The sequence below is a fragment of the Sprattus sprattus genome (genome assembly GCF_963457725.1).
Source record: "Sprattus sprattus genome assembly, chromosome: 14".
Classification (NCBI taxonomy): domain Eukaryota; kingdom Metazoa; phylum Chordata; class Actinopteri; order Clupeiformes; family Clupeidae; genus Sprattus; species Sprattus sprattus.
Window position 1 is genome coordinate 3,247,404 of NC_137912.1, and position 72,089 is coordinate 3,319,492.

The 72,089-nt window shown below is 41.4% G+C and overlaps 2 protein-coding genes and 1 gene segment (V, D, J or C); 1 reads left to right on the plus strand and 2 right to left on the minus strand.

Annotated features, from left to right (window-relative positions):
- Nucleotides 1-32,958: 32,958 nt before the first annotated feature.
- LOC308375270 (Ig lambda chain C region-like) lies at nt 32,959-35,516 on the minus strand. The segment is given in 2 exons: nt 35,486-35,516; nt 32,959-33,260 (listed from the first exon to the last, which is right to left on the minus strand).
- Nucleotides 35,517-40,291: 4,775 nt separating this feature from the next.
- On the plus strand, nt 40,292-43,652 carry LOC308375069 (angiopoietin-4-like). 2 transcript variants are annotated; one of them, XM_080851110.1, is made up of 7 exons: nt 40,292-40,400; nt 41,029-41,103; nt 41,248-41,275; nt 41,401-41,492; nt 41,848-41,965; nt 42,729-42,914; nt 43,162-43,652. In XM_080851110.1, exons 1-7 carry the CDS (start codon nt 40,398-40,400, stop codon nt 43,458-43,460), a joined length of 801 nt encoding a protein of 266 aa, XP_080707236.1. In that variant the 5' UTR covers nt 40,292-40,397; the 3' UTR covers nt 43,461-43,652. The 2 variants fall into 2 exon arrangements, with proteins under 2 accessions (XP_080707236.1, XP_080707237.1); XM_080851111.1 differs by having other exon boundaries at nt 40,333-40,508.
- A 10,707-nt stretch (nt 43,653-54,359) lies between these two features.
- Nucleotides 54,360-68,969, minus strand: pwp2h (PWP2 small subunit processome component). Its single transcript, XM_080851465.1, has 21 exons — nt 68,854-68,969; nt 68,382-68,494; nt 67,490-67,584; nt 67,262-67,361; nt 66,845-66,988; nt 66,288-66,423; nt 64,791-65,059; nt 64,126-64,269; nt 63,847-63,917; nt 63,541-63,677; nt 63,007-63,155; nt 62,482-62,629; nt 61,969-62,119; nt 60,915-61,095; nt 60,085-60,232; nt 58,272-58,380; nt 57,953-58,018; nt 56,586-56,804; nt 55,699-55,849; nt 55,124-55,198; nt 54,360-54,809 (listed from the first exon to the last, which is right to left on the minus strand). Exons 1-21 carry the CDS (start codon nt 68,869-68,871, stop codon nt 54,641-54,643), a joined length of 2,793 nt encoding a protein of 930 aa, XP_080707591.1. The 5' UTR covers nt 68,872-68,969; the 3' UTR covers nt 54,360-54,640.
- Nucleotides 68,970-72,089: the final 3,120 nt, after the last annotated feature.

The following is a 72,089-nucleotide window of genomic DNA, read 5'->3' on the forward strand; positions in this document are numbered from 1 at the left end:
TCAGGTCCCTGGTCTGAGAAACAGTTCTGAGATCTGTAAGGAGAAGATCATTCTTTATAAAACTGATCATAGATTGTGATAATTAGTGAAAAGACAAAACTGATCATAGATGATGATACTAAGTGTAATGATAAAACTGATCATAGAGGATGATAATTAGTGAAAAGACAAAACTGATCATAGATTTTGATAATTAGTGAAAAGACAAATGTGTCCAGACACTTCAAGCAGTCAGTGTTCTGACTCTCTCTTGCATACATCAGGTGGATGTCTCTCTTTCATTAAAAACACATGGAGTTAAAACAGTGGAGGATTTAGAAAGGCATAACCTTGACATTCTACAATATGGCAATTCTCCCTTCAGTGGTAGAGGGCTTCGTCCAGGTTTAGATCACAGGTCTAGTCCAGGGGTGCTTATTGTATGACTACAGCAGTGCAATACGGGAAGAGTATAGATCACCTCTACAGGGGGAAAAAAATGTGTTGATTCCATATGATAATGATTTTAGCAGATCAATAAAGCCATTTGTATTACTTCTGTCATACTCAAACTGCTCCATTTCATTGATCCTGGAGGTTGCTCTCGGTTCAGTTGTGGATCTGAGGATTGTTTAGTCTTTCTGTCAGTAAGTAGGACCACACTGGCCTATCAGTTATTGCTGTTAGCCCAGATAAATCTAACAAAACATAATTTAGGTTAGACTGTTGGCCTACTGAAGAGTCTTCTTTATTTATTTTCATGAGCAGAGAGAATGGGGATCAGAAGGTGCCAGTTAGAAACTGGGGAGGTTGGACATATTTGCATAACCAAAGTGTGAACCTTTTGATCTTGAGAGCTTTATATCTCAGAAAGAGGAGAACTGGAACACTGAACACCAGCCTGTTTTAGAAGAACAATCTGACAAGAATGACTTTTCTCATTAAATTCCTTTGGGCACTCCTGTTCTGTATTCCAGGTAAATTATTTTACAAACTGAAATTGATTTTTTTAAAGAATTATACAATTTGTTTCACAAACCGATATGCTATGAAATGTTTGCAATGTTTCAGAATGCAGGGGCCAGTACAGTGTGACTCAGACTCCTGCAGTGAAAGCTGTTCTTGTGGGACAAACCATCAAACTGGACTGTAGAAGCAGTAGCCCCATCCACAACGACTACCTCCACTGGTATCTTCAGAAAACTGGAGAAGCTACCAAACTTCTAATATATACCATTAGCACACGTTTTGGTTCAACTCCAAGTCGATTTGTTGGTGAAGGATCCAATGGGGGGAGTGACTTTAGTCTGACCATCAGTAATGTCCAGGCTGAGGATGCAGGAGTTTACTACTGTCAGACTGGACACTATCCCAACAGTAAATATGTGTTCACACAGTGATAAAGCACCGTACAAAAACCTCCCTCAGTCAGGCTCCACATGACTGCACTGCTGTTGCTGCAGGAGGTGCTGAAGTATCACAGGAGCAGAAGGTTACACGGCACAACTCTACATGTTTGAAGCAAACATGTTTCTGCACATTTATATTGGAAGCAAACAGTATGACATATCCACTGCTAAATACTGGTGTTAGATTTGAATTAGCCTTACAAAAAACAAATATTATTGTGAAGTTAAAGCTGGAAAAGCGAATACAACAGAAAGGAGGTTATGCCAGGGTCATGTCCAATCCAGTTTTGCTCGTCATCTGAGGTCCCTTGTTCTCATCAATCTCCCCTGGTGCACTCATCCTACTACACACTGTTCAGTCCTCTACCTGACTGTTACACAATCCACTTTACCAGAGGACACTGGGCCTGTCTCCTTCTCCATCTTCCTGCTATGGTCATTATGGAGATTCTGTCTCCTTATCTGGAAGACAGGTTTGGGATATTCCCCGGGATAGGTGTATTGGTATATCTCTAGTATTTCTCTCAGTGTGGAGAACAAGTGTAATGTTGTACCCAGATTAAAAACAGTTAAAGAGTAACTGGAGCTTTAGTGTATATTCAGTGTTAATGCTTGCACAGTGAAATGCTCAGGTTGGTTGTCCCTGTGTGATGGCTGTCTCTTTGACCTCCTGGCCAAACACCAGAGATCTATGTCCACCTTCTGGATTTAATCATCGTCAGAGTGAATGTTGCCTTGCAGCTGCACATGACTGCATTGCTGCAGCTGGGAAGAACTCCAGAGTCCTGTAACAGTTTAACCGTGGCATGGCTTCAATGAACTGATCCAATACGTTTTCTCAGGTAATCGGTCATCTCAAACTCAGTGCCAGACCAGTAGGGTAACTGTTGGCCTCTTTCGGGCCAGCCCAAGGCTTTCCCTCTGGCATAAACTCCAGTGATTAGCCCCGGTATTCTGCTTCTGTTACTCCAGGACCGAACTGAGGCCTTCTGGGCCATGACCCCAGTCCAGCGTCAGAGATGAAAACACAGAAAGTCTGAAGGTTTTCCACAAACAAGCGTGCGATGGTGCGATGGGCAGGGGCTCTCATGTGAATGACCTTACTTCCCCCACATTACCTATGCTGCTCATAGTTCTGTTGTTAAATGGTTCTGTTAATCTCCTCTTACGACTCTGAATAGACTGCACTGCATTACATAGATTCCCTTCAAGTGGACCTCAGTAGGACCAGATAGTGAGTGCATGTGATGGACAGGGGTTCTCATGTGAATGACCGAGGTGTATCAACAGGCAGGATGTTATCATTCAGTTAGTACTTCTCATGTAATTTTCTCATGTCATAACTACAAACAGCTATAAGCAGGGATGTGAATAATGACTTCCAGACCACTTGTGTAGTAACTGTGTATCACACCCTTCAGCACCTGCAGTGAGCTCCAGCAGCAGAGTGCAATCATGTGGAGCCTGACTGAGGGAGGTTTTTGTACGGCACTTTATCACTGTGTGAACACCCAGTTACTGCTGATAAGGTGTGCACTCAGACAGTAGTAAACTCCTGCATCCTCAGTCTGGACATTACTGATGGTCAGAGTGAAGTCACGGTGAGTTCCACTGCCACTAAATCTGGATGGAGTCCCAGACTGAAGGCGGTTGGTATAATAGATCAGGAGTTTAGGAGCTGCTCCAGGTTTCTGTTGGTACCAGGACAAGTAAGCTGATGTCCCTGCATTGTACACATCACTGCTGGTTTTACAGTTGAGAGTGACTGATCCTCCCTGTGGAACAGCTTTCACTGCAGGAGTCTGAGTCACAGTGACCTGTCCATATGACTCTGTTCAGAGGACAGAAATAATTCATAGAAATATTTAACATCACATACGTATTTTTGATTTTTTTTTTCATATAGTATGTTTTATAAAAAAGAAGCTTACTCTGAAAGCAGAGGACAAGTGTCCAGAGGAACATGAAGATGAAAGTCATTGTTGAGTTCTCCACTATGATAATCAGCTCTTACCCATGAAGTGGTGGACTCACAGGGCTATAAATAATCCCCCCAAGACTAGAACTGTGACCACTCATGCAAACTGACACATGTAGCCTATGTAAATGATCTTCCTGAGTGAAACAAACTGCTGTGTTAACACTCAGATATGATATATGTCCTTTCATCCTTTCATCATCATCTTAGCAGTTAGAAATGAAGCAGCATTATTTCATACAAAGCTACTAGTTTCATTGAAAGCAGGGGTGTCAAAAACAGTGTCCATGTTATGTCTGACAATAAATTAACTATTGTTTGGTCAGTTTAATTTTAATTTCAAAATGTTCCTCTGTAATTTCAATCATGATTATTATATTAGTAAACTCCTGCATCCATTACTGATGGTCAGAGTGAAGTCACTGTAAATCCCACTGCCTCTTAATCTGGATGGAGTCCCAGACTGAAGTGATATGGCATCATAGATCAGGAGTTTAGGAGCTGCTCCAATCCCCCCAGACTCCCCCAAGACTAGAACTGTGACCGCTCATGCCAATGACACATCTACTGTATGGAAATCATTTTCCTGAGTAAAACAGACTGCTGTGTCTGCATTCACATCTAATATTTATCCTTTGATTGGTCTCTTGGTGGTTAGAAATGATGAAACAGCCTTATTTATTCAACATACTGTCATGTACAGCAGGGGTGTCAAACATACTGGTTCAACATTACACTTGATAATAAATTAATTATTGTTGAATTATTGTTTAGTCAGTTTAATGTTGGAATTTAGGAGATTCACATCTGACAAAAGTGTTTCTGTGTTCTTCAGTCATGATTATTACAGTAGTGTCATCATCATATTACACACCACTGCTCTGTCACCATGGACAGCTCTTACGTGGATTATGCTTTGGGTTCTGTGACGGACATCAGAAATAAATAAATACAGTTTAAATAGAAATGACATCAGGTACAAGCCAACACAGTTATCTTCCCAAAAACTTTTCAGACCATCAGATCAAGATAGAAAGATTGATAGATTCTCTCTCCTCTGTTATACTGGCCCACAGCTTATGGTAACTCAGATCCCTGGTCTAAGAAACAGTTCTGAGATCTGTAAGGAGAAGACCATTCTTTATAAAACTGATCGTAGATTATGATCATTAGTGAAAAGGCAAATGTGTGTCCAGACACTTCAAGCAGGCAGTGTTCTGACCATCTCTTATATACATCAGGTGGATATCTCTCTTTCATTAAACACAGGTCATCTAGGGTTGGTGCTTTTGGGGAGAAGAGATGTGAACTGGAAGTGTGCTGTTTGCTCTGCTGCGTTCGCCTCAGCATCTCCAGAGGACCAATCAGAGGACTGTTTGGGAGAGAATGTTCTTAGGCTTTGGGGCAGAATGTGACCTTAAGGTATCGACTTGTGGCAAATGCATAGCTCCCTTCAACTCACGCAATCATGTTTATTGGTCGTTCAAGTATGTTTGATCTAATTGGCATCTAATAAGTTTAAGTATACCGTTTATTGTACTGATAAACTGTTCTGGCATGTTCCATTCATATAGTTCCTTGTGTATCATGCCATTACATAAACTAACACGATTGGGCATTTAGTGTTTGGTGATACTGTGATACACACATTATTATTATATTATTATTACAAACTGATCTAAGCAAGGATGTGAATAATGACTTCCAGACCACTTGTGAAGTAACTGTGTATCACACCCTTCAGCACCTGCAGTGAGCTCCAGCAGCAGTGCAGTCATGTGGAGCCTGACTGAGGGAGGTTTTTGTACGGCGCTTTATCACTGTGTGAACACATAGCCACTCGGAATGTGTAAACTCTGACAGTAGTAAACTCCTGCATCCTCAGCCTGGACATTACTGATGGTCAGAGTGAAGTCACTGCCTGTTCCACTGCCACTGAATCTGGATGGAGTCCCAGACTGAAGGGTTTTGGCATAATAGATCAGGAGTTTAGGAGCTGTTCCAGGTTTCTGTTGGTACCAGGCTAAACAATTTGTATTATATACATCACTGCTGGTTTCACAGTTGAGAGTGACGGATCCTCCCTGTTGAACAGCTTTCACTGCAGGAGTCTGAGTCACAGTGAACTGTCCATATGACTCTGTTCAGAAAGCAGAAAGAATTCAGATAAATATTTAACCTCACATACGTATTTCTATTATTTTTTTGAAAGAGGATGAATTAAAAAATAGTCTTACTCTGAAAGCAGAGGACAAGTGTCCAGAGGAACATGAAGATGAAAGTCATTGTTGAGTTCTCCACTATGAGAATCAGCTCTTACCCATGAAGTGGTGAACTCACAGGGCTATAAATAATCCCCCCAAGACTAGAACTGAGACCACTCATGCAAACTGTCACATGTAGCCTATGTAAATGATCTTCCTGAGTGAAACAGACCGTTAGAGTAACAGTAATGATTATTATGTACACACACATAGATGTAGATGTGATTAGACGGGAAATATCTTTCTATGAAATTGGTAGATTGATTGATAGATTATTGAACAGGTTTTGGGCTCTGTAAAGTGCTTTGAGACATCATGTGTTGTTAATGGTGTTATATATACATTAAATAAATAAAAGTCAATTGAAGTCTCTTGATATTTTGGCAAGGTCGTGTTCTAATTATGTCATGTACAAATCAGATGAACCAGAGACCATAACTACTGTTCCAGATTCTCACCGGATTGTTACACAGATTACTTAGACTAATGCCAAGACCTCAGTATGGCAGACTAACTGGTGACATCAGACACAGCAGTCTGTCCGTGTCCAGTGCTCAAGCGTGTCTCTTTCCAAGATCACCAGGATGGCGATCAGCAACACCGCAAAACATATGTGAATCAGGATGTTTATCGGCAGGGAAACTACAGATAGCTGATGCTATCCGTCAGCTTGTCTCCAGATATCCCCAGATGGCAAGTTACAGAATTTGTCTCTCTCTCCTAGTCCAACAGTGTACTCTAGTGGTGGGAAAAACACACTGCACAAAAGTTCTGATGTTGCATATAATGTCACCTGCAACAAAGGCACATTCACAGCCTACATGGGCATAGATGTGATTGGTAGGGAAATATTTTTCTATGAAATGGATAGATTGATTGATAGATTATTGATCAGGTCTTGGGCTCTGAACAGTACAGTGTCTCTGAACAGCGCCACGAGACAGCGTCTGTTGTTCATGGTGTTATTTATACATTATATAATTAAAAGGGAATGAAGTCTCTTGATATTTTGGCAAGGTGATGTATAAGGTCTCATGTATAAACCTGGTGAATGTATCACCCTCAGTGAACAGAGTACACTTATTTAGCTCTATAAGAAATATGAAATAGAGATTGAACTGATTCCACTAAGTGTAAAAATGAACTGTAAATACGTAATCACAATTACGTTTTTATTACGACAATTACTTTATTATTATCCAAAACACTGTTGGAACAAGTTGCTGTTAATATTGTTGTTAATGCATCTTCCTTTACAGATGACGATACAGTACCTGTTCTTCTGGATGAGAGCAGCTCCTTACTGGCTTTCTGCTGAGAGACTCTGATGGACTCAGGTTCAGGTTCAGATGACCCACAGGCTTCTAATATGGCCTGGCCTTCATCTGGCCCTGATCAGTGTTGATCTTCCCAGGATCTCACACTACAGCAGTAAGACACGAGTGAGTGGGGGTGATAAAGGATATCCTCACGGTAACTATGGTAACTACAGCAGTAGGACACGAGTGAGTGGGGGTGATAAAGGATATCCTCACGGTAACTATGGTAACTACAGCAGTATGACACAAGTGAGTGGGGCTGATGAAGGATATCCTCACGGTAACTATGGTAACTACAGCAGTATGACACAAGTGAGTGGGGGGGTGATAAAGGATATCCTCACGGTAACTATGGTAACTACAGCAGTAAGACACGAGTGAGTGGGGGTGATAAAGGATATCCTCACGGTAACTATGGTAACTACAGCAGTATGACACGAGTGAGTGGAGGTGATAAAGGATATCCTCACGGTAACTATGGGGTTGGTGATGGTCTGGTGGTACCTTCATGTGTGAATGAATCTAAATATAGTTAAGAGCCTCGTCATGCAATGCCATGTCTCAGAATACCTGAGTTGTCCTGAGTGAAAGTAAAACAGTGTAACTGAGCACAGCTGTCTCAGTGCAGTTTCTGGCTGTAGGTGTTAACCCAGGAAACAGAGCTCTATGTGGGGGAAACTTCTATTTGCATTGCCAGGCCTGAGTGAGTCTGCTAGTCCCAGAATAGAGCAGCGCTATCGCCAGATGTTTCCAGAAGTCTTCTCAAGGGATTTACATGACATTACATCCAGTGTCTTTGAGCACAATAGTGACTAAAGAGTTAGAAAGCTTGGGAGGATTTTTAAAAATTCCTTTTAAATGCTCTTTCTATGGTACAGAATACAGGTTATTGGGTACATTCTTTAATCATTATTTAAATATGTAAAAGTCTCATAACTCAACTGAACTCAACTGCCTCTTATCTCTGACACTCATTTTTGCTGCATGATCTTATCAAGGCATCATGATGGACCTATTATTGTGTTTACTGGCTACATTATGAGCCGTCAATGGTTGTAATGACAAAGGGAAGTCAAATTACATCTATCATTATTTAATTTGATAATGTTTATTTAGATAAAAATAAGAACCTTGTTGGAGGTGGAGTATTTTCCCATGTAAATTATACAGTTGTGATATTACAAACATATAATTTTAGGAGTTATTTGACAGAAGGGTTGTCAGCGAGTAAAAGAACTTTGTTAGCGACATTTTCTTTACTTTAAGGATATATATTTCAACATTATTATTGCAGTGGCTTTAACTGTCTTCATTGGGTGCAACAATCATAAACCTGGAAATAAATATTGAACTTAAAACACAGAAAAAATAAAATCAAGTCTCAAATGAATTTCATCAAACTCCTTTATTATTAAATGGTCAAAATACATGGAAGGGTCAAAGGGTCAAGCACTTCAGATTCCCAAATGCTGTAAAAGAGGTGGAAAGGGAGGGAAAGACAGTGACTCAGTGCTGCACACTAACAGAAATAAGAGAGAGTCCCTATCAGAGATGAAGAGTCTTTATCAAATACACTTTCAATCAGGCTAATGACAGACATTTGAAAGGGGACCCTAGGAGCAGTCTGATTTCTTCAGAATCTCAGTGACAGTCTGGGAGCCCTGCTTTGCCTCACAGGTCACTGAGACCCCCTGGGTCCACTCCTGGAGAGGGAGGGTCAGGGTGTTGCTCCAGCTGTACAGGCCGTCCTTCTGTGGGCCCGAGCGACTGGTCTCCCCGCTCCTGCTGCTCCCCGCTACCTTCCAGCTCAGCGTCCAGTCGGACGGGAAGCCTCCGTTAGCCAGGCACATCAATGTGGCTGAACTCCCGCTGATGTCCAGGGGGGGCAAGACTGTGAGTTTGGGAGTGGTGTCACCTGAGAAATAAAGCGAAGAGGTACAAGAAGGAATTAACAAGGTCGTCTTTTGTACATCGTATACAGATGCAATATGATGGTACGATAGGCTACATTTAATGTTAACAACAATTCGTTTGCTACTGTCTCCAGCGAAATAACGCGAAGAAGTATAGAAAGCAATAAACGAGGTCATCTAATGAAAAATGTCACCTCCACGTTTAATGTGATATTACATATGCAATATAAGGGTACATTAAAGATACAATGTACCTAGGGATTACGTTTTTAAACAATCTGGAAGAAGCTACTGTCAAGCTAATTGATTAGAAAGATTATCCTAAAAATACTTCGCATAGACAGACATATATCTACGCAAATGCCATTACTATTACCCTAAAAACACGTCGCAAAGACAGACATACAGTATATCTACGCAAATGCCATTACTATTACCCTAAAAACACGTCGCAAAGACAGACATACAGTATATCTACGCAAATGCCATTACTATTACCCTAAAACACGTCGCAAAGACAGACATACAGTATATTTACGCAAATGCCATTACTTTTACCCTAAAGACACGTCGCAAAGACAGAAATCTGCGCAAATGCTATAGCTATGGTGTGAATATTGTGGAGAAATGTGTCAGTGCAACATCTTGACACATTTCAGAGTTTTAGGTCGTGTCGGTCTACCTGACTCGCAGCACCTATAGGCTACCACCAGAGTACCACGGATTTATTAACCCAATAGGGCAGTAAATATCTTCCCACCACCAGTTTTCCAAATACACACGCACAGGTGTATTCTGAGTCAGACACAGTTCCAAGTAAAATTTACGGTCAAAAGACAGAGGCTACATTCAGTAGGAAATTACAGACTTCAACACTACTTCCACTAACACGAAGTTAGAAGCATGAAATATCTTCCTACCCATTTTCTGAAAACACACATGCAAGGGATGTCTAATATGTAAAGGGGTTGTAAGGGTGAAAAATCTAAGTCAATAGGCTAGACAAAATTTACAAAAAAAAAGTGATATGACTACACAAAACAAAGTACACTTTTTACACCGTCATAAACTGCTCTGCTCATAGCGCAGCATATTAAGACTTACTGAGAGAATAATCCAAATGTTTGCAGAATAAAACACATACTGACAGAATAATCCAAATGTATGTCCGTGTACTTACTTCCAACGTCAAGTCTACTGCCGCCTCCAAACGTGTACCACAGTGATACAAACGCTATCTGTGGCAGTACAAAAACCCCTCCTCTGATACGCACTAGTAAGATGCCTTTCATTCTTGATATCCCAGGCAAAATTGGCTCAGCAAAGCTATGCTACCAATTATATAAGTCATAACGAATGGAACATGCACACAATTACATCAGTAGCCTATTTTGTTGCATTACCAAATCAGTCTAGCAAGTGTATGATATCTCTGCCTAATAAAGGACACCATTGAAACATATATTAATTTCAAAACCAAATGATTAAATGAAGGCAAATTAACCAAAGCGTTACGATGTAGACCACTATATTATAAAGGATCAAAGATGATATTACTTACTTCCAATATCGAGTCTTGATCCACCACCAAAAGTCCACCACAGTGATACAGACTCATAGAGACCCTGTACAAAAACCTCTTCAAGGTTCAGCAACTCTAACTGACAACAATACAGTTACTGTTACATTTAGGGGAACAGTTTACAAGATCCCGAATTCTGTCATGGTTAATTTCAGGTTTAAAATTTTACATTTTCTTCCATCAGTACAAGAATGGATGTCATTTTTTGTTTTTCCATTTCATAAATGCAAACCAACATTCAATATCATAAATTGTTATCATTAAAAAGAAGACATTCTACAGTATGGCAATTCTCCCTTCAGTGGTAGAATGCGTTAGTCCCAACAGTGGAATCAGGTGTAGATTGAAAAGTAAACTGGCTCCAGGTCTAGTCCAGATGTTCTTATTGTATGACTACTCTAGTGCACTAATAGAGTATGGTTCATCTCTAGAGGAAGTAATGTATTGATACCAGATGATAATTAATTTAGCAGAACAATAAAGCCATTTGTATTATATCTGTCTACTCAAACAGACAAATCTGTCTACTCATTTCATTGATCCTGGAGGTTGCTCTTAGTTCAGTTGTGGATATGAGGATTGTTTAGTCTTTCTGTCAGTAAGTAGGACCACACTGGCCTATCAGTTATTGCTGTTAGCCAAGATAAATCTAATAAAGCATCATTTAGGTTTAGACTGTTGGCCTACTGAAGAGTCTTCTTTATTTCTTTTCATGAGCAGAGGGAATGGGGATCAGAAGGTGCCAGTTAGAAACTGGGGAGGTTGGACATATTTGCATAACCAAAGTGTGAACCTTTTGCTCTTGAAAGCTTTATATCTCAGAAAGAGGAGAACTGGAACACTGAACACCAGCCTGTTTGAGAAGAACAATCTGACAAGAATGACATTTCTCATTAAATTCCTCTGGGCACTCCTGTTCTGTATTCCAGGTAAATTATGTTGTGAACTGAAATTGATTATTTGAAATACTTGTACAATTTGTTTTAAAACTAGATATGCTATTAAATGTTTGCAAATTTTCAGAATGTTGGGGCCAGTACAGTGTGACTCAGACTCCAGCAGTGAAAGCTGTTCTTGTGGGACAAACTATCAAACTGGACTGCAGAAGCAGCAGCCCCATCTACAGCGACTGGCTCTCCTGGTATCTTCAGAAAACTGGAGAAGCTCCCAAACTTCTAATATATTACATTAGCTCACGTTTTGGTTCAACTCCAAGTCGATTTGTTGGTGGAGGATCCAATTCGGGCAGTGACTTTAGTCTGACCATCAGTAATGTCCAGGCTGAGGATGCAGGAGTTTACTACTGTCTGAGTGTACACTATCCCAACAGTAGCTGGGTGTTCACACAGTGATAAAGCGCCGTACAAAAACCTCCCTCAGTCAGGCTCCACATGACTGCACTGCTGCTGCTGCAGGAGGTGCTGAAGCATCACAGGAGCAGAAGGTTACACGGCACAACTCTACATGTTCGAAGGAAATATGTTTCTGCACATTTATAATGTAAACAAATAGTATGACAAATCCACTGTTAAATACTGGTGTAAGATTTTAATTAGCTTATAAATAAAATAGAATATTGTGAAGTTAAAGGTGGAAAAGCAAATACAGCAGAAAGGAGATTATGCCATGGTCATGTCCAATCCAGTTCTGCTCATCATCTGAGGTCCCCTTGTTCTCATCCATCTCCCCTGGTGCACTCATCCTACTACACACTGTTCAGTCCTCTACCTGACTGTTACACAATCCACTTTACCAGAGGACACTGGGCCTGTCTCCTTCTCCATCTTCCTGCTATGGTCATTATGGAGATTCTGTCTCCTTATCTGGAAGACAGGATTGGGATATTCCCAGGATAGATGTACTGGTATAACTCTAGAATTTATCTCAGTTTGGAGGACAAGTGTAATGTTGTACCCAGATCAAAAACAGTTAAAGTGTAAGTGCTCTAGTGTATATTCAGTGTTAATGCTTGCACTGTGAAATGCTCAGTCGGGTGTCCCTGTGTGATAGATGTCTCTTTGACCTCCTTGCTAAACACCAGAGATATATGTCCACCTTTTGGATTTAATAATCGTCAGAGTGAATTTTGCCTTGCAGCTGCACAAGACTGCATTGCTGCAGCTGGGAAGAACTCCAGAGTCCTGTAACAGTGTAACCGTGGCATGGCAGTCATGGCTTAAATTAACTGATCCAATACGTTTTCTCAGGTAATCAGTCATCTCAAACTCAAACACCTCAACACTCAGTGCCAGACAAGTAGGGTAACTGTTGACCTCTTTCGTGCCTAAGGCTTTTCCTCTGGCATAAACTCCAGTGATTACCTCCCTGGTATTCTGCTTCTGTTACTCCAGGGCCGAACTCAGGCCTTCTGGGCCATGACCCCAGTCCAGCGTAGAAAGTCTGAAGGTTTTCCACAAACAAGGAGGTTTTACACCATGCAATGGGCAGGGGCTCTCATGTGAATGACCATACCTCCCCCACATGACCTATGCTGCTCATAGTTCTGTTGTTAGATGGTTCTGTTAGTCTACTCTTACGACTCTTAATAGACTGCACTGCATAGATTCCCTTCGAGTGGACCTCAGTGGGACCAGATAGTGAGTGCATGTGATGGGCAGGGGTTCTCATGTGAATGACAGTGGTGTATCCACAGGCAGGATGCTATCATTCAGTTAGTACTTCTCATGTCATTTTCTCATGGCATAACTACAAACAGCTATAAGCAGGGAGGTGAATAATGACTTCCAGACCACGTGTGTAGTTACTGTGTATCACACCCTTCAGCACCTGCAGTGAGCTCCAGCAGCAGAGTGCAGTCATGTGGAGCCTGACTGAGGGAGGTTTTTGTACGGCGCTTTATCACTGTGTGAACACCCATTTACTGTTGGGATAGTGTACACTCAGACAGTAGTAAACTCCTGCATCCTCAGCCTGGACATTACTGATGGTCAGAGTGAAGTCACGGTGAGTTCCACTGCCACTGAATCTGGATGGAGTCCCAGACTGAAGGCGGTTGGTATAATAGATCAGGAGTTTAGGAGCTGCTCCAGGTTTCTGTTGGTACCAGGACAAGTAAGCTGATGTCCCTGCATTGTACACATCACTGCTGGTTTTACAGTTGAGAGTGACGGATCCTCCCTGGTGAACAGCTTTCACTGCAGGAGTCTGAGTCACAGTGACCTGACCATATGACTCTGTTCAGAGGACAGAAATAATTCATAGAAATATTTAACATCACATACGTATTTTTGATTTTTTTTCATATAGTATGTTTTATAAAAAAGAAGCTTACTCTGAAAGCAGAGGACAAGTGCCCAGAGGAACATGAAGATGAAAGTCATTGTTGAGTTCTCCACTATGAGAATCAGCTCTTACCCATGAAGTGGTGAACTCACAGGGCTATAAATAATCCCCCCAAGACTAGAACTGTGACCACTCATGCAAACTGACACATGTAGCCTATGCAAATGATCTTCCTGAGTGAAACAGACTGCTATGTTAACACTCAGATATGATATGTGTCCTTTGAACTCTTAGCGGATAGAAATGACGAAGCAGCATTATTTCATACAAAGCTACTAGTGCATGTAAAACAGTATCCACGTTATGCCTTTAAATTATTTATTGTTTTCTTAATTTTAAATTCAAAACTGTTCCTCTGTTATTACAATTATGATTATTATATTAGTAAACTCCTGCATCCATTACTGATGGTCAGAGTGAAGTCACTGTGAGTTCCAATGCCTCTTAATCTGGATGGAGTCCCAGACTGAAGTGATTTGGGATCATAGATCAGGAGTTTAGGAGCTGCTCCAATCCCCCCCAAATCCCGCCAAGACTAGAACTGTGACCGCTCACGTCAATGACACATCTACTGTATGGAAATGACTTTCCTGAGTGAAACAGACTGCTGTGTCTGCACTCAAATCTAATATTTATCCTTTGATTGCTCTCTTGATGGTTAGAAATGATGAAGCAGCATTTTTTGCTACAAAGCAACATACTGTCATGTAAAGCAGGGCTGTCAAACACACTGTGTCCACATTACACTTGATAATAAATGAATCATTGTTGATTCTTTGAATTGCTGTTTAGTCAGCTTACTGTTATAATTCAAGAGATTCACATCTGACCAAAGTGTTTCTGTGTTCTTCCAGTCATGATTATTACAGTAGTGTCATCATTATATTACACACCACTGCTCTGTCACCATGGACAGCTCTCACTTGGATTATGCATTGGCTTCTGTGATGGACATCAGCAATAAATACAGTTCAAATAGAAACGACATCAGGTACAAGCAAACACAATTATCTTCCCATAACCTTTTCAACCATAATATCAAGATAGAAAGAGTGATAGATTATCTCTTTTCTCTTATAGTGGCCCATAGCTTATGGAATTATGATTATGATAATTATTACACAATCTCTCTCTCTCCTAGTCCAACAGTGCTCTCTAGTGGTTAGGAAAACACACTGCACAAAAATCCTGATGTTGCATATAATGTGACCTGCAAAAAAGGCACTTTCATCGGCTCTATACAAAATATGAAATAGCATGCACTGATTGCAAAAAGTGTAAACATGAATTGTTAATACGGAATCACAATATCATTTTCATTATGACAATTACTTTATTATTATTATCCAAAACACTGTTGCAACAAGTTGCTGTTAATATTGTTGTTAATGCATTTTCCTTGATTGTTTTTACAGACGACGATACAGTACCTGTGCTACTGGATGAGAGCAGCTCCTTACTGGCTTTCTGCTGAGAGACTCTGATGGACTCAGGTTCAGGTTCAGATGACCGACAGGCTTCTAATATGGCCTGGCCTTCATCTGGCCCTGATCAGTGTTGATCTTCCAGGATCTCACACTACAGCAGTATGACACGAGTGAGTGGGGGTGATAAAGGATATCCTCACGGTAACTATGGTAACTACAGCAGTAAGACACGAGTGAGCGGGGGTGATGAAGGATATCCTCACGGTAACTATGGTAACTACAGCAGTATGACACGAGTGAGTGGGGGTGATAAAGGATATCCTCACGGTAACTATGGTAACTACAGCAGTAAGACACGAGTGAGTGGGGGTGATGAAGGATATCCTCACGGTAACTATGGTAACTACAGCAGTATGACACGAGTGAGTGGGGGTGATGAAGGATATCCTCACGGTAACCATGGTAACTACAGCAGTAAGACACGAGTGAGTGGGGGTGATGGAGGATATCCTCACGGCTGTGGGCCACAGGTCTCACTCATCCACAGAAGAGAAGGTGCAGATTTGTTCCAGAGTCATTTTCAATATGGGTGTGAATATTTATGTCTTCAGGAAAACAGCCAGAAAGTTCAAACAGACTCTAGGAAATTCAATTTATTTGCAATATTTTTAACAATTTAAAAGTAGTTGTTGAGTTCTTTACAGTGAGAATCAGCTCTTACTGATTATGTGCTGAATCCATATGATGACAAATAATCCCTCAAAGCTAGAACTGTGACTCAAACACATGTTAGTGATCCAGCTGTGTGAAACAGACATGAATTTAACTGGACCTATTCATTTAAGCTTCATGGCTGTCAGCCATATGTGAATTTGAGTACTATGTTTGTATGTTTAATTATGTGTGTGCTGTAAATGTATAAATATAGCTTCAATTATGATTATATTAGTATTATATTATTTTACTAAAATGCCCTTTACCTGATCCTTAATTAAACGAGCTACCATTTCTTAATCTCCATGATGTCTAAAATATGTTTGTATCTCTATGAGAGTAGTAGTGTGTCATGTTCAGCAAATCTCCCTAACGTTCTCCGCCAGTAGGAGGTGCTACTAGCTTGAAGAGGGTATGGTGCTGTGTATTTGTGTGTCTGTCTGTGTGTTTTTTGTGATGGTCATGTGTGAATGAAGCCAAATATAGTTTAGAACCACGTCATGCAATGCTATGCCTCAGAATATCTGAGTTGTCCTGAGTGAAAATAAAGCAGTGTAACTGAGCACAGCTGTGAGTATCATAATAGTCTGCAACTATGGCCATGGCATTGATCCCACGTGAGGAGTTCTGACCAGTCGTACTCTCCAGATCACAGCAAGGAATATGCAGTGTTGGGAAAGTTCACTTTCTACATGAACTAGTTCAGTTCATAGTTCACACATTTTAAAATGAACTTATTCAGTTCATAGTTCATAATTCAAAATTTTGAACTAAGTTCACAGCTCCAAAAAATGAACTTGTTCAGTTCTTTTTTTCAATATGTTGCAAGCTAAAAAAAAATCTAAATCTCTATATGTCTGCAATACCGCTTTCGGCCAGTTAAAGAAAGCAAACGCAGCGATTGGAAACAGGACTGTTAAATGTGTGTTTTTCGCCTGGAAGTCTCTAAAAATGAACGCGTTCAGGTACAACACTGGGAATCTGTCCCTGAGAGGAAGGGCCTCGCTGGAGGTGACAGCCTTGGGCCTTAAGACATGTTCTGGAGGTGACAGCCTTGGACCATAAGTCATGTTCTGGAGGTGACAGCCTTGGGCCTTAAGTCATGTTCTGGAGGTGACAGCCTTGGGCCATAAGTCATGTTCTGGAGGTGACAGCCTTGGGCCATAAGTCATGTTCTGGAGGTGACAGCCTTGGGCCATAAGTCATGTTCTGGAGGTGACAGCCTTGGGCCTTAAGTCATGTTCTGGAGGTGACAGCCTTGGCCCATAAGTCATGTTCTGGAGGTGACAGCCTTGGGCCTTAAGTCATGTCCTGGAGGTGACAGCCTTGGGCCTTAAGTCATGTCCTGGAGGTGACAGCCTTGGGCCATAAGGCATGTTCTAGAGGTGACAGCCTTGGGCCTTAAGTCATGTTCTGGAGGTGACAGCCTTGGGCCTTAAGTCATGTTCTGGTCCCTATGTGTTCACATGGAGTAATACACAGAGCTGTGCAGGAGGCTGGATCAAACTCTGTTGCCCATCACCCACTTAATCAACATCTGCACTTCTATAAGATATTATGAGCATAATGGGCTTATACAGTATTAATTAATATTAATATTAATTTGTATTTATTACATTGAGGAACACACCCTTGTTTTCAAGTCATTGTTGGTTGCCGTTTTGAGACTTTGGGTCACCCTGACGTCTGACTGAACTGCCTGAGTTGGAACTGCCTGAGTTGGAACCAGTCGTCACGGCCGGTGAGACCAGAGGGGTGAATTCAGGACCCAAAAGCAGACACAATGAAACTGAAGTTGTGAAAAGAGATGTTTAATGAATCTGACTCTAGAACTGAATGCCAGGCAAAAGGATCATCAGTCAAAGACAGTTCAGAGTCACAGTTCTAACCGTAACCAAACACACAACCCAAAGATACTAAGGGAGCATGCAGAGCTCAGAATACACAGTGGTCATAGACAAAAGCAGAGATAAAAAAAACAGACAGTCGTCATATATAGAATTAAAAAAAAAAAACAAGGCAAAACTCTCAGACCAGGCAGGTACGGATCAAGATTTTCAACAAAAGGTACAAAATATCAAAACAAGGTTCAGTTCATTTACACATTCAAACTGATGTAAAATGAATAATCTAAAGTTACAAATACCTCAGAGAAGACCTATGAAACACTCCAACACTCAGAGGGTATTAACATTCCTGGGTGCTCAGAGAATGATGAATACAAACATAGAGTGTGGGAGTCATGGCTACAGAATACTCCAGATGCTTTTAGCCACCTTCCCCATAAATTCACAGTTTTGTTAATGATATCAGACATAAAGGATCACATGGACTATTGTGTTTGCACTGATAGGGCTCACTCAATAAGGATTCATACATGGAGGACTGAAGGATACAAATGGATGTTGGCTCCAGAGGGGAATTACCTGCAGCCTGCAGGGATCAGAATTCCCCTGTTTCTGAGACCTTTATTAAACCAATCTATTCAGCTGCAGGACTGATACCACTGCACCACTCACACTGAGACCATTCAAATCAAACCAAACCAGATGCAAGAAGGTAGCTGTTTGTAGGGTGAATAGTCTCATGATAGTATACATACACAAACATAATTAGTACAGGAATTAGTACTGAAAGCTGATGTTTTCTCTAAAAAAAGGTAGTTTAAAATGCAGCGTGCACATGTATAGAAATCTGGCTGAATGACTCCAGTCTCATTCAAGGTCTTTTGACACTGTTATGATTAAAAACCTGCTGCATGGTTCATTTTGTGAATGCGTCCTAAAGCCTAAAACATTTAAGACAGAACACACTTCTCCTTGTATTTTTGGTCCTATTATTTCGTCTATGAATATGAATTCCTCTTCATAACATCATCTACCCACTGTCTGTCCAGTTCCTCTTCCTTCTTCCTCTCTCTCTCTGCTGCTTGTTTTCTCTCAAATTCAGATCTCTCTTTTCTTTGCATACAAAGCCATTCCTCGTGTTCTTTTGCTGCTCTCTCTTTCTCTTCTCTCAGTTGTTTTTTGTACTCCAACTCCAATGCTTCTTTCTGTTCCTTATGCTTTCGCTCAACTTCCTCTAAGGTTCTAGTCCATGACTGTCTCAGGGTCTCCTCTTTCTCTCTCCTCTTTTTATCTTCTGCTTCTCTCTCTTCCCTTTCCCTCCTCTCTCTCTCATCTCTTCTTTGAAGTTTATTGAACAGCCTATCTTTCTCTTCTCTTTCCCTCTGTATTTTCGTTCTCTTTTCGGCCATAATTGCTTTAATTTCCACATGAAGCTGTTCCTTCTCCCTCTCAATTTCCAATTCCCTCTCTTCCATCATCTTCTCAAACTTCTCTCTAATTGTAGCTTCGTTGTTGTAACAACCCCCACCGTTCTTCGCCACCATCCTGTCAATTTTTTCCATAAGATCAGTCACCTGTTTGTGATTCCATTTATCTTTGTTATTGAACACATGATACCGTCCTTTACAGTGAGAGATAAGATGTTTAATTGGATGACTTTCTTTGATGTACTGTTCAATTGAATTAGTTAGATCATCCCCTTTTGTGAAAAGGGTAATGGTAAACTTTTCAGCCCCGGTCACAAAGTTATCCTTGATGATATTCAATGTGCTCTCTTCCTCTGTTGTCATCCTGGTACCAATTGGAAGAACCAGCAAAAACACATGGGGTCCAGGGGCAAGCAAGCTAAAACACCTCAGAATTTCTTTCATGACATCTTCTTTTGAGGCACCTGTATCAAACAGCCCTGGTGTGTCTACAACAGCAACAGATCGGCCGTTTACTTGTCCTGTGTCTTTCTGACAACAGGTCGTCACTGATTCACCCGAAGATACAGATTTAAAAGCTTCTTTCCCCAGGATGGTGTTTCCTGTTGCACTCTTCCCAACTCCTGTCTTCCCAATCAGCACGATCCTGACACATTCTGGGGTGCTGCCTGGATTCTGAATGACTACAAAATGAAATGAATGAGAGATTATAACACCATTTCCATTTTCCATAAATAATATTCATGAAAATGTATGGTAAGTAATCAATGAGAAAGCTGTTATTAACAGACTGGCTTTGAGCTAGCTCTATGACAGCTATGACAGATTACTATGCAACACCAGCATGTTGTCTATGGGTAGAAAGCTCTACCTTAACCTTTAATACCCCTAGAAACTGTGCTGTTGGGCAACATCCTGAATATCTGTGTTTTTAAAACGTCATTACACTACGCATGTGGTGTACATAAAAACATTTTGGATAATCAATGAATGTAAATGGACTTCAGTAGGTTGTAGTATTTAAATTACCATTGTGAACCATACTTCAGTAAGATTTAAATATACAAATGTGGAAATTACATCTCATAGATCAACACATCCAAGTGCTTTCAAGGATTAAGGGGAAAATGAACATGCTTATGCTATGCAACATAGAGTATATGCTGCTTGATACACTTTTTTTAAATAATAACCTTGAGTTTTTTTCACACTTCCAATTCCACAAAACAGTGGGAGTAAATTATTACAGAAATTATCTTCAGAAACGATTTATTATCAGAAAAGTTGAAGTAAATATTTATTAATGCAATATTATGAGTGTGGCGATGTCTCTGGATGTACAGTTACAGTAGATATGTCTCGTGATGTAGCTATGTTTCTGGATGTAGCAGGGTCTCTGGATGTAGCAGGGTCTCTGGATGTAGATATGTTTCTGTATATATGGACTACTGCAATTCCCTTCTCTTTGGTCTCCCACACAAACTCCTCCATAAACTTCAACTGGTACAAAATGCTGCTGCCCGTATCGTCACTAGGACGCCATCCATCAATCACATCACCCCCGTTCTGTATCATCTCCACTGGCTTCCCATTAAACACCGCATAAATTACAAAATCCTCCTCCACACATTTAAGGCAATCCATAACCTCGCCCCTCCATACCTCTCTGACCTCCTCCACATCAATGTCCCTACCCGGTCTCTCAGGTCTGCCTCCTCCATCACCCTGACCGTCCCCCAAGCCCATCTGTCCACCATGGGATCCAGAGCCTTCAGCCGCTCTGCCCCTCACCTCTTGAACTCCCTCCACCCTGACATCAGGAACATTGACCCTAACTCAATCGCTATTTTTCAAACACAAATCAAAACACACCTGTTCAAGCAAGCCTATAACCTGTAATGTATTGTAACCTATTGTAACCTGTATTATGTGTAATTCAATGTTTTATTCAATGTTGTAAGGCGACCTTGGGTGTCTTGAAAGGCGCCCTATAAAATAAATGTATTATTATTATTATTATTATTATTATATAGTGATGTCTGGATGTAACCATGTGTCTGGATGTAGGTACAGCTATTGACCACTACATGACAAAGCAAAATAGGAAAGCAAAATATGTCTTACCTGTTAAGCTGTTGAGCTGCTTCTTCATCTCCTCATTTTCCTTTTTTTCCTTTTCCAACTCTGTCTGGAGCCTGCCTCTCTCCTCTATTTGAGCTTCCACAAACATATCAGTGGTGAAATATTTGTCTGATGTGCCCTTAATCTTCTTGAACATTTCTGATGTCTGCTCATGGCCTCCATCCTGGCTAAGCACAAAGCAACCTTTAGGAAACTGCTGCTCTAGATTTGTGTTCTCCGGCAGACTATCCTGTACTGGTTTGTCTTTGGGACATGACACATTTGTGTAGAGTATCATAATGTAGTCATTCACACGAGGACCAAAAATAGTTTGAATCATCTGTAACTCCTCTTTGTCTTGATCAGTCAATAGACCCTCAGATAGAGCGAGTAGGAAAGCATTGATCCCAGGTTCACACTGAGACATGAAATGGTGGCACTCCTTTAGTACCTCGTCTTTTGAGAGAGGCGTTGTGGCAAGACTTGGCACTTCGACCAGAGTGACTGCGTATCCACATACAACTTCAGAAAGCTTCTTCAAAAAGTTCCCCCTGAAATCCAGCTTTGAGTGAGACTGTGATAGTATGATGTTGCTGATGGATGTCCTTTGGATTCCTTCCCCCCCAAACAGCATCAAATTCATCGGTGACAAAGATGCTGAGATGGGTATTGGTGAGATGGGTATTGGTGAGATGGGCATTGGTGAGATGGGCATTGGTGACATGGGCATCGGTGAGATAGGCATGGGTGAGATAGGCATCGGTGAAATGGGTATCGGTGGTGTTGAGATAGACATCGGTGGTATTGAGATGGGCATCTTTGAGATGGGCATCTTTGAGATGGGCATCGGTGATGCTGAGATGGCACGGAAAGAAAAGTAGAAGAAGGAGTAAACACAATTATTAATTTTAATCTGGATTTCCCATTTAGCTATTGTATAACATAACATTTTTCATCATGTAATCTGTACTCTGATGAAGTCAACTGCAGAATGTAAACTGTGTTAAAAATGTGGTACTCATTCTATTCACCATATCCGCATCACCATTTTAATACATAATAATAGAAATAGTAATACCCTGCTGTTAAAATTGGTACTACAATATACATATATACATTTCTAGTATCTGTATTTAGTGCAGTACTAGACACGTCAATCTCAGAGTGAAATTTGTGACACTAAGGCCACGTTTACACGGAGCCTGGATTTTCGGAATCCGGATTCATTTTTGGATCTGATCCTTTTTTTCTCGCGTATCGCAAGATCCAACTAGCAACGTATAGCTTAGCTGCATAGCCTACATTTAATCTCCATAACAACACATTATGGTGGTTAATACAATCAGTGGTCAGAGCAGTCTTTCGGTAAAGCGAAAAAAAATGTATTGATAATAACGAGTTTGAAACAGTGCAATAAAGTGCAACATGATACGTCTGTGAGTTGTTTAAATGCCTGTCACAAAAGACCACAATGCAAGTGGTGTGGACCCTGGATGGTTTACAATTGCTTCCAATTTCATAGTTTTATTACATACAACAAATGTAGGCTAAGGGTTTTGTCCTTCACGTACTGTACCGCTGAAGTAACGTTAACGCTAGCTAGTAGGCTAAGCAAGCAGCTATGGTTGTCTGACAGGACTAGAGCTAACGTAACATTCATCTTACTGGCGCTTAGCTATCACTGTGATATATAAATGCAAAAGGCGTCCGAAACTTAAACATCAAAAGCAAAATATACACGCATTTGGTGCTTGGTGGATGATAATGTCTGACCTTGAGGGTAGCCTTCCTATATAATTTGTCTTAGTAGCCTATTGGGAAATTAGTGCATAAGTAGCATACTGATATAGTAAATACAAAAATAATTAATAACTATTGAATAGTTGTATATTGTAATAATAATGGACTCCAAAGGCAATTAAGAAGAAATTTCCACTCACGAAGTAGACGGGACATTCTGGCATTAATGAAAGTTTTCTGGTCTAGGAATCGTATTTTGAAACTTCCGTCTATGATAAAAAATCTTATCATGTCAGATTTGGTTGTATAGGCTATTGCTGACACTTTAAAAAACCGGGTTTGAACAATGGTCTGATGCCAATAGATTAAACACTGATAGATTAAAGTCTGACTTGTTAATGTCACCCATTTCGTAACAACATCGATTTAGATAGATAAACTTGTATGAATCCCGTTAGTGCAACCAATTCAGTTATTAAATAATGCCTGTCGTGTCGGTTGTTTTGGCTGTTCTCCAAAATGACGTCCAACTGGCTAAGTAAGACCACTTGAGAACAGTAGAAAAATGTAAATCACTAAAATGTCGCAAAAAGAGGGGGTACAAAAGTAGAAAAACAGAGAGCTGCTAAAACAGGCTGCCACTCTGGCCACTCTTATTAAGTGGGGTTAATAAGGGTTCAGGCTGAGGTTGCGAGGCAATGACGTGGGGCAATTACATCATCAGATTATTTTTATCTGATGCATTTTCCAGTAAAACCCATCGAAAGACATAGGATTCAATTCAATTAGACAAAAATTCTATTTAATTAAGTTTCTTTTTCTCTGTTCCTTGTGGGAGCAGTAAATGGGCTTCCCATTCTTGCTTTTGTAATAAACCAAGAACACAAAATCCAAGAAAGTCTTTGCACTGGTCCGAAACAGGATTAGTAGTTGTGGACTTATTCAAATAAATAAAAAATATGCAGAGCACCCCTCAGGACCATGTTCCAAGCCCATAACATGGGATTCAGCACATTCCAAACCTGAATAAAACAGACAACTAACGACAAATACTATTATTTGCTTCCATTAATCTCTATGTTCTTAGTCTGAGTGCTGTTTAAAAAACTACTGTTTCATAATCAATGGTGCATATGGGCAGACAGATATTAAGCTAGGAAAAACAGGAACACTTCAGAGACAGGGTCGGCCTTAGCACATTTGGCACACTAGGCAAGCTTCATTCCTGGCGCCCCCCAATCTTTGATTGATCTTCCCAATCGCCTGCAAATAATGTTTTTTTTTAGTTTTCTGTTCTTGGATTAAATTGAATCCATTTGCTAAAGTTGACAATAAAACACCAGTACCAGCCACCATTCCTCACTTGTTGACAAGTTGCCGTATTTGTCTCTCTGAATGGGTGTGCTATGCAATGAGTAAGATATTTGTAGTGTTGTAGCACTAGCTATTGGCTTTATCTGTGCGCCCCTGGTGTAATTTATGACTGGCTGGCCCTTCAATATTCTAATCATGTCTGTTTTGTTTAATGTATAATAAATGGAGACATTATTTTTTATACACCTGCCTCTCTAAAATCCTGGGCCCAGGGCATTTCTGGCGTTCATGAAAGTTTTCTTATCTGGGATTCATTCTTGGCTAAGAGCAGGATTTAAGGATTCATTTTCCTCCTTGGCATGTTTCTCTACTTCTTCCTTTCTATTCTTCTTAAATTAGAAATATATTGTGCAAATGGATGACTATTGCCAATTCATTATTTCTTTCATGGGAGTTGCTTAGACACACACACTAACCATCATCTCAATGTGCTAGCATGTTCTGACATAGCCTTCCCCTTCCTCCTTCAATTTTTGACTCATTTTACCCTTATGTTAAATTAATTTATTTAATGTAAAAATATTAGTTGGAGATATAGAAGGTGGCGCAAAAAAACTCTGCCCAGCAAAAATGTAATTATTTATAATAATAAAATAAAAACGCCTATGTCGCTTGTAGGAAAGACCGGCCCTGTTCAGAGCGATACTGGCCTTGCTCGTGTGTCGAACAGACTGTTGTGCTCCACATGATGATGAAGTGAAGGAAGTTGTTAGCAACCAGCATTTTGATAACAGTTGTAAGATACATTTAAGGTGTTACATACCTGCAGGTATTGAGAGATGGTGGATGTGAGTGTGGGCCAATGGTGGATGGACTTAAAGAGAAAACAAAAACATGGTTTGGATTTCAGTTAGAATCACACCACACCTGTTTAAACAGTACAACACATACATGCCATCATTTGCAACATCACTACTTACGCATGATAGAGTTCTTCTCTTTTTCTTTGAGTTCAGCTGCTTGGGTGAACTTGCTGCTGGATTGTGGAAGACAGAAAAATTGAATTTTAAGTAATTCAAGTCTGTGGAATAATATTATATCCTGGTTGCAAACATAAGTATTATAAGCAGGATAACAATGAGTTAAGCAATAACAAAGAGTGTGACTACTTCTAATTGGACTATTACGTAATGGCTTCAGAACTGATGGAAGCAATGGGCCCATGGGATTACTTACAAACTGTTTCAGGATTTGATTTCTTGCTTTGTTGCTGAATTTGTAAGAAAGTGTGACTTTATAACAGATACATAGCTATTCGAGCATTTTGTGAAATTAACATGAATACATTAGCATCAATATAAGCTTCATTGTATAACTGTACCTTGCATTTAGTTACAAAGACTTGCCATGTATGCGAATCAGAGGAAAGACTACAACATGTTATCATCTAATGGCTGATTTGATTGAAACTGGGAAAATATGCCATTATGAACAAGCCCACAAAATGTCATTCAGATTGGCATGCATGATCTCGCTGCTTAAAATTTGATTGGCAGTTGGAGGCCAGTTGAGCGAGCTAATGTAGCCAAGCATATGACATTTAAAAAATTCAGCTGAAGCAGAAATTGTGTTCAAATAACTTTCATGAAGGTCAAAGAGGCCAACTTGACATAAAAATTACATAATTTTTGGTACAAATTAAAGAGCTATTAAGCAAAAAGTTCCCTGAGCCTACCCATCTTCAAGGGGGACTAGCATCAAGGGCAACACACACATAGGAACACACCTTATTTTCCATATCAGACAGGTGGAGCTACAACCAGAATTAAGTTTCATGTGGATTGGGGAAGTGTATATGTATATGATATCATCGATAAAGTGCCAAACGTATTTTTGTGATCGATGATATCATAGAGCCTATGATGTAGACTCTATGAGTAATCAAATATCAATTTGCAATCAAATATCTTTTTCATGTTGCATACAAAAAGCTACAGAAAAGCAAGCCTCAAAATCCTGATAGCCATTTGACAAATGTTTTTTCCTCATTAACTTTTGGCTGCCTGGCAAATTATTTACAGTAAATTATCATTTCCCTCAAAATTAATGTATTACCAATTTCCTTTGGTTGCCTGGCATGCACACTTTGTGCCTAGTCTTGGGTAACTATTGTGTCCTCCCTATACAGTACTGCTATTATCAGATCACAATGTTTTACAGTTTTACAATTAAATACATTATTTAAAGATATAACATGTTGTCTTAACATGTTGGTTTTGGCTAAATGGTATTAACTTTTCAGATAATCCCTAGATAACTTGTCATCTGCAGAATTGTAAAGTGTGAACATTATTGCAGAGGGTAAGCACAATGAGTACATCAACCTTTCCAATAAACAAATTATTTTTCAAAATAGCCAGCCTTGACATTGAGAGACAACCCATTGTGTGAGAACTTTTAAAACTTAACGTACATTTAAAAGTAAGTATTTATGACTTTTACTTAAATAGGATTGTTGATGTAGTTCTTGTTCTTTAACTGAAGTAAATGTGCTGTGTATTTGTACTTTTACTTAAGTACTAAGTAAAGTACTTAAGTACTTAGCTTCACTGGGTAACGGTGTGGCTCTTCGAAATGGTGTTGGGTTTTGTTGTGGCTCTTTGAGCTGGACTGGTTAGCCACCCCTGTCATAGACATATACACTTCCCCAATCCACATGAAACTTAGTTCTGACATATATGATCTCGCTGCTGAAGTTTGATTGGCCGTTGGAGGCCATTTTGTTGAGCAAGCTAATGTAGCCAAGCATATGAAATGATCAGTCATTCAGTATACCATCCAACATTCCTGATGTTTAGATCTTACTCATTTCACATGAATTGAAACTAGCATCAACACATAAACATGAACACATGAAGTGTCTCACCATTTGAAGGGCTGCCAGCGGGTTCCTCCACATCCTCTGGCACTGTAAGCAACAAGAACGAGTCTTCAGCAAAAGAAATTGATAGAAACTAAATGCATTACTATTTAATTGTATGCTCATACTTCTGTTTTGTAATACTTTCCTATTGTGTGTGTGTGTGTGTGTGTGTGTGTGTGTGTGTGTGTGTGTGTGTGTGTGTGTGTGTGTGTGTGTGTGTGTGTGTGTGTGTGTGTGTGTGTGTGTGTGTGTGTGTGTGTGTGTGTGTGTGTGTGTGTGACAGTCTGGTTACACCTCTAGCGCCACCACTATTGGTGTGGAAGAAACAACTCGTATCTACCCCCCCCCCACCCCCCACCAAAAGGTTCCAGGCACACCATACTAAGTTCAATGCTTATATGTGTAGATTCAAAATCAGTCTGCCCAATTTATGCCAGTAAAAACACTCTTTCCACTGTTTCCAAGCTTATCCTACTTACTCTTTGGGCGAATATCAGGGTTTGAGATGTCGCTTGCGACTTTGCTTTTCCTTCCTCTTGAAGGTTGGTTTGACTCTGTAAAAAAATATTAAACATTCGAGTCAAATTGCCTACTTGGTCAAGATATACAGTATACCCTTTATTGTCAAGTCAGGCAAAGTTAAAGTCCTCGCACTTTCCCTCTTTTCCCCACCTGTACCTGGAACACTTACCTCCAACACACCCCCAAGGCTTCCCCATCACCCCCCCCATGGCTGACTGGTGTTTAAGTATTCGAGGTATTTGACAACTGAAGTTTCTCCTGAACAAACATGGATGGAAAGCAAAGTTTAACTATTTGCTAAAAAAAAAAATCCAGCATTTTATCAGGAAGGCTACTATTTACGTATAATTACATATTTATTTGAAAAATGATTAGTCATCCAAAGTATACCATTCAATATTCAAGATTCTTTGATAAGAAGTTACTGTCTATGCTTTCACTTGGTCTTGAGGGATTAATCTCTGACACTGTAAGCAACAAGAACAAAAAGTCTTTCAGGAAAATAAAGTTAAAAGGCATTGCAGATAAAACACAAGATGTATATCAAAACATTTACATTTTTACTACATTTGTAACTCAAATTTTTTTTTCCTAACTTTACTTACTGTCTGGATGATACTATTTATTGAATTACATAATCAGTGGAATGTGATTGCTCTTAGTCTTGGAGGTGATAACTGTAAGAAAAGAAAAACACTTTCACTCAAAATTCACCATATTTCATATTTCAGTCATTCACATCCAATCATGAAATGCAAGCAGGAGCTGCTTAAGCATCAGGTACCAAGGTGTCATATTCTGTTACTGTGTAGGTGACTAGGCATCATGAACTGGTGAAATAATGGCAGCCAGTTACCCAACAGAAATAACACTACCTGAAACCATTAAAATACACTACTCTACAGGTGTGCATTTCCAATGTTCCCATTCATGTTTTGTATTTTTAACCAATTTATTGTGTATCTATGCATGAGTGTATGTGTGTGTGTGTGTGTGTGTGTGTGTGTGAGAGAGAAAGAGAGAGAGAGAGACAGAGAAAGAGAAAGATCATGAACATGTGAGCTACACAAGACACACTGATAGACTGTCCTACGATCTCATGTTTCCAAGTAGCCTACTGACATGACACCAAAACAACATTCATTTATATTCTGCAAGTTATGAGGGTGACTAGTTTTAAAGTAAAATCCTAAAATTAATTTTGATGGCACATGGCCATAATCACAGTGTAGTAGGCCACAGATTATCAGCCCTTGATACATTCAGCTCTGGAAGGAAAGACTGTGAGAGCTCATGACATAACATTACACAATGTCGCCATTTCGACACTTTGGTGACCTTAGCTGAAAAGTTAAAATAAACTTAAAAATGCGACAATGCCCCAATGTCCTAAGCAGCTCACTTTACTAATTATTTAGGAATTCTTTCAGAACACATGTGACCGTGTTGTTCAAGGACCCATTTTGATACCTTCCAGGTCATGATATCTGAAACCACTCAAATGTCAGACTCATGCTAACTTCAGGCTTCTTTGTACAGCTCAATAAAATGAAATATCAATCTAATGAAAATACAAATCTAATTAAGTCCTACACCAGGAAGAAAGGTCTGCATGATTAGTTCAACTTATCAAGAGCAGCTCAACTCACAGATTAACTCAGATAAGGTAGATGAATTGTTGACCCACCACCAGTTGCGTTTGACTGCTGAATGTGTTTGCGTCTCAAGCTCTTGTGAAACCCAGTGAAGCTAAATAATGACACTAGTTTCCCCCCTGATATGTAGTAGATCTTGCTATCTGGTTAAACCAGTTCAATACCTGAATCACACCTCACCTGTGGTTAGGCATGTATCAACCAATAAACGAAAAGCAAAGACATTTCCTGTTGTGTAATATCACTACCCTTCTTATACTTCAACATGCCAAAACTTAAACTGTCTGTTTTTCTTCACAGACATAGAGGGTATCTAAATCGAATGAAATAAAGCTGGCTATTAAGTCAATCCGTGTTATTCAAACCAAAATGTGCAAGACCTATGTTCACTTGTTTTGCATTTTCCCACCTAGGAAGATCTTAGTTTCAACAATAATAGGAAGCAAACATTGACCTCATGATATATATTTTATATTCTGTAGGTGGCAAGTTTTGAAATTAAATCCAAATTAATTTTGATGGCACACAGTCATGCAAAGTGGATAATCACTGTGTAGTAGGCTAGGCTACCGATTAGCCACCTTTGATACATTCAGCTCTGGAAGCAAAGAATGTGAGAGCTCATGATGTAACATAACACAACGCCGCCAAAAATATCACCGACATGAATTACATCGACTTCACACTTTAGCTGAAAAATAAACTTAACAATGCGACAAGGCCCCAATGTCCTAAGTAGCTCACTTTACTCATTTTTTCGGAACACACCGTGGCTGTTCTTCAAGGACCACATTTTGAGACTTGCCAGGTCATGAAATCTGAAACCACTCAAATGTCACATTCATGCTAACCTCTAGCTTTCTATGTATATCTCAATAAAAATGAAAAATCAAGCTTTAAAATCTATATCAGTCCTACACCAGGAAGAAAGGTCTGCACGATTAGTTCAACTTATCAAGAGCAGCTGAGCTCACAGATCAACTCAGATGAAGCAGATGAATAGTAGACCCTCCACCAGTTGCATTTATGATATTATAACACAAACTTACTATTTGACTGCTGAATGTGTTTGTGTCTCAAGCTCTTGTGAAACCCAGTGGAGGTAAATAATGACACTGGTTTCTTCCCTAGTATTAATCTACTGCTATCTGGTTGAACAGGTATCACAAATTTAAAAAAAACCTGCGTCACACCACACCTGCGGTGAGGAATGTACGCACTGTACATCTTACCACGACAACTGAGATAGTGTTTGTTTGAATGACACTAGTTTCCTCCCTCATTCCTCCCCCCCCCCCGCCCCCACACACACACACACTTTTAAAGCTATCTGACTTAACAAGATCTGCTATTTCAGCCAGTGTTCTGCATTACATAGTACATATCTCTTTATGCCTGTATGTGTTTTCAAACAGAATCAATATTTCAATCTCTAATGTTACCATTGCCATCTTTGAGCTGAACCGTTATCATGCTTCCCCCAGGACATCTGAAGCTCCCAACCAGAGAGTTTTCATCAGTAAGGATTCTTTGGGGTTTAAAGGTAGCCTCCTATGCTGACTGCCCAATGCATGCTCAAGCCTTGCAGACACCAACAACAGCACTGCGTGCTACCTGATGTCTTTTGCCACTACAATGGAAATACATACAATAGGCACATAGTCAATGTCGTTTTGTGAAAACGTTTCTTTTTGTTCGAGACCACAAACTTACATAGTGCATATACTAGATTCTTACTGTATTCATCCTTAAAGCATAGTGCATATACTATAATCATACTGCATTCATATTTCAAGCATAGTGCATAAACTAGATTCAGACTGTATTCATCCTTAAAGCATAGTGCATATACTATATTCATACTATTTTCATCTTTAAAGGCATAATCATATTTCACAAATGATGTTCTTCTTGTTAGACTTTCCCAACCAGCGCCATTAATGAACTGTTCTAGTGAACTGCTGCCATGTGCTCTATTGTTCTCACTAGTGAATGGCAGCCATCTTGAAGAGTGAGGCCCTTCTGCATTCAATTGTACGGACTCAACATTCAATAGTTCAGCAAAATGGAGGTTTAGGAATGTTGTGGAGGATTGATGGATCTACAGTCATGTCAACAGATGGCGCGAATACTTGTTAAACTGGAACAAGCAGGAAGTATTTAAACCTAGTCATGGTAACAAATGCCAGTCCCCTTATATTGGTTATTACAAAACAGAGCCACATAGGTTATTTTTGTGTCAGCCTTAACCTACATTTCAGCAGTGTTTCATATCATCTTTGCTGTTCTCTTTAAGATCTATTTTGAGTCCACGATTCAGACAACAGGTTGTTGATATTTGAGCTCAACAGCCAATCAGGTTATACCCTCCCTTCCATGCTCCCTGTTGATTGGCTGGAATACTGTATGGCGTACTGTCAGAGCCAAAATGTTTGTTGAATGTTAGAACACCAGGTTTTTTTCTTTCTTTTTGAGCATGCACACACACACACACACACACACACACACACACACACACACACACACACACACACACACACACACACACACACACACATGTCTCAGAATACCCAAGTATGCGCGCAACCACAAATGATTTGTTGGTGATGGCCTGGTGGTACCTTCATGTGTGAATGTAGCTTAATATAGTTTAGAGCCTCGTCATGCAATGCCATGTTTCAGAATACCTGAGTTGTCCTGAGTGAAAGTAAAGCAGTGTAACTGAGCACAGCTGTCTCAGTGCAGTTTCTGGCTGTTGTGTAACCCAGGAAACAGAGCTCTCTGTGGGGGAAACTTCTATTTGCATTGCCAGGCCTGAGTGGGTCTGCTAGTCCCAGAATAGAGCAGCGCTATCGCCAGATGTTCAAGTGTTCTCAATGGACTTACATTACGGGACATTACATATAGTCTTTTTGAGCTCAAGAGTGATTATAGAGTTAGAGAGCTTTTAGAGGAAGGATTTTGTACATACCTAAATTTCTTTATTTTGTTTCTATGGTACAGAATGCAGGTTATTGATTAAATACTTGAATTATTAGTTAAATCTCTAAAAGTCTCATAAATTATCAGCCTCATAACTCTGACACTCACTTTTGCTTTTAGACTAAATTATCTCATGAAGGCATCATGATGGTCCTGTTATTGTTTTTACTGGCTACATAATAAACCCTCTATGGTTGTATGACAAAGGGAAATCAAATTACAAAGTGACTTTAACTGTCTTCATTGGGTGCAACATTCATCAATCTGGAAATAAACCTGAAACTGAAGACACAAAAAATACAAAATCAAGTTTCTGATTAATTCAATCAAACGCTTTTATTAATAAATGGTCAAAACACATGAAAGGGTCAAAGTAACAAGCACTTTAGATTCCCAAATGCTGTAAAAGAGGTGGAAAGGGATGGAAAGACAGTGACTCAGTGCTGCACACTAACAGAAATAAGAGAGAGAACAGAGATGAAGAGTCTTTATCTAATACACTTTCAATCAGGCTAATGACAGACATTTGAAAGGGGACCCTAGGAGCAGTCTGATTTCTTCAGAATCTCAGTGACAGTGTGGCAGCCCTGCTTTGCCTCGCAGGTCACTGAGACCCCCTGGGTCCACTCCTGGAGAGGGAGGGTCAGGGTGTTGCTCCAGCTGTACAGGCCGTCCTTCTGTGGGCCCAAGCGACTGGTCTCCCCGCTCCTGCTGCTCCCTGCTACCTTCCAGCTCAGCGTCCAGTCGGACGGGAAGCCTCCGTTAGCCAGGCACATCAACGTGGCTGAACTCCCGCTGGTGTGCAGGGGTGGCAGGACTGTGAGTTTGGGAGTGGTGTCATCTGAGAAATAAAGCAAAGAGGTACAAGAAGGAATAAAGAAGGTCGTCTGCAATATGATGGTTCAATGAATGTTAACAACAATGAGTTTGTGACTGGTGTCTGCAGCACATAAACGCGGTCATCTGCTGAAACATGTTGCCACCACTTTTAATGTGATATAACAGAGGCAATATGAGGGTAAATTACAGATACACTGTTGTAATGTTGATGAGATATAACATTAGGCCTATCACAAAAGTGACGTATGGCATGACCCCTAAAGGTGTGCATAATAAGGCAGACCCCACGAGTGAACAGTACAGTTGTATAATTGCCTCTTTCATATCATCTTTCTTTAATACTCGGTCTGGTTATTAGCACCACACATAAGAAGAACATCACAACCGTAACAAGCGATAACGTTTTTAAACAGTCTGGAAGAAGCTACTGACAACATGCTACCGACAAGCTCCTTGATTAGAGAGAGTAGCCTAAAAAGACTTCGCATAGACAGACATGTATCTGCGCAAATACCATACCTATTACCCTGAAAACACGTCGCAAAGACAGACATATCTGCGCAAATGCTATAGCTATATGGTGGGAATATTGTGGAGAAATGTTTCAGTGCAACATCATGACACATTTCAGAGTTTTAGGTCGGTGTCGGTCTAACGGATTACCCACTTTCATACCCGCAGCACCTAGATTACCACCAGCGTAACACGAAGGTATAAACCCTGTAGGGCAGTTCATATCTTCTTACCACCAATTTTCCAAATACACACGCACAGTCAGCAATTCCAAGTAAAACGTACAGTTACGGTCAAAGCACAGAGGCTACATTAAATAGGAAATGACAGACTTCAACTACTAACTAACTACCACTAACAAGAAAGTTACAAGCATGAAATATCTTTCTTCCTATTTTCCGAAAACACATGCAAGGGATGTCTAATATTTAAACGGATTATTAGGGTGAAAAATTAGTGAATACACACAATTTACAAAAAAAAGTAAGTAGGCTGTACGACCACACAGATCAAAGCACACGTTCTACACCATCCTAAACTGCTCTGCTCATAGCACAATATATTAGGACTTTAGTAACACATACAGATTTACTGACAGAATAATCCAAATGTATGACCGTGTACTTACTTCCAACGTCAAGTCTACTGCCGACTCCAAACGGGTACCACAGTGATACAAACGCTATCCGTGGCCGTACAAAAAACCCTCCTCTGATGCGCACTAGTAAGATAGCTTTAATTTTTGATATCCAAGGCAAAATTGGCTCAGCTAAACTATGCCACCGATCATATTCGTCATAACGAATAAAACATGCACAAAATGACATGATTCGCCTATTTTGTTTCATTACCAAACCAGTCAAGTGTATGACTTATCTGCACATAAATAAGCACACCATTGAAACGTATGTTAATTTCAAAACCAAATGATATAATAAAGGCAAACTAACCAAAGCGTTACGATGGAGACATATATTGTACAGGACCAAAGATGATATTACTTACTTCCAACATCAAGTCTTGTGCCGCCACCGAAAGTCCACTACAGTGGTAGAGGCTCATAGAGACGCTGTACAAAAACCTCTCCAGAGACTCTGACTGACAGCAATACAGTTACTGTTACATTTGGGGTCTAAAACTTTAATTTGCTCCAGTACAAGAATGCATTTCATTTGTTTTACATTTTATAAATCCAAACCAGCATAAATAGGCTAAGTTTGCCCAAACGACATTCAATCTCATAAAATGTAATCATTAAAAAGAAGATATTTTTCAGTATGGCGATTCTCCCTTCAGTGGTAGACCGGTTTGAAAGCGTTATTCCCAACAATGGAGTCAGGTGCACAGATTGAAATGTTAACTGGCTCCAGGTTTACATCACAGGTCTAGTCCAGGGGTGCTTATTGTATGATTACACTAGTGAAATAAGTATGGTTCATCTCTATAGGAAGTAATGTGTTTATACCATGTTATAATGATTTTAGCAGATCAATAAAGCGATTTGTATTATTTCTGTCATACTCAAACTGCTGCATTTAATTGATCCTGGAGGTTGCTCTCAAATACAGTAGAAAGGAGATTATGCCAGGGTCATGTCCAATCCAGTTCTGCTCATCATCTGAGGTCCCCTTGTTCTCATCCATCTCCCCTGGTGCACTCATCCTACTACACACTGTTCAGTCCTCTACCTGACTGTTACACAATCCACTTTACCAGAGGACACTGGGCCTGTCTCCTTCTCCATCTTCCTGCTATGGTCATTATGGAGATTCTGTCTCCTTATCTGGAAGACAGGTTTGGGATATTCCCAAGGATAGGTGTATTGGTAACTTTAGTATTTGTGTCAGTTTGGAGAACAAGTTTAATGTTGTACCCAGATCAATAACAGTTAAAGATTAACTGGAGCTTTAGTGTATATTCAGTGTTAATGCTTGCACAGGTTGGGTGTCCCTGTGTGATGGCTGTCTCTTTGACCTCCTGGCCAAACACCAGAGATCCATGTCCACCTTCTGGATTTAATCACTGTCAGAGTGAATTTTGCCTTACGACTGCACATGACTGCATTGCTGCAGCTGGGAAGAACTCCAGAGTCCTGTAACAGTGTAACCTTGGCATGGCAGTCATGGCTTAAATGAACTGATCCAATACGTTTTCTCAGGTAATCAGTCGTCTTAAACTCAAATACCTCAACACTCAGTGCCAGACCAGTAGGGACACTGATGGCCTCTTTCGGGCCAGCCCAAGGCTTTCCCTCTGGCATAAACTCCAGTGATTAGCCCTGGTATTCTGCTTCTGTTACTCCAGGGCCAAACTGAGGCCTTCTGGGCCATGACCCCAGTCCAGCGTCAGAGATGAAAACACAGAAAATCTGAAGGTTTTCCACAAACTAGGAGGTTTTACTCCATGCGATGTGCAGGGGCTCTCATGTGAATGACCATACCTCCCCCACATTACCTTTGCTGCTCATAGTTCTGTTGTGAGACGGTTCTGTTAATCTCCTCTTACGACTCTGAATAGACTGCACTGCATTACATAGATTTCCTTTAAGTGGACCTCAGTAGGACCAGATAGTGAGTGCATGTGATGGGCAGGGGTTCTCATGTGGATGACAGAGGTGTATCCACAAGCAGGATGCTGTCATTCAGTTGGCACTTCTCATGTCATTTTCTGACACATAATATTCTAAAATGGATGTAGACCTCTCCTTTCCTCTCCTTTCCTCTCTGTTCCTTTTCCCTCTGTTGTTTTCTCCTCTCCATCTGCAGCAGTAGTGCAGTCATCAGTTACCTGACTGATTATTATTTTTATTATATCCAGCAATCAGCCCCCCCACGTCTGTTCTCTGCTCTCCACTGCAGTGAGCTCCAGCAGCAGAGTGCAGTCATGTGGAGCCTGACTGGGGGAGGTTTTTGTACGACGCTTTATCACTGTGTGAACAACCAGATACTGCTTATCTCATGTTCAGTCTGACAATAGTAAACTCCTGCATCCTCAGCCTGGACATTACTGATGGTCAGAGTGAAGTCACTGCCAGTTCCACTGCCACTGAATCTGGATGGAGTCCCAGACTGAAGTGTTGTGGCATGATAGATCAGGAGTTTAGAAGCTGCTCCATGTTTCCGTTGGTACCAGGCTAATCGATTTGCACCATACACATCACTGCTGGTTTTACAGTTGAGAGTGACTGATCCTCCCTGTTGAACAGCTTTCACTGCAGGAGTCTGAGTCATAGTGACCTGTCCATATGACTCTGTTCAGAAAACAGGAAAAATTCAGAGAAATATTTCACTTTACATACGTATTTCAATTTTTTTAAATAGTATGAATTATAAAAAAGAAGCTTACTCTGAAAGCAGAGGACAAGTGTCCAGAGGAACATGAAGATGAAAGTCATTGTTGAGTTCTCCACTATGAGAATCAGCTCTTACCCATGAAGTGGTGAACTCACAGGGCTATAAATAATCCCCCCAAGACTAGAACTGTGACCACTCATGCAAACTGACACATCTACTGTATGTAAATGATCTTCCTGAGTGAAACAGACTGCTGTGTTAACATTCAGATATTATGTGTCCATTGATCTCTTAGTGGTTAGAAATGATGAAGCAGAATTATTTCATACAAAGCTACTAGTGTCACTTAAACCAGGCATGTCAAACACAGTGTAAACGTTACACTTCGTAATAAATTAATTATTGTTGAATTATTGTTAAGTCAGTTCACTGTTGGAATTTAGAAGATCCACATCTGACAAAAGTGTTTCTGTGTTCTTCCAGTCATGATTATTACAGTAGTATCATCATATTACACACCACTGCTCTGTCACCATGGACAGCTCTCACATGGCTTAAGACTAGAACTGTGGCCACTCATGCAAAGCGAGTTAAACTGGACCTATTTATTTAAGCTTCATGGCTGTCAGACTCACTTTGGGGTGTAGGACCATAATAATTAAGAAATGAAGAGGGAAAGCCATATGTGAATTTGAATACTCTGTTTGTATGTTTAATTGTGTGTGTGCTGTAAATGTGTAAATATGGCTTCAATCATAAAAAAACTATTTGTTAGGATTACATTATTTAATTAAAATGCCATTTACATGATTGTTAATTAAATTAGCTACCATTTCTTGATCCCCATGATGATTAAATATGTTTGTATCTCTATGAGAGAGAGTAGCAGTGTGTCCTCATGTTCAGCAAATATCAGTAACATTCTCCACCAGTAGGGGATGCTGCTAGCTTGAAGAGGGCACGGTGCTAATTTGTTTGAGTGTGTGTGAGTCTGTCTCTGTGTCTGTTCATAAAAAACGATTTGTTGGTGATGGTCTGATGGTACCTTCATGTGTGAATAAAGCTAAATATAGTTTAGAGCCTCGTCGTGCAATACCATGTCACAGAATACCTGAGTTGTCCTGAGTGAAAGTAAAGCAGTGTAACTGAGCACAGCTGTCTCAGTGCAGTTTCTGGCTGTAGGTGTAACCCAGGAAACAGAGCTCTCTGTGGGGGAAACTTCTATTTGCATTGCCAGGCCTGAGTGGCTCATATTTGTAGTCCATAGTGACACCATCTCTCTCGTTTTTAAATAAACGGTCATGTTTCCGTAAATAAACGGTCATGTTTCGGTCTTCTCTGTCTTCCATGAAGGAAACCATAGGCAAATATATATATATAAATGTGTATGATTGAAACCGGAAATCTAATATGATCTGTCGTTGTGACGCATGCGGAGCTTCCTCCCTAGCATGAGGAGTGCTGGGGAACATGAGTCGACTCCTGGCTTCAGACCGGCACGCCATGAGCACCAGTGGTAGATGCTCATCCCGTCTCGCTGATGCTCCGATGTCAGTATGGCCAGCTGCTGACCCAGTGTGCGGTGGAGCCTCTCTATGAGGCCGTCACTTTGAGGCCGTAACGGGGTGGTACGTGTTCTTTTGTATGCCCAGGCGGCTGCACTTGGTAGCGAATACCTGGGACTCAAAATGTCCCCCCTGGTCACTGTGAAGTGTCTCAAGCATCCCAAACCGGCCGAGTATGCCTCCCAGCAGGGCATCTGCCACAGTCTCTGCCTCCTGGTTTGGGAGGGCATAGGCCTCTGGCCACTTTGTGAAGTAGTCTATCGCAGAGAGGATGTAGACATTCCCCTTGTTGGTGCTTAGTTGGCCCATCACATCTACAGCCACTCTCTCCATGGGGGCCCCCACTAGATGCTGCTGCAGCTGGGCATCTGACCGACCTGTTGGGCCTTTCCGTGAGTGTATAAGTCACACCGTCTGCAGAAGTCTTCTACGCCCCGCCACAAGTGGCCCCAATAAAAGGCTAGACGTAGGCGGCGGTCACACCAAAGTGGCCTGGCCCCGAGGCCCTGAGGCAACGGTTCCATTCATGTTAGGTGAAACTGAATCCTAAAGGCCTTTGTCATGGTTTAATGTAGGTGGGCCCTCATCAGCTCTTTAGGCCTGTATGTTTATCAGTGCAGGTTTCATGAGTGGCTGTTGGTTGGTGACTTGATTAGGTAACAAATACAAGGTTCAGAGGTCAGCACCTGGCTTCTTAGTGTGTGTGTGTGACAGTGATTTATCTGATTTCACTGCGATTTCAGCTAAGAATTTTAGAAGAGGTCATAGTGAGTCAGAATTAATAATGTATTACGTCAGGTACAAGTGACAACTACAGTTTACAAATCTAATAAGTCTAAAGTGAATAATATAAGTCTTAAAACACCAGATGAAACATAAAAACACTTAGAGAACATGAATCTTCCCCTTAAGTACCCATTGATTTCTCCAGCTGGCCTAATAATTACCCCTCAATAGATAGGGGGTTTCTCAAGATGCAAATTACACATTAAAAACCAAATGGAGGGCGTTCTCACCCAATGTTGGGGTGGACCCCCTCAATTGAGCCTATTAGATGCTAAGCATGTGCCTCAATGCTGTTGTTTTGAATGATTCTCTGATTATTTAATTTTTTTACTTTATGTTATTTTTTTTTATACTTAATTTCTGAGTTGTTTAATGTGTTTTGTTTATTTATTTTGTCTGTTTTGTTTTGTTATGGTTTGTTTATTATTGTTCATCTGTATTATGTAGCCTCAGTCAGGGCATTGCTGCAAAAGAGCCCTGTGCTCAGTCAATTCTCCCCGAATAAATAAAGATGATGATGATGATGATGATGATGATGAAAGAGAGATACCTTTGCACTCTCACAGAGACAAGAATTATCAGGTCTCTGCTATCCATGTTTTAATTAACAAACACACCTGGAGAACTGAAACCATTATCCATTCCAAAAGGTCCATTCCTGACATCTGTGATTTTCCATCACAAATCCATTGCTGCCTTACAGTGACATAACTCCATGTCAGCCTAAATCTGCAGATTAGCCAGAGAGTCCAGCAGATAAAAGGCTCACTTGTATTGGATGAGGTAATTAAGCCCCACCCACGTTTTCACTGGCACACAAGGTGTATGTGGGTGTGTATTTTATTTTGTGCTTTGGATGTTTCTAGAAACAGGCCTGGAAAGTTGAGCCCTGCTAACTAGACAGGATAAAGAAGAAGAACGAGGTGTTCACTGAACAGCAGTGGAATCTGTTTTGTAACCTTTGAACAAACATAGCTCCACATGGTACGCACATACTTTTGTTTATCTGCTGAAGTTTCAGCCATTTCCTGAATACTGTCTACTTGGAATGCTAATACTTTGTTTTGGAACTGGAACTGGATAACTTCAGGGGTAAGGCACTATAAAAGCTGGGTCTTTGGACTGTCTTTCGTGTGTGCAAAAGGACAGTGGACAGATTCAACTTTGAAACAAGAAACTTAGTTAATGTTGTGTTTTACATGTAAGATACGAATTAGCTTAATATTCCTTGTTTGTATGATTAGCAATGTACCCTATGGTCATGTCAACAGATCCAAAGTGTCAACATAGTATCAAGCAAAGTATTTATGTGTAAAGTCAACATGTTTTCTATTATAAAAAAGAGTCATTAACCCTTGATGCAATAGGTTGCTTAAGTGTTTTTATGCAATACACAAACTGTCCTTGCCCTGATGTGCCAGAAATAAGGTGAAATGACCAGCTTGTTAGCTACTTTAAATGTTAGTGCTAGAGTTAATATTAGCTAAATGTCAAGTGCTACTGAGAAGTGAAGTACTGGTCATCAACAAGGTGTGTGTGTAAATACATATGGTACATTAAAGTGGTAGGCGATTGATTCGCTTGTTGTGAACTATTTTCCTTTTGTAACCAGATGGACAGAAAACTGTTTCCAGTAATTGGACTGTTGCTTCTCTGCAGCCTTTCTGACCAGACATATCCACATAGGGTAAGGCTATACTGAACATGTTACCCAGAGAATAACATAGGTCTTATCAATATTAGTTTTAGAATTATAATTTAGTATTTAGAATGACATAAGTTTTATCTTTTATCACATTATAACCAAAATTGTTTTGTTATCAACTTTCAGATGCACCAACATGCACCGACTTCTCAAGGTATTGCCACAAACATTTGCCTGATTATAAAGAGCAAAAAAAGTGACTAAGTTAAATAACTAAGTTTTTTTTCGCCCTCGAAAAATGTTAACATTTGAATCTGCTCCTCCACTCCTTATTTTCAGGTCAGGACTGTACGGCAATCAAAGCTTCCAGCCCAAATGCTCAAACTGGCCTTTACCTCATACAGCCAAAAGGAGCTCAGAAACCCTTCAAGGTACTTCTGCATGTAAACAATTTTGTCAGTAATTATTACATTTACAGGCGGACATATTGCACATATACTTTTACTCAAAACCGATGGCACCATCATAATGATGTAGGATAAATATGGTATAACAGCCAATTCCCAATGAATATACATTCCTGTCATTTCAATGAAAGGGACACTTAACTTTCGTATTACACACAATGAAACAGTATCTTCAGGTCATCAGAGTGTTGTTAAGAGTTTTCTCCTCAGTTATCTCAGTTGTGGAGGAGGATGAGCAGTTGTATGATCTGTTTTTGTTTGGTCAAAAGAGGGAATATAATGGAAAAGGACTGAGAGAAATAATGTTTCCTTTCCACAGGTGTACTGTGAGATGCTGGAAGATGGGGGCTGGACAGTATTCCAGAGACGTATTGGGAGGGAAGTGTCCTTCAACAGAAAGTGGGCGGAGTACAAACATGGCTTTGGATACCTCGAAAGTAAGGTCCTCGGACAGCTCTCTTGCTAGCCTAACAATGTAATTTGCAGAGTTAATGTTAAACAGCTCACCCTATTTCAGCAGACACTTTATTGGCTTATCAGAAGCAGAACTTATTTGTGATTAGCCCCGGTGCACATATTCTTTTCTACATTCTTTTTTTTTTTTTTACCATCAAACATCTTATCTTAAGCGTACCTACACTAACCAACATGTTATCTGTAGCGTGCCTACACTTACAAACAATGATCATTGTCATCATTGATCCTCAATAGCACAGCGGCCATCACAAACACAGATTACAGTACAATTCCTTACTCTGCTGATTTCTACGGATAATATAGCCATTCAATGAAGGATGGGGGGGGGGAAAGTAATCTAATTTCGTCAGTTTAGCAGTCCCGACTTTCTTTCTTCTTTTAAGCACCGCTTGTTTGGGCTTACTAACTTAAAAATAGGCTATGACTCAAAACTTAAAGTAGATGTGGATGTGGATTTGTCTGGTCAGTAAGGCTGCAGAGAGGCAACAGTCCAATTACTGGCAACAGTTTTCTGTCCATCTGGCTATAAAAGAGAAATAGTTCACAACAAAATCACATACCACCTAAAAGTACCATTTGTAAGTAATACAATATTACAGAAAATATATACGTTATTTATTTTGATATTTTGTGTATGCTCATCATTCCCATAAAAAAAACAAAAAACATTTAAACCCATCAAGTGTGCGCTAGCCTTACTGATTTCACTGGCTGTCATTTCAGAGGACCACTGGCTGGGCCTGGACAGCGTGTGGGCTCTCACCATGAGCAGTGATCAGACGTCCGTCCTCAGAGTAGACCTGTGGGACTTTGAAGGGGGATCTGCTTCTGCAGAGTACAGCCATTTTAGAATTGGTGATGAGCAAGCGGCCTACAATATCAGTGTTGGAACTTACAAAGGCACTGCAGGTATGTTAACACTATTGAAGATATAAGTTACACAAAATATTTAATGTTTCATGTAGATTTATGAAGCTGCCTTGTTCTGGTTTCTTACTGCAATAATTCAAAATTAATCTGAACGTCTTCTCTGTTAGGCACACAGAAAGAGTAGCCACTATACCTACACACTCTATGAAGTATAGTTGCTTTGATAACCTGCCACCTCTGTATTCTCCTCATCCCCGTCCTCCTCTGTGTTCCTCGTACTGACCAGGCGATGCTATACGCGGAAAATACAGAGGCATTGACCAGAATGGCTTTGGATTCAGCACAGTGGACCGAGACAATGATGGCTGCTCCCCGTGCATCTTTGGGGACATCGCTACAAACGACTGCGCGTCATCAGAGGGGGGCGGCTGGTGGTTCAGCGGCTGCGGCTCCGCCAGCCTCCACGGGGACTGGCACCCAGCGGGCGACAACATAGGCTGGGGGAATGGGGTGCACTGGGCCACCTGGAAAGGCCCGGCCCCATACTCCCTACAAGCCACCCGAATGATGGTGAAGTCCATGTGAGGGCCCCTCATCTATTGGCCTCACTATGGAAGCTCTGTGGCCAAACTGAAAGGGTTTTGTCCTTTAAAAAAGATGGTTTTGGTCCATTAAGGATTCCTGTGCTTGCTTCAATAGTTTCATTTAGGATAATCAGAACATAAGGTACCATTTAAAGCTCAGAGGTGGCTGTGAAACACTGCTAATGGATGAGGGATTGAAATGCCAGTATTAAAAGGGGATCTATGGAATGTATTGTCATTATGTTTACTGTATGCTTTACTGCATGAATTAAACTTTACAGCCAAAGTTTCCTTCATTTGATTTCCTTGTTTTCCCAACTATTAAAGCAGCAATAAGGTGTTCTGTCCAAAACTAGCAAGCTAACTACCTAGGCATGCAAAACCCTTGCAAACACCATCAACAGTCCAGTTGACACTGATATAAGCTAGCCAACACTTTAACTGGTGTCTTTTGGCAGTATAGCTGGCAATATCATGCTGTGAAAGCTTTTCATCCATTTTTGCAGGGTTTTCCAGCCCGGAAAACACAGAACTGCATAGGGAATATCCTGGATAGCTAGTGGGAAAGACACAGGTGTTTATCTATCCTTTACATGACTATCAAAATTTGAGGATGGTACCAAAGCTAGTTGCCTATAAAACCATACCTCAAAAAGTGTCAAATTGTTGCATATAGTTACTTTAACCGCACAGTATATAAACCACATTACAGTATTTTATGTAATTTTAAAAAACAAACCTGTTTATTGACCGCACCAAAGACTGCCTTTTATTAATAAGCTAATTTTGAGAAATTAAACTTTGCAGCTAATGTTGTGTTTACTTGTTGCTATGGTTATCTAGTTGTGTAATGCTGCTGTAGTCTCTCCACCCGATCTACTTGTAGAAACCATCGGCCTACACGTACTTATTTACACCATAATAGCATACACTTATTCTACCCCATACTCTTCGCTAGCCTTTTCCTGCAAATGTAAATAATTGCCACCATCGACATCATTTTCTGTTCCTACTCTACTCACCCTTGTTACAGTAACCCTACAAGCACAGTGTGTACCCACTATGCTGTTCTACAATAATTGAATGCTCTGTCCCCATCTTTTCCACTACCAATTTTGTATGCGTCGTTTATATACCATATTATGGTTATATGTATCTTTACCACATGTATGCTGTGTACATTTACCACATGTATGCTAGCATGCTCATCATGCTACATGTGTGCTAGCATGCTCACCATGCTACATGTATGCTAGCATGCTACATGTATTCTAGCATGCTCATCATGCTACATGTATGCTAGCATTCTCATCATGCTACATGTAAGCTAGCATGCTCATCGTGCTACATGTGTGATTTCTTCTGCTATGTTCCTGATTGTTTCCTGTCCCCTTCTTTTTTCTATCTCTAGCAGATGCCGCCCCCCCCCCCCCCCCCCCTATGTGGCATGGTTCTGCTTAAGGTTTCTTCCTGATTAACGTGACGTTTTTTCTTGCCCCTGTCGTCATTGTGCCGGGTCTGAGGGGCACAGGCCCTGGGCCATGTAAAGCAATAGTAGGAAAAGGTAGAAACCCTCAGGGTGCCTGTGCATCTATATATTATCACAAGTGTACATTCACTTTATATTAAAATTAGTTCATATTACACCTGCATCTGGCAGAGATAGTGTGCAGCACTGCCAGGCTGGACAAAATGTATTCCCATGTGTAGATGGCACCTGAGTATTAACCGCAGGGCTGTAGAAATATGGCAAAATCAATATATAAACGGCGGTTAAAAGTCAGGAAATATCGGTATCTGTTATTGTTGACCTCAGGACCGTTGTCTACCAAAGTAGTGGATTACATTTCCTTTTACTCGACTTGTAACTCTTCCAGGATTAAGAGGGCTCAGAGGAGTGATGTTTAGCATCAGTGCAACAGGCAACCCTTCAGGAGCACATTTGCATTGAAATTTGAATCTTATTTACTCTGTTTTCACTATTGTAGCATTCTAAGCTGGGGAAAAGATGCCTTTTAAAAATCATCTTGACTACCGATAGCACTGAGGTTTCAAACTTAAAACTAGCTAGTTCATAGTAAAAGACAATTCTTTGTCTGTACTTACTAAACATTTACACTCAAGGAACACCTCCTAATAGCTGATATATATGGTAGCCTAATATCTAGGCTCATATTCAAATGACAAGTAGACTACAGTCAAACACAACAACGTAGGTAGATAGACATCAGACAAGACATTTTTATTTGACAGCAGGCGTAGTTTTAAAACTTGACCTGAACATATATGAGAAAAAATGTCCCATTCTCCACAAGCTACAAAGGGAGGTGCATAGGTACAACTGAGGTGACTGGCGATTGGTTGGCTTGAAAATGAGGTTGACATCAACATGGGATATGTGAAGACAGCAAGGAGAAAGAGGCAAGAACGCATCTATTGGGTCACTTCCTACTCATCAATCAACCTGAGGGAGCAACACCACAAAAGAGGTGAGATTTATCTAAACATAGCACAAATAGTAGTGAAATTTGTGTTTGGTAGATTAATTTTTTGTTGTAACAATGCTTCTTGGCAATACATCTTATGCGGTTGGAAAGCCTGTTTATTTTCCCTTTAAAATGGTGCCACATTTGTAAGGAACATGCATTTGGTGGATGAGCAGCAGAGCTGAGTATGTGGGTTGCGCCCATGAAAATTGTGCCAAAATTCTTGTTTTAAGTTGTTTGTTGGATTGGATGATCGAACTCTTGATCAGTAACAAGGATCAAACAAGACATATTGGCAATTCTCCTCGTTTTTGACCTCATAGTCACGTAAAAAAAAAATCAGTGATATCTATTAACATATATTAAGCTTACTTCAGCTCCCAAAGATCAGTCTTATGCTTATACATGTCTGAGAATATTAATACACACATTTAGCTGTAGTGGAACCAAAGAATTACAAAAGTCATGTATGTTTTTATAAAACAATTGGGTTCTATCGCGTTATTTAGCTGTTTCTCATTGGACAAGAGACGTTCGTATTAAGCTGATGAGGTGGGGCCAACTTTACACATAGTGTGTTGTGTATGTTTTTGTAGGACATTGAAACAACACATTTTGGGTCGACAGTGGTACAGGAGGTAGAGAACTTGTTTAGTAATCAGAAGGTTACTAGTGCGATTCCCTGTCAAAGCGTCCTTGAGCAAGATGCTGAACCCCTAATTGCTCCTGATGTGCAGTGTGACATCAGTGTAAATGTAGAAAGTGTATACATCCTTGTAAGTCGCTTTGGATAAAAGCGTCTGCTAAATGTAAATGTAATTTTGTTGAGAATTAAGTGGCTAAACCCAAGGTGTTACATTAGATCTGTAAACAGCTCGTACGTGTCACCTTAGAAAAACATTGCCTCGCACTGCATGGAGAGATTTCCCAGGCAAATAACAGTGGCCGTATGGAAATGGTGTGGGTTGGAATAGTCAGATGCCTGTTAGCTGGCCATCTGAGATTCCTTATGGCAACATGTGCTAGTTAAGTACACATCTGAGTTTATGACATCATTAAAGAATATAAGGTACACAATTATGCATCAATTTTCATGTATCTTCATCGTACCACTTTGACGATGAAGATACATGAAAAAAAATGCATAATTGTGTATCTTATATTCTTTAATGATTACATAAACTCAAATGTGTACTTAACTCAAATGTGTACTATAGTATTTTGTTTGATTTGTGTCATGAAACCTTACAATATACAGCAATCTGTAGCATAATGCAGGTCTATATTGTAATATATAGGACTTTAATACATAGCCATGTCTTTAAACTGTTCACTTTCAAACTGTTTACTGTAATGTTGCAACTTGTGTTCATATCCACATTTTTTGTTAAAGAACACAATCACATTGCACAAATATTAACACAGTTTTCTTTTTCTTAAACTAGTGACCATGAAGATTTTAATGTGGTTATTTCTCCTACTTGGTAAGAATAATTACACTTAAGCATACAATACAGAAGACTTAACAACCAGCTGGCCATAACTGTAAACTTGACATGTCACTTTTGTTGACCTCTGTTGAACTTCATCTTCTTTAACATTTTGATCCCTCATGTATGACATTTATACCAATAGCAAGTGAAGGTTGTATTATATTGTATTATCAACAAATATAATATTTCAGACTGTCTGCATCTTCACATAGGCAGTGTACTGGGTATTATTCAGATCTACTGTTAATCAGGGTAATTGAGCCATTATCAGGGATACAAAAAAGAATAAAAAAAGAGAGAGAGCTGTTGAGTTTTTTAGTCCACAAACAGAAAACGTGAGAAAGTTCACATTTCACAAAACACTCAAAACACTCGGTACAAGGTGTTGCAGAACTTGGGTAATGGGAAAATAAAAAGGTAGGAAGTTAAATAGATCAGCTACTGTCATTGGCAGGATGGAGAAACACTATATTAGGGTGACCATCTCTACCGCCATCTGGTGGCCTGGTTAAAACATGGAAATCACAAAAAATTGCAAACCAGTTATAAAAGTGTTACAAAAACATTAACCTTATAATGTTCTATAATGTAATATTCCCTTCAAAGTAACATACACTAACTAACATAAGGATAATACATTCAAAACTAAATGCTTTTACATCTGAGCTGCCTTATGCCACTGTAGCGTATTTGGTATTAGAGGGATCACAGGGGGAAACCCAGACAGAGCTTTGGGCCTCATTGCTTGGCCTATGACCTATGTGGTTAACCAATGTATTGGAAGGCATCTCTAATATTATTTTTTTTAGCTTTTATGGGCCTAATACATATTGTCAGTTCTAGTCAAACACCCACCACCAATGCACCCATGCATTTAGCCTGACATGCGTGCTTCAGAGATGCATATCCACACTACAATACAGACTTTTTAGGGGAAATCTTTTTGCAGTAATGAGACATTGTCACTGCAACATAAATACTGTGAGTATAGTAGTATAACCCTTACAACCTCTCATCTGCCTCTGAGGATGTGTTGATTGTTTGTGCAGTACCCCGCGTCTCTACTAATGTGAGGCTGGTGGATGGATACAACCGCTGCGCTGGCAGAGTGGAGGTCTTTTACTCCGGGCAGTGGGGAACCGTGTGTGACGACGGCTGGGACACAGTCGATGCCACGGTGGTGTGCGGAGAAGTGGGCTGTGGAGAGGCAACCCATGCCCCATCGAGTGCCCACTTTGGCCAAGGGACGGGGGACATTTTGCTCGACGATGTGGCGTGCACAGGGACGGAGACGTCACTGCATAACTGCAATTCGGCCGGCTGGGGAACTTCAAACTGCGGCCATGGAGAAGATGCAAGCGTCATTTGTGGTTTGTCATTAACCAAGTTAACAGTCACTACAGAATAATGTATCAGACATTAGGTAGCAAAACACTGCTGTTGCTTTGATAAAGTGAGCGTTCAAATGTAGTGTCAAGTAAAGTCTTACACTTGTGAAGGCTTTTATATATGTGTCTATATCCACACACTTCAAGAGAACACTAATATTTATTTTTCAGCTTTTATGGGCGTATATATTGTCAGTCGTAGTCAAACACCCACTACCAACACAACCATGCATTTAGCCCGACATGCGTGCTTCAGAGATGCATATCCACACTGCAATACAGACTTTTTAGGAGAAATCTCTTTGCAATAATAAGAAATTGTCACTGCAACATAAATACTGTGGGTATCAGGGACGTGCACAGGAGTGGGCTAAGGTTGCTCGGGCAACTGCCCGTTTGCCCTCCTCAACTGAAGTTGCCCCTCCGAAGGAAATATACACAGTATATTAGCGATCAGGGGACGGGGGCGTGGCAGCAACGGTTAGTGAGAGATTAAAATGATATTGGCAAAATTTGCGATCAGATGACGGGGGCATGGCAGCGGCGGTTTGTGAGAGATTAAAATGATATTGGCAAAAATGGCCATCAGATGACGGGGCGTGGCAGCGGCTGTGACAAAAAATTATGAGTCGGCCCTTTTTTCCAGGGCAGAGCAACTGCCCTTCAAAATTCCTGTGCACGTCCATAGTGAGTATAGTAGTATAATCCTTCCATACTCCATCTAGGAGGTGGAGAGGAGTGTAGGGAGGTGGAGAGGAGTGTAGGGAGGAGTGTAGTGAGTATAGTAGTACAGTATAACCCTTCCATACTCCATCTTCCTCTGAGGAAATGCTGATTGTTTGTGCAGCGCCCCCTGTGAGGCTGGTGGATGGAGACGACCCCTGCGCTGGCAGAGTGGAGGTCTTTTACTCTGGACAGTGGGGAACCGTGTGTGACGATCACTGGGACACAGTCGATGCCACGGTGGTGTGCAGAGAATTGGGCTGTGGAGAGGCAGCCAAAGCCCCTCACAGTGCCCACTTTGGCCAAGGGACGGGGGACATTTTGCTCGACAATGTGGCGTGCACAGGGACGGAGACGTCACTGCATAACTGCGTCTCAGCCGGCTGGGGAACTTCAAACTGCGGTCATGGAGAAGATGCAAGCGTCATTTGTGGTTTGTCATTAACAGTCACTACAGAATAATGTATCAGACATTAGGTAGCAAAACACTGCTGTTGCTTTGATAAAGTGAGCGTTCAAATTTAGTGTCTAGTCAAGTCTTACACTAGTGTAGGCTTTTGTGTTTATCCACACACTTCAAGAGAGAACTCAGTGCTGTACTTCTGTACTATGTAGGCACTGATATTATCCTCCTATGTAGGTAGTGATATTATCCTCCTATGTAGGCACTGATATTATCCTCCTATGTAGGCAGTGATATTATCCTCCTATGTAGGCAGTGATATTATCCTCCTATGTAGGCAGTGATATTATCCTCCTATGTAGGCACTGATATTATCCTCCTATGTAGGCAGTGATATTATCCTCCTATGTAGGCAGTGATACTATCCTCCTATCTAGGCAGTGATATTATCTTCTTATGTAGGCACTGATATTGTGAAGTGGCAAAGTTTTCAAATCAGTTTGCAAAATGATGACCTATAAGAGTATGTCTGAGCCATCACATGCTGTACTGTTTACTGGGTTGCAGGATTCCCAAAGGAGAGGGCTGTGGTGAGGGTATCCATAGTGATGAATGCAGGTGTGGACCCAAATGACCCCGTCATTCAGCAGCTCATCTTGGATGAAGTGAGTAGGGAGGGGCTTAATAAGCGTTCAGGTGTCTGACAGTCGATCATCCTGAAACATTGCAATCATCTTGGAGTTTACACATTAAAGGCACCCAGTGCAACTTTCGAGGCTTGAGACTCGAAAAATAAACATTCAATTTCTAGTATTTTTTACACTTAGTAAGTTTCAACAACTCCATACCATTACATATCGACATTCAAGGAGCAAAGATGAGACGTCGTTGTGTGGTGAGAACTGATAGAAAACAACAACAATCGCCGGTGGGGAGAGGCCATTTTTCCATTGACTGGAATCCTGCTTTATTTATTGGTGGCACCAATAAATAAAGATTCGGGGAAAAAATGGCGGCGATTGTTGTTGTTTACGATTTTCTATCAGTTCTCACCACACAACGACGTCTCATGTTTGCTCCTTGAATGTCGATATGTAATGGTATGGAGTTATTGAAACTTACTACGTGTAAAAAAGACTAGAAATGTAATGTTTATTTTTAAGCCCAGAAAGTTGCACTTTAAGTTGGTTTAATAGCCAAACTGAGGTACTGCATGGCTCAGTCCAAGTCTTTGCTAGTTTTTTTTAGGTGGCAAAATGCTTCTTTTTTTCCATCTCTGTTTTCTGTATTTGATAGATAAGAAACCAGCTTGACAAGGAGGGGAAATACACCCTCAAGTGGAGGAGGTCAACAGAAGGACTGACATTTGATCACACAAAACCTCCTTTGGCAGGCAAACAGTAAGCTTATGCAAATACTGTTTGTAACACCAGAGGACTCTGTTGTCATAGGGCTCAGATACACATACGCGTTTTTGTAAAAACGGGACGCGAGCAAATGCATTGATTCCTATGGTACGGCGCGTTTAAAGCGTGCGCCCCTTCTCCACCACGCGTTGCGTCTTTGAAGCGTTTTTTTAGGTGCGCTTAAAAGTTGAACTATTCTCAACTTTCCAGCGCAAGGCAGGGAAGCGCACCGCTTCTGTTTTGGCCGCCGCACTTTACCAAGGCGTTACTGAAGCGTTTCTGCCTGAAAAAAGACGCGTATGTGTATCTGAGCCCTTAGGGTTGCTGCTGCATGCATATTCACACAGAGACTAGAGATACAGGACTTCATGTTAAGTCTTTTTCTTATTTTTTAACATAGTATTAAGTACTAATTCATATATAACATATGTATGGTACCCAAATATATATTTGATATAATGTATCCAATGCATGAATGAATGTTAAAGCAACACTATGCAACAATTCAACACTTTTTGAGGTATGCTTTTATAGGTAACTAGGTTTGGTACCATCCTCCAATTAACTTTTAGCAATAAACACATTGCTGTGATTATCCCACTAGCAATCCAGGACATGCACTATGTAGTTCTGTGTTCCGGGCTGGAACACCCTGCAAAAATGGAAGAATAGCTAACACAGCATGCCATTAGCAGCTATAAAGGCGAAAGACACGAGTTAGTGTGTTGGCAAGCTTCTTTCAGTGCCAACTGGGCTGTTGATGGTGTTTGCAAGGTTTTTGCATGTCATTGAGGTAGTTAGCTTGCTAGTTTTGGAACAGAACTACTTGTTGCTGCTTTAATAAACTACTTTGAAAGTTTTTTATTTCCCTTTTCTGACGAATTAGGTGGTGGAGATAGAGTTTCCATCATATGGACTGTTGTGCAATTTAAACCCATTATATAATCTATCAAGGGAGTTTGTAGAATGCATTACAGGGACTTTGCATTTATTCAAATATATGATGTATGTGGTCTCACGGAGTGGTCAATTCTGAAACCACCCACTTAGCACTGCGCAAACAAAGTATTATTATGGTCTGGACACATGATAATCATCACAGGTTTTAACCCAACTTCCTGTCAAATATTCACTGCCTTGTCAATAAATGAATAGAAAAAGTCTAAAAATCCTACTCATACAGCCTTTCACCAAACCTTATTTACTATGCAGCAGAATTCAACTATAATGAACAAGTCTCTGCCTACTCATACATTACATTTATAAAGAAAAGCAATGATCTGCAAGTAACAACAATGTTAAATGTTATCAGGAAAGTACCTCATAGAAGTACCTTATGAAGAGAGCTCGACCCCCTCCTGAACATTCTAAGAACTATTCAAGTTGAGGTTAACGCTTTGCTGGTTAATGATATGGACAGGTCACATTTCTTCTGTGTGAGAGGGGCAAAAAGAAGGGGACATCAGGGATGTACAAACACTACTGGCAAACTGGTAACGCACGGGATTGGAGATTGCAGGCTAATATACTGAACTATTTTGAAAATATCCTTTTGGTCTTAGAATAATATATATGGAGAGGGAGTGGCCCAAGTATGCATGGGTAGATCTTAGTGAAGAGCACATTGAAGATGGGAAACAAAAGATTAAGTCACTTGACTTTGTTAATGCAGACATGGATATTCTCATAAAATATCTGCTAGGAATGTCCACTGTGGTTTAAGAATGCACAACACCTACTGGGTCAGATGGAGTAAAAACAAGCTTGCATCAATGCTCATGCTTCTCCTGACAACGTCTGGAACTACGATGAACATAATGGTTGTCTGCTCGAAATTGGAACTGGAGAGGGTAATGTTTGCTACATTCAGGCCACCCGTGAGGTAAAAATAGATAATGTGGGGGGCATTGTAGCTCACACAGTAGCCTCGACCACATTCGGGCTTGAAGCTCGAGGAGGTCACGGGTTCGAATACGACCCGATGCCATTTCTCCTGTCCACTCCCCACCTCTTCTCCCTATCATTTCCTATCCAACTCTGCACTACTCTATCCATAAAAGGCCAAAAACAAATCTTTGAAAAAAGAATAGATATTGTGCCAAGCTCCCCTGTGCTCGCAGTTCATGACCAAGAGTGGGAGAAACTGTATACTAAATTTGGTGTGACATCTTCAGTTGTACCTCCAAAAGGGTCTGTGAAAAAAACATGGTTGAAGATGCAAATAGAAAACAAATCATTTTTGGCACTGATGGAGCTTTTGGACTTTTTAAAGCAGGAATTTAAAAGGCAAACCACTTGTGGCAGCAGAGAATTTGACTTGGTAATAGTGGATGAGGTAGACTACATGACCTTAGACCAGGTAAGTCAAGGTATCATTTTTGCCACATAAAGCTAGTGGGATGAAGCATGTAGAGCAAGTCCTTTCTCCTGTAAAGTTTCTTCCTGACTTCACCACCCGCTCCAGTCGCCAACATCCCAAAATGTGGGGTGGCCGCCTCAGTCACTCACAAACTTAATCCTGTGGTCACCGTTCTCCCACTATTCTAACCCAATGTCTTTGTATAGGAAGAAAGGGATCTCATTGGCAAAGGAAAGGATTTTTGGTAAACATCACCCATACAGTGGCCATTTTAATACTGTACGATTTGATGGCTCTTTTTCTCCAGTCGAGTCTGAAAATCAGAATAGTCTCCATCATGCTATTGTACAAGCAACAGGTCGTAAAGCTACGCAATGATGTCCAAAAGGATGAAAATTAACGTTCTTCTTTAAAAGTACCAGTGATGAAAAGTTCAGTGACATCTAAATACTAAAAGGTTTCTCATCTTCTACTGTTACCATTAATAACTGGTACACACACACACACACACACACACACACACACACCACGAAATTCATAATAATCAGACTATAAAGAGTTTGGTTACAGATATATATATTTTCACCAAGAATACAGCAAGTTTATCAACCAACATTTCTTATTTTTTTTAACAAAGTAAAAAAATGTATTTCTAAGACACCAACGAGGCTCTTGCACATGATGGTTAAAACCTCTGAGGCTTTGAGATTGGAGTCAAAGTGACATTCCTCTCAGCCCAGGCCTGATCTGCTCCACAGTCCACTTCCCTTCCAGCTCTGGGCAAACGGATTCCCAGCTCACAAGGCATTGGCACACACACACACACGTCTTGCACAGGGTACCTCCAGAGCAAGAGCAGCTTACCCTACTGCTCTACAACAGACAGTCCTGTAGTTGAATAAGTGAGGGCGCCCTCTAGTGGTCTATGAAAGAAGGTCAGTCTCTATCATGAGCGGTTCGCTCATCATGTCCTCTTCCTCCTCCTCTGAACCATCCTCTTCCTCACTCAGTTCATCAGCTGCTGGTCGCTTTAGTCCTCTCTGATTGGACAGGGCCACAGCGTAGCGCAGTGTATACATGTTCCAGTCACATCTGAGGAGAAGAAGAAGACCACATGTATTTCAGGCACGGTGTAGCTTTTTTACAGCATGTGCAGCACACACACATTTTAAACTCTCACACTCCTGACTTCTAGCTTTATATTCCACATGTGCAGCACACACACATTTTAAACTCACACACTCCTGTCATGTAGCTTTTTATCCCACATGTGTAGCACACACACATTTTAAACTCACACACTCCTGCCTTCTAGCTTGCAACGCAGCTTAGAAAAAAATATGGCTAGCACCAACACAACTATAAGTATTCTGAAAGGTCGACGTCAGTGTGAGTCCTGGACTTACAGCTTGGAGAGATCTTCATGATGTCTCTTGATGCTCTTCTGTAAGGACTGGATGGTGGGAAGAATGGCTCCTGACCTGCACACACACACACACACACACACACACACACACACACACACACACACACACACACACACACACACACACACACACACACACACACACACGCGCACACACACACACAGGCACACACACACACACACACACACACACAGACACACACAGACACAGACACACTATTGACACAGCAGCACCATACAAGCACATACTTCTGACGAGCACTTGAATAGAGCAACAGGGTGTATTTGCCTCTATGTGCGTTTGCTCAGGGATTGAACTGTGTACCAGTGCATGTTTAAGTACTTCTGTGTCTGTGTCTGTGTCTGTGTCTGTGTCTGTGTCTGTGTCTGTGTCTGTGTCTGTGTCTGTGTCTGTGTCTGTGTCTGTGTCTGTGTCTGTGTCTGTGTCTGTGTCTGTGTCTGTGTCTGTGTCTGTGTCTGTGTCTGTGTCTGTGTCTGTGTCTGTGTCTGTGTCTGTGTCTGTGTCTGTGTCTGTGTGTACTCATATGTTATTACCTGTTCTTCAGTTTCTGCCCATGTATAGTGAGTAAACTCTGAGCCCAGGTCAGGTAGAACTGAAGGTGCCGGCTGTTCTCCAGTGTGGCCCCAACGAACGTCAGCAGCTTCTCCACGTACACATCCGGCAAAGTGCTACACACCACAGCAACTGCCATACGCACACATCCACACAGGTACACAAGACAGACACACACACACACACAGGTACACAAGACAGACACACACACACACAAGACAGACACACTCACACACACACACACACAGACACACACACATCCACACAGGTACACAAGACAGACACACTCACACACACACAGACACACACACACACACAGACACAAACACAGACACACACACACACAAGACAGACACACTCACACACACACACACACAGACACACACACATCCACACAGGTACACAAGACAGACACACTCACACACACACACACAGACACACACACACAGACACACACACATCCACACAGGTACACAAGACAGACACACTCACACACACACACACAGACACACACACACAGACACACACACACAGACACACACACATCCACACAGGTACACAAAACAGACACACATTAATCACAATATATCACACAACCAGACAGGTACACAAGACAGACACACACACACACACACACACACACACACACACACACACACACACACACACACACACACACACAGACACAGACACACACGACAGACACACAGACACACACACACACATCCACACAGGTACACAAGACAGACACACATTAATCACAACATATCACACAACCGCACAGGTACACATGACAGATATTAATCACAATATATCCTAATGCAGGAGGGTTTAATGGTCTAGTAGAGTCTTGAGGAAGCTCTCCTACTCTGGTCGTGTGGCAGCGCTTCCAGCACCTCCCTGATGAGGGCGCTCTCGTTCAAGCGAAAAGCCAGCAGGATGGCTGACGACCAGGCAGTCCTTTTCAGCTGCCGCCTCACGCTGACGGGCGTGACGTCCAGGTCGAAGTCGTACGGGTCGAACACAAGCGACGCGTCCAGAGAGTAGATCATCAAACCCTCTGTGGACGTGGCTGCCCAGCTGCGCCCTGATTGGTTAAGAGGAAAAGACAGAAAAGAGCTCATTGGTCATCCAACACATCCTCTAAAGCCATGGACTGCACATCAAAAACATGCCAACACACAATGATGATTTAAAAGGGTACAGACAAAAAAAAAAAAAGGACAGAGAAGGAGATAACAGTATATATGCAAAACACAATACACATAAACAAAATAACATATTCTCTCTGTTTCCATAGTAAAGTGGTCATCACGTTCGCCTCACAAAATATCATATTCTCTCTGTTTCCATGGTGTAGTGGTTATCAAGTTCACCTCACAAAATAATAGGGGTGTAAATCACACCCATCATGGCGATTCGATTCAGTATCGATTTCCTGACCCAACGATTCGATTATTTTCGATACTCATGAATACACCACGATACGATTCGATTCGATTAATTTGTTCTTTTTTTTTACCTTACAGGCTAGACAATGTTTCAGATTTGAAATAAATCAATGAAAGCTGTTATATCGTTATGCATTTGAGAAACAACAGCCAATAACAGAAGTAGAAAAGTTGTACTCCACCTAGGCCTATGACAACCTCATTCACTGAAAAATAATAATGCCCCTGTTATAGATTCTGAAAGGCCTTGCATCAAAAAGTACTGTACAAAGTACAAAGTGTTAAGTAACAAAATAGGCCTATACCACATTCACTATAGAATAACAATACTCAACAAAATCAGTGCAAAAGGGCACTAGCAGCAAACGGTAACAAAAAATAGGCCTGCAGTTAATTCAATTTAAAATGACAATGCTCCACAAAATCAGTGCAATGAGTGCAAATGTGCACTAGTAGCAGCAAATGGTAGCAAAAAATACCCCTGTAGGCCTACTTCATTCACTATAAAATAGAAATACTCATCAAAGTGCACTAGCAACAAAAAGTAAAAAAAAAAAAAAAAAATTTTTTTTTTTTTTTTTAAACCGATACTCTTGCGGACGTGTCGATGCATCGTATCGTCGGCTGTTGGATCGATGCATCGATGCAAAACGATTCTTTTTTACACCCCTACAAAATAACATATTCTCTCTGTTTCCATAGTGTAGTGGTTATCAAGTTCGCCTCACAAAATAACTTAATACTTTCGCAGGTCTATGAGGTTCAAAGGTCAGCTGTCACTCACCGGTCGGGGAGAATCTCAGAGAGCTGACCCGGATCTCTGGCTTGAAGTGACGAGAGCTCATGTCACCTGTACCGCAAACGAGAAGCTTCACAGTTAATATGGCAGCTGGAGATCAATGAGCTATTGAAATGGATGTTCAACTGTAAATATAAAATCACTGCTTGTTAGCTCATCTCAGCCCTGACAACAGGAGCATCTCAGGGTATTGTGTGTGCACACCCCAGCACTGGAGATGTCTCCCCTATGGACATGTTTCTGGGCAGTTTACACCAGTTCAGATAATATTTTTTTCAGAGTTATAAGGGTAACTAAGTCCCACCTCTTTTGACTCCTGGTAGGCTGACTGCAACTCCATCACCATCACCTGCTCCCTCATCAACCAATGACAGACTGCCAAACTCCGTCATCTTACGCCTGTCCAGGAACTCCTACAAGAACATTAAAACACAGCTATCAGTATGAGCTGGCACATAACATGGTATGCCTTGCTATGACTAGCCTAATTAACCATGTTTAACCATGAATACTGTGGAGACTGCAAGACAAACAGTCAGAAGGTAAGTCTGTTCCGATGTACAAAATCTGTGAAGATTCTTCTACCAGAAGACAAATCTAAATATCACATATAGCATCTTAGTGGAGCCACTGATTGAAAACTAATGATCAAAGGTATTGTGCTTTCTTTAATTGTATTGTGTTGGTTTGCAGTTTTGTTGGTGGTGGGAAGTGAGAAAGAGAGAGGGATGATGGGACTGCAAGACAAACAGGGAGAAGAGAAAGAGAGAGAGAACAGGGAGAAGGTAAAAGAAAGAGAGAACAGGGAGAAGGAAAGAGAGAATAGGGAGAAGGAAAGAGAGAGAGAGAGAACAGGGAGAAGAGAAAGAGAGAGAGAGAACAGGGAGAAGGAAAGAGAGAGAGAGAACAGGGAGAAGGAAAGAGAGAGAGAGAGAGAACAGGGAGAAGGAAAGAGAGAGAGAGAACAGGGAGAAGGAAAGAGAGAGAGAGAACAGGGAGAAGAGAAAGAGAGAGAGAGAACAGGGAGAAGGAAAGAGAGAATAGGGAGAAGGAAAGAGAGAATAGGGAGAAGGAAAGAGAGAGAACAGGGAGAAGGTAAGAGAGAGAGAGAGAGAACAGGGAGAAGGTAAGAGAGAGAGAGAACAGGGAGAAGGTAAGAGAGAGAGAGAGAGAACAGGGAGAAGGTAAGAGAGAGAGAGAGAGAACAGGGAGAAGGTAAGAGAGAGAGAGAACAGGGAGAAGGTAAGAGAGAGAGAGAGAGAACAGGGAGAAGGTAAGAGAGAGAGAGAACAGGGAGAAGGTAAGAGAGAGAGAGAGAGAACAGGGAGAAGGTAAGAGAGAGAGAGAACAGGGAGAAGGTAAGAGAGAGAGAGAGAGAACAGGGAGAAGGTAAGAGAGAGAGAGAGAGAACAGGGAGAAGGTAAGAGAGAGAGAGAACAGGGAGAAGGTAAGAGAGAGAGAGAACAGGGAGAAGGTAAGAGAGAGAGAGAGAACATGGAGAAGAGAAAGAGAGAGAGAGAACAGGGAGAAGGTAAGAGAGAGAGAGAACAGGGAGAAGAGAAAGAGAGAGAGAACAGGGAGAAGAGAAAGAGAGAGAGAGAACAGGGAGAAGAGAAAGAGAGAGAGAACAGGGAAAGGAAAGAGAGAGAGAGAACAGGGAGAAGGAAAGAGAGAGAGAGAACAGGGAGAAGGAAAGAGAGAGAGAGAACAGGGAGAAGAGAAAGAGAGAGAGAGAACAGGGAGAAGAGAAAGAGAGAGAGAACAGGGAAAGGAAAGAGAGAGAGAGAACAGGGAGAAGGAAAGAGAGAGAGAGAACAGGGAGAAGGAAAGAGAGAGAGAGAACAGGGAGAAGGAAAGAGAGAACAGGGAGAAGAGAAAGAGAGAGAGAGAACAGGGAGAAGGAAAGAGAGAACAGGGAGAAGAGAAAGAGAGAGAGAGAACAGGGAGAAGGAAAGAGAGAACAGGGAGAAGAGAAAGAGAGAGAGAGAACAGGGAGAAGAGAAAGAGAGAGAGAGAACAGGGAGAAGAGAAAGAGAGAAGAGAAAGAGAGAGAGAGAACAGGGAGAAGAGAAAGAGAAAGAGAGAACAGGGTGAAGGTAAGAGAAAGAGAGGCGCACCTCCATGGCGTCCAGTGACAGGTTGCAGGAGATCTCAAACTTCTTGAGGAGGACCTGCTCTCGTATGCTGTAGATGCACACAAACTTGGAGTGGCCACCAGCCAAGATGGACTCACCATCAGCAGAGTAGCACAAGGAATTAAAGGACCTAAATAAAATTTTTTTAAAAAAATCACACACGCACACACACACACACACACACACACATTGTAGATAAATCCTACCATGAAAAGTTTACTGCAGCAGGTTGTAAAACACTTCAAATGAGTTTTGAGTGCTAGTAATTAGAGATCAGTGGGGAGTGGTTTCAGTGACAAAAGTAAAGACACTCAAACGCAAAGTCAACAATGAAGCAATGAGTGGTTCACAGACAATGCAATATTTCACACAGCTCCATTAGAAGTCATGAACAGCTGTTGACTGGAAAACAGGGTGTTGTGCCTCATCTCTGATAAAGTTTAATTCTGAACCTGTGTCTATGGACATGATCTTGAACTTATGACGTCAATGATATAGGTGACAAGCCTAAGGATATTGTATTGTATGGCTGGTCATTCACAAAAAGCAGTTTCTCACGCTTTACATTTACATTTACATTTAGTAATTTAGCAGACGCTTTTATCCAAAGTGACTTACAAGGATGTATACACATTTTTTACATTTACACTGATGGCACACTGCACATCAGGAGCAATTAGGGGTTCAGTGTCTTGCTCAAGGACGCTTCGACAGGGAATCAAACTAGCAACCTTCTGATTACTAAACGACTTCTCTACCTCCTGTACCACTGTCGCCCCCGACGCCCGCCGCTTTCCACTGGTTTAACTCACTTGCCCTTGGAGGACTGTTTGGCGGTGATCTTGTCGGTGTCCTTGCGTCCGATCTGAAGGTCATGGCGTCCTACGATGGATCCCATCTGTGCTGCTGTCTGAGCGTTCCAGAAAGAGATCTCGCCATCCAGGGTTGCCACGGCGAGCTCCAGGCCATCCGGTCGGTAGGTCACTGCCAGGCCTGAGGGGGAAAAGGGGGTTCCATGATGATGGTCAAACACTTTCTCTCGTTTTCACACACTCACAGGCACCGTCTTTAACTTGCATCTCAGTTCTCAAACAAACAGCACAAGAATTTGCTGCAAGTCAAGGTCGTGTCGCCTGTTTGCAGCTAGCCTGGATACCAGAACGAACTTAGCCCCGCCCAAAACATTTGAGGTCTGGAAGTTCAGTCTGGCACTGCTCCGTTGGGGAGAAATTATCAGATTTCAGACACTGATCTGACCAATCAAATTGCCAGGGCGGGCTTTATACGATGATCGACAGATGATAAACGTAATCAACCACCGACCGCTTGGTTTGAATTTGTTTTCAACAAAGATGGCTGCCGCCGGAGAGCTGAGATGTGTAGGCTACATTCTGCCATCAAATCTGTTTTAGAAGACATCAACAGTGCATTCATTCCGAAAGAGGGACAAAGAAACGTGATCAATGCATTTGTCGATCCAAAATATGTTTTTGCCGTCCTTCTTACGGGATTCGTGAAAAGTTTAATTCATCAGCTGGCCCTGGTCACATACTACGTTACTCTAATTGGTTCTAGGTATATCCGAATGAGCGAAGAGGCATTTTTTCCCCCTGGTTCGTTGAAACACTCCCCATAATCACAGCCCAATGGAGCAGTATCGTCACACTAGTTTGCAGCAGTATTAAACCAGAAATGTAATCGTTTTTCTCATTCACTAATAATTTTTCCATCTCCAACTTGCATCTTAGTTCTCAAACAAACAGCACAAGAGTTTGTTGCAATTCAAGGTCGTGCCTCCTGTTTGCAGCAGTATATTAAACCATAAATGTTATGTTTTTTCTCCTTCACTGATCATTTCTCTCGTACCGTCAGACGGGAGTCTCAGGATCTCTTTGGCGTGCCAGCTGTCCAGCATGTCCCAGAGGCGGACGGTGCGGTCCCAGGAGACGCTCGCCAGCACCGCGCGGGTGGGACAGAAGCTCAGGCAGCTCACAGGGCCCTCATGACCACTAAGGACCTACATGGGCACACACACACACACACACAAACACACACACACACACACACACACACACACACACACACACACACACAGACACAGACACAGACACAGACACACAAACAAACAAACACAAACAAGTCAAATAAGTATAAACATTACAACCTTATACCCCTCACAGACTGCCATCTACTTTAACAGACATGTTGCTGGGGAAAGGTGCAGAGACAAGGCCTGTTGAAGGACTTTATTTTGAAGCTTGTAAAAGTGTAATTGCGTGTGACATGTAGAAGGTTGTGTAGATCATGAGACTACACTTCTGAATCAGATGGGTCGGATTCGAGTCTGAATAACAGAGGAAGTGTGGAGGAGAGTCTCACCTCCAGCAGGCGACCAGTCTGCATGGACCAGAGGAAGATCTCAAAGGAGTCCTGAGCTCCGGCACAGACCAGCTCACCGCTGCCATCCACAGCGAGGGAGGAGAATTGCGCTGGCCGAGGAGAGGTAAAAGTTCGGAAATTTCTGTACCTGTGGAGCAGTTTCAGCAAAAAAGTGCATATGTTTATGTTTATGCATTTGTTTGTTTTGTACATTTACATTTAGTCATTTAGCAGACGCTTTTGTCCAAAGCGACGTACAAGGGAGAGAACAGTCAAGCTAAGAGCAATAAAACCTGGTGTAGCAATAAATACTGCTTTTTTTCAAGAAATAGAAAACGACATAGAAAGAAAATAAAGTTTTGTACATTTGAGATTGGGTATGTGACGATGTAAAAAGCAGAACCGATCTGCAAATGGTATATAATGAAGCATTAGACTAACACTAATTGAGTTTCTTTGAAGTCATAGGCTGTTCAAAAACCTACAAGATAGTCAGCCTCAAAGCCTCAGGAAGGTCAGCAGTACCTGTGGAGGTCAAAGGCACGAACGGTGCCGTCCAGTGAAGCGCTGACCACCACGAAGCCACTGGAGTTGAAGGTGACATTGGTGACGCTGCTTGTGTGCTCAGTGAAGGTCACAAAACACAGGCCACTATTGGTATTCCACACTTTCACCTGAAATACAAATACACACACACACACACACACACACACACACACACACACACACACACACACACACACACACACAGACACACACACACACACACAGACACACACACACACACACACACACACACACACAGAGAGACACACACACACACACACACAGACATTTGTTTGAAACATATTCCTCAGGTACACAGCAGAAAGGCAACCTGATCATATAGCTTGCGTTATTTTAACACACTCAGAGCTTCACAGATAAAGACAATTTTAAAGCTCCTCGACATCAGTAAGGGTGGATTAAAACTTCAAAATATATACTGACATACAAAACTCAAGGATGCATTTGGCGACCGAGTGTCAATGTGTGGGGCGTGGTGTCCTTAAGACTCACCTTCCCATCATCCCCTCCCGTGGCTATATACTGCCCATCAGGGGAGTAGGCCAGAGCGGCCATGTTGTTGAAGTGACCCTGCTGTTTAAAGACGTAAGACTCACTCTGCCATTCCCAGACCAGCAGCTGGCCTAGACCTGAAACACACACACACACACAAACACACACACACACACACACACACACCACATTACTATACAAAGGCACTCAACATCACTAATCACCGTAGGACTAAAACTGGTCTTAACATACACACACACACACACACACACATACACACACCACACAGTCACACTAAATGCATACCTGAACAGCCAAATCCAATCCAGTCTCCTGTGCAATTCATAGATATGGTGGCGATCCGCTGGTCAGAGATACTAAGAGGGTACACAGAGCGAGGGTGAGAGAAGAAAGCACATTAATTATAGCTTTTTTCATTCTTATATTTTTGTCCTTCATAGAGGTGGAGAATGAGAACACACTGACGCAGTCTCACCTGAGGGACACACACACACACACACACACACACACACACACACACACACACACACACACACACACACACACACACACACACAGTCTCACCTGAGGGAGTGGATGAGGTTAAACTCGGGCAGCTCGTGCAGGTGGAAGACTCCGGAAGCGAAGCCGGTCACCAGGATGTGGGTGTCCTTGTGGAAGGCTGCGGCGGTCAGCTTGTTGAAGTCACCCTCTTTGTTAAAGAACTGCCTGTAGATGGGACACACACACAGATGAGCAAAGCGGTCACATACTGAGAGACAGTAATAATGTGTGTGTGTGTGTGTGTGTGTGTGTGTGTGTGTGTGTGTATATATTTGTGTGTGTATATGTTAACACCAGTTTGAGTCCTTAAGTGATTTGTGATGTTTTTATACCTGTGTATAGTTTAGTTTAATGTGTAATTAATGCATAAACACTCTTCTGGACTAACATCATTGCAACATTTAACAAATATCCATGAATCTGGGCCACATTGTAGATGTGATTTCTGAGGCTGCCGTCATGTTTTTTTGTATTTAGCAGTTTGTAGTTTATGTATTTAGAAGATGCTTTTAGTCCAAGGCGACTGACAAACCGACAGAATGGTAGCGCTATGAACTAATTATTCTACATCTGTTATGAAACTAAATTATAACCTCTGTGCACACTACCAGGCCTACAACGTATACACAGGGTTAATTTCCTACGTGTAAAATGGCAGAGCTAGCAAAGACAAACCGATTCCTTACTTGCTCCTCTGTTTGTAGCGCACATTCTTGACTCCCTCCTCTTCTTTGGGTGCGTCAGCACTCCCTTTGACCACCTCCCCCCTCCTCTCACCGTCTTCTCCCACATCCCCCACTTCCTCTTCCTCTTCATCCTCATCATCCTCCAATCCTCTGGTGTTCTGTCGTTCGTTCTGTTTCCGCTCCTTGTAGCGAAGCCCCTTCTTTAAGTCCTCTGGCTCCGTGTCGCTCTCCCACATACACAGGGCACCATCCCGACTCACAGTGTACAGCTGAACGAACACACACACACACACACACACACACACACACACACACACACACACACACACACACACACACACACACACACACACACACACACACACACACACACACACACACACACACACACACACACACACACACACACACAGACACAGACACACACACACACACACACACAGGAAGGCTATTGTCAAGACGTACTCTTTGTTGTGATGCATACATCCATATGGAAACACAGAGATTCTCTGCCTGCTGCCTGCATGTTAAAGGTTCCTGCCAACCCTACGATCTCGACAAACATTCTTCTTCTAGAAGCAGTACTACTACCATCAGCATTATTATTAGAATACGACCACAGGTTAACACAGTCCAGGGTCTGACCATATTAGTGTGTGTGTGCAATGCAACCTTGCAAATCACTACAGACATGAAGCTCCTTAGGACATCCATGTGCGTGTACATATTGTGCTGTATCACTAAAAGTAGTGCCAGTGAACACTGCTGCATCACTAAAAGTAGTGCCAGTGAACACTGCTGCATCACTAAAAGCAGTGCCAGTGAACACTGCTGCATCACTAAAAGTAGTGCCAGTGAACACTGCTGCATCACTAAAAGCAGTGCCAGTGAACACTGCTGCATCACTAAAAGTAGTGCCAGTGAACACTGCTGCATCACTAAAAGCAGTGCCAGTGAACACTGCTGCATCACTAAAAGTAGTGCCAGTGAACACTGCTGCATCACTAAAAGCAGTGCCAGTGAACACTGCTGCATCACTAAAAGCAGTGCCAGTGAACACTGCTGCATCACTAAAAGTAGTGCCAGTAAACACTGCTGCATCACTAAAAGCAGTGCCAGTGAACACTGCTGCATCACTAAAAGCAGTGCCAGTGAACACTGCTGCATCACTAAAAGCAGTGCCAGTGAACACTGCTGCATCACTAAAAGCAGTGCCAGTGAACACTGCTGCATCACTAAAAGCAGTGCCAGTGAACACTGCTGCATCACTAAAAGCAGTGCCAGTGAACACTGCTGTATCACTAAGAGTAGTGCCAGTAAACACTGCTGCATCACTAAAAGCAGTGCCAGTGAACACTGCTGCATCACTAAAAGCAGTGCCAGTAAATGTAATGATTGACAAACATGCGTCAACCCAAAATGCACCATATCAAAACAAGGTGATTCACTTAACGCAGTGTAAAACTAGTGCCCGTGTTGTACTGCTGTATCACTCACATCCAAGCTGTCCTTTTCAAAGAAGCAGCCAACCACCACATCCTTATGGCCGCCCAGAGAGTAGTAGATGAGGTTGGCCCAGCGCTCAGCTCCAAACACCCACGTGGACATGTCCTTACTGCCCACAGCAAAACACCTGCACAGCGAGGAAGAGAAGGGAAATATATGAGACCCATATGGACATGTCCTTACTGCCCACAGCAAAACACCTGCAAGGGGGGGGAGAGAGGGGGAAACACAGAAAGATAAACAGGTTGCAATGTATTAAAAAGGTAGTAAAAAGGACTGAAAATGGAAAGAAGGAGGAAGAGAGGGAAAATACAGAAAGGGAAAACAGGTTGCAATTTAATAGTAGTAAGAGAGACTGAAAATGGAGAGGGAGGTAATTACGTATTTACTGTACAATGAATGAGAAAGAAAAATAAGTGCGGGTGACGGTGCTTGTAACCTTTTTTTAAGTCTTATGCTTTTTTTATAATACTTCTTGCCAAGGTTTCCAAGAGGTGCTTACAAACACCTTATCCCTTCTAAGGCCATGAAATGTACAGGGCACGTACTTGGAGTCTGTTGTCCAGTCAATGCAGGTGGTCTCGTCATAGGGGCCATAGAAGCTCTTATCCAGCTGAAAGGCGTTGAACTCCCGCTTCCTCCCAGGAGCGTGGTACAGCAGGGCTACATTCTCTTTAGTGATCACAAACTTCCTACCACCACAAGAACAAGAAACAATAATTCACACACACACAAACCACGAGTAGGCGGCAAAACAGTTTAACCACTTTGGTAATCATAAATGCATCATAACACCTGTGCTTCAGGCGGTGGCGGCTCTGACTATTTTTGTGTAAACAAACTCACACTATGGACCACAAGGGACTGTGGGTGTGCTTCCAAATTATGGCCAAAGAATCACAAACTCATATCTATAATGTGTGTGTGTGAGTGTGTCACAGGAGAGTGCAGACTAATCAACTGACCTGCCATCTGGAGAGAAGCTGACACTGCTGACAGGCTTGTGGAAGTGGAAATGATGCAGCACGGCACGCGTGACCAAGCTCACCAGAACCGCGGCGCCATCTGTAGCACACGTAAACACCACGCGTTCACTGATGCACTTACAGCGCGCACTCATTTACATGTCAGGGTAGGATAGCGACAGGCAATCAGGAAAAATACACAATTCCGTGTGAAAACGACACTCTTACCCTCATCAACGAGAATGGCAAGGTTTCCGTCCGGAGAGAGGCCCACACATGCGATGTTCTTTGTGGTGGACACTGGCAGTGTCTCTGACTGATTGCTACAAGGGTAAAGATATTATTGTAATACAAATGACATATTCAGTAATATCTCCATATGATTGTTTGCTACCCCTTTAACATGCACTCGACTTCATTGCATTTTTCAGAGAAACGATGCACAAGTAGGGCCTTCAGCGCCATGAAGCCCTCGCCCACCTTTGCCACATCTACTTCACTTAACCTCCCCTCTGGCAGGAGGTACTGAAGCGCAGGGGGACAGCACTGGGGACGGGGGGGGGGGGGGGGGATGGCTCCCCCAGATTCATAGTGACCTTGATCCGTCCCCACCCTTCTCCCTATGTAAGGCGACTAGCATCCGTTAAACACTCTGCACAACTGATTAGGCTATGTTAGCGTCCCCCTCACTTCAAAAATCCCATCTGCACTGCTGCCGAGGCGTCCATGCTGTCACTACCAGACTATGGAACCGTTTAACCCCTCAGGCCCCGAGGTTCCTCAACAGCCTGGACACTCAGACCAACCACACAGCCCTCTCCTGAATGACCTTCCACCTTTTGCACAATAGCCTACACTGTCACTCTAAACCAACCTTAATAACAACTGTAACTTTTACGTGAGTGTCAGGTGTGTGTTCAGGAAAATTATGTTTATTGTGTCCAGCGGTTGTTGTTGTATGTCCTAAATGAATTATGGTCTTCAATTAATTAAACACTTTAAAATATGAATATTTGTTCTATGTGGCAGCCTAACCTCGTTCCCCTGTTTGTTTGCATGCATAATACAGAATTGACAAGATACGCAGACTTGAGCCTTGAGTATAGACAAACTGACTTACTTCTTCAGATCAAAGATGGATACACGGTTTCCCACAGGACTTATCACGGAGTTTCCATCCTTTGAGAAATTCAGGTTCCCTTGGCGATACACCGTTCCCAGTAGATTTGAGAACTGAGGTTACAGACAAATGTTTTGAGTTAAAGAAAACCTTAACGTCAGTCTACATGAGTGATCAAGACAACGTAAAGGGTAACAACTTTTGGGATTTGACCTGGACAGGTAAGTGGTCTTACTGCCTCAAACAACGCGAATAAAGCCCTGGTAAGCTATACAGTACATTGGAAAATTACACTAGATATGTGTTGAAATATTGACAAATGATGGACATAACGACAGCTGCAGTTATCGAAAGTACCTCAACTAGTAACAGTAAGGTTAGCAAGCTAGCGTTAACTAACTACGTTACCGTAAACTACACAGGCCAGAAGTCTCATTTGCCAATTTGTCACAAATAGAAATCAGAAACATACCCTGTATGCAAACTTCATTTTCCACCCGTTTCAAAAACTCACAAGAACTATGATTTTAAATGTTCATGCAAGAGTCTGAGATGGTTTACTCATTTCACGTGTGCAAAAGCCGCATTTCAACTCGAAATGTGCAACTACAGTCACTTCCGGGTCGTGACCATAACATTTCAAAGTAAAAGCCCATCTCACTTCTTGCTGTTCAGAGAACATCGTGTTAAAAAAGGTGTGGTCGGACGTTTGGTGATGGATGAGCATGGAAATTACAGGGCAATACTCAGTACCCTTTCGTCCATTTCTATATAACTGTTACCAACTGGCGTCACATTACATTCCCTTTATATTTAAAGACAGATCCAAAGAAGTAAGACTGCTTCTGTCACGGGCAGTAAAGTTTTATGAATGTTATTCAAATATTTACTTTAGAGTTTGCACTTGATGTTTTAGTAGAAGGCCTCTAAAGATTATTGAAGTGACTATCAGAAATACATTCCTGAATGTTACACAGTTCTCATAGGCTTAATTCAGGTGAAAACTTGGCAGTCAGACGGATATCATCAAAATTGTTTAATTTAATTTAAATATTTTAATTGTTTAAAAAGAATTCTTCCAAAACCAAATAAGTTCACAAAACAGCATCTCCAGAACATTGCCTAACAGATTTAATTTAAAGGTATTATATTTATCATTTGATTTTGGATCATTTCATGCCAAATTAGCTCAAATTTGACAAAAAATACCACACGACCCTCAGTTTCCACTCACATTTTGATCATGTATACCGACACTCCAGATATAGGCACAGGCCTAATGTCAGAGCCCAACACCAAAAGCTTACAAAACTACAGCAATTTCAATGAAGGTACCCTCTCATTAATCTTCCCCCTTGCACTGTCTGAAGTGTGCTGCAGCAACTGGACACTGCCTTCTTCAACATAGTTGAGGATTTCAGGATTTCTACTGTGACTTCTCCCTTTCACCCTTAGCATCTGAATCTGAGTGAGTTAACCTGAGTGAGTTAACCTTCAACAATAACAAAAATAATGATATGTGAAGTTAGGAGGCAAATAGACGCTTGAACAGAAAGATAATATGAATTGCCACACCACACGTTAAACCATGCACGTGGGAAGGGTATACATGATTTTTTTTTAATGGAGGAAAAACTGTGATGGACATGTGGGGGGAGCTCTAGATGATTTGCCATGGAATGAGCCTTTTACCTGTAGGCCTGCATTAATTGCATAGATTATCATAAAATCATACCCGTTTATGTATAGGACTCGGGTTAATGAGGCTGCTAGAGATTTATTGTTTGATGAGCTCACTGTTTTTCCATTTACGACAAAGCCATAAAAATTCAAGGCCTACAGCTCATAGTTGTAGAGGAATAGAAGTCCATAGACGGGACAGATGGTGCTATTCCTCTTATTACCACAGGGAGGCAATCTTGACACAGAGTTTTCCCACATTCTTTTAAAAACGCTTTGCCTGTATATCCTCGCTTACATTTTTATATTTTCATCATATCCTCAACTGTAGAAAATATGAATTTAAAATTAAAGCTACAAAAGGGTTATGCTGGCTAAACGTATCTTCTGGAAATGGCCGCAGTTTAACACGTGCTGCAACAGCTCTGGGAAACTGTACAGCGACGTCACGATAGGTGATTTGCATATTTCTCAGTAGGCTATATATTTGACGCTTGCGCAAAACGCTGTACATTGCTGCACCGCAAAGCCTTGCGTTGGAAGTCTACAGAGAGCGAATAAACCAAACTAAAGTGAGTACCTGGATATACTATTCCATTCTTTTTTATTCATGACCTGGATTAAGATGTTTTATTTGCATGCGTGTTGAATACCTGTTTTTGAAAAGAAAGAAATGATGCTGATGATAGACAACAGTAAAATACGGAGGACAATGCGACTGAAGCCTGTGCCTATAAATCTGTGTGAATTCAATCTTGTGTCTAGCAGAATGCCATTTTAAACGTTATTAGAAGCCTATGTCTGGGATAAATGGCACATTACATCATTAGAGTCAGTGGTGTAATACGCGGGTTAACCTATTTCTTTGTTAAGCCTCTTTGTGTTGGAAACTGGTCAGATGTCCTGATGACTCATGCCGTTATTTGGGACGTTTTTATATTATGAAACGTTAACGCCATACAACGTTGGCTGTCACTGTAATGCTAGACAATGAGGCGATGGTTACAATGAACGTAATAGTTGCTCTGTCCTGCGATACATGATGACTGGGCGGTGGTTCCTTGGGCTGCACGTATACTTGATTATATGTGCAGAAGAAAGACATGACAAGTGACTTTGCGAAGCTATGGGCATGCACGTGGAACAAAGAGAGAAGAATAGAGAATGTGCTGTCTAATATGTAGCCTAACTCGTATGATGATTGGCTATTTAATGCTTTTGTATACTTTTTCTACCATTATATGAAACCACCCTTGCCCTGATTTATGTGAATATTTCCGGCGTGGGAACGTGTATTGTTATGTAAATGTTCATTTTTGGGGAATTCAAGACGCTATTTAGTGAGGGTGCGGTCTTTTTGTTCGCGGGGGTGTGACGTTGGGTGAGTTGATGCGAATCGCTCGAGCCACTGGACCTCAGCGAACAAAAGATTTTGGTGCCGTTCAAGGCACAGCGAGTAAAGTTGATAGTGATCGCAAAACACAAAGCCTACTGGAATAATAAAATATAACTAAATAACATTTTCCTTTGTAGACACTTCAATCATGTCTGACAAGCCCAATCTGACAGAGGTCACCAGCTTCGACAAGACCAAGCTGAAGAAGACCGAGACCCAGGAGAAAAATCCCCTCCCCTCTAAAGAAAGTGAGTGCACTCAAACACTTTACATGTCTATCTCCCCTTTCAGTGTCTTCTCTGGATAGCTATTACATGTGTAGACCGTAGCAGTGTTTTCTTTGTATGGGGAGTACGTAGGCATCGTATTGTCTTAGTATGATGGGTATTCTGGGCGTGTGCAGAGTTGATGTGATGGATTCTAAAAGTGCCTCTCCTGTCTCTCCCCTGCAGCCATTGAACAGGAGAAGGCGGCGGAGACCTCATGAACATCCTTCCGCCATCATGCAATGTGCACACACACCCCACCCTTCCCCTGCATTGCCTTTTTCTCATTCACTTCTCCTAGTTGTTATAACTTCATAACCGAAATGTAAAAAATAGGAAAAAAAGGAAATAAAAAAAAAAAAAAAT

Coding starts and splice junctions, on each gene's coding strand:
- pwp2h (XM_080851465.1), bottom strand. Junction 66,989..67,261: donor AGCTTCTCTCCAGATGGCAG/GTCAGTTGATTA, acceptor TTGTGGTGGTAG/GAAGTTTGTGATCACTAAAG. Junction 63,678..63,846: donor GATTGGATTTGGCTGTTCAG/GTATGCATTTAG, acceptor TGTGTGTTTCAG/GTCTAGGCCAGCTGCTGGTC.
- LOC308375069 (XM_080851110.1), top strand. Junction 41,104..41,247: donor ACCAGACATATCCACATAGG/GTAAGGCTATAC, acceptor ATCAACTTTCAG/ATGCACCAACATGCACCGAC. Junction 41,966..42,728: donor TGGCTTTGGATACCTCGAAA/GTAAGGTCCTCG, acceptor CTGTCATTTCAG/AGGACCACTGGCTGGGCCTG.